The sequence below is a fragment of the Neovison vison genome, chromosome 12 (genome assembly GCF_020171115.1).
Source record: "Neovison vison isolate M4711 chromosome 12, ASM_NN_V1, whole genome shotgun sequence".
NCBI lineage: Eukaryota > Metazoa > Chordata > Mammalia > Carnivora > Mustelidae > Neogale > Neogale vison.
The window spans coordinates 95,740,112-95,812,200 of record NC_058102.1 but is presented as its reverse complement, the minus strand read 5'-3'; the positions used below and the strand labels follow the sequence as shown (position 1 = coordinate 95,812,200).

General features: G+C 38.7%; 1 protein-coding gene and 1 pseudogene across 6 annotated transcripts; one reads left to right on the top strand and one right to left on the bottom strand.

Annotated features, from left to right (window-relative positions):
• The first annotated feature begins 17,311 nt into the window (after window positions 1–17,311).
• Window positions 17,312–18,638, top strand: LOC122891139 (annotated as a pseudogene).
• A 13,465-nt stretch (window positions 18,639–32,103) lies between these two features.
• CD163 (CD163 molecule) lies at window positions 32,104–63,593 on the bottom strand. Of its 6 annotated transcripts, none has more exons than XM_044227995.1 (18): window positions 63,414–63,591; window positions 62,005–62,091; window positions 60,747–61,067; window positions 57,600–57,920; window positions 53,949–54,269; window positions 52,774–53,094; window positions 42,283–42,597; window positions 41,869–42,183; window positions 41,396–41,488; window positions 41,000–41,314; window positions 39,540–39,860; window positions 38,087–38,395; window positions 37,691–37,726; window positions 37,383–37,490; window positions 36,051–36,161; window positions 35,092–35,224; window positions 32,584–32,705; window positions 32,104–32,312 (listed from the first exon to the last, which is right to left on the bottom strand). In XM_044227995.1, exons 1-16 carry the CDS (start codon window positions 63,442–63,444, stop codon window positions 35,184–35,186), a joined length of 3,366 nt encoding a protein of 1,121 aa, XP_044083930.1. In that variant the 5' UTR covers window positions 63,445–63,591; the 3' UTR covers window positions 32,104–32,312; window positions 32,584–32,705; window positions 35,092–35,183. The 6 variants fall into 6 exon arrangements, with proteins under 6 accessions (XP_044083930.1, XP_044083932.1, XP_044083926.1 ...); XM_044227997.1 differs by having other exon boundaries at window positions 36,051–36,146; window positions 63,414–63,466; XM_044227991.1 differs by having other exon boundaries at window positions 41,869–42,597; window positions 63,414–63,593.
• Window positions 63,594–72,089: the final 8,496 nt, after the last annotated feature.

The following is a 72,089-nucleotide window of genomic DNA, read 5'->3' as shown; positions in this document are numbered from 1 at the left end:
GTTTTCTCAGAATAATAAAACTATTAGTATTTATTATTGTCCTTTTAATATTTTCCATATTTTTTATGTAGTCATTTTCTAATAAAAGAACAGAAGTTTCCATAAATAGAAATATGGAATTTTATATGGGAAATATTTTAGTGAAGAACAAAATATTAACTAAACATATCTTTTTTTTCCAGTTTATTTATTTTCAGAAAAACATTATTCATTATTTTTTCACCACACCCAGTGCTCCATGCAAGCCGTGCCCTCTATAATACCCACCACCTGGTACCCTTACCTCCCACCCCCCCCGCCACTTCAAACCCCTCAGACTGTTTTTCAGAGTCCATAGTCTCTCATGGTTCACCTCCCCTTCCAATTTACCCAAATTCCCTACTCCTCTCTAATGCCCCTTGTCCTCCATGCTCTTTGTTATGCTCCACAAATGAGTGAAACCATATGATAATTGACTCTCTCTGCTTGACTTATTTCACTCAGCATAATCTCTTCCAGTCCCATCCATGTTGCTACAAAAGTTGGGTATTCATCCTTTCTGACGGAGGCATAATACTCCATAGTGTATATGGACCACATCTTCCTTATCCATTCATCCGTTGAAGGGCACCTTGGTTCTTTCCATAGTTTGGCGACTGTGGCCATTGCTGCTATAAACATTGGGGTACAGATGGCCCTTCTTTTCACGACATCTGTGTCTTTGGGCTAAATACCCAGGAGTGCAATTGCAGGGTCATAGGGAAGCTCTATTTTTAATTTCTTGAGGAATCTCCACACTGTTCTCCAAAGAGGCTGCACCAACTTGCATTCCCACCAACAGTGGAAGAGGGTTCCCCTTTCTCCACATACCCTCCAACACATGTTGTTTCCTGTTTTGTTAATTTTGGCCATTCTAACTGGTGTAAGGTGATATCTCAATGTGGTTTTAATTTGAATCTCCCTGAGGGCTAATGATGATGAGCATTTTTTCATGTGTCTGATAGCCATTTGTATTTTAACTAAACATATCTTAATAGGTCAGGGTTAAATTTTAATATTAAAACTCTCTATTACATTTCTGCATAACATTTACTGCAAACATAATGCATGGTTAGGTCCTGGGATTTACATCAAGCCTACGGGACTAGGATCTTGCTCTCTCTTGATAAGAAGCTTTCAAAACAAGATTCTCTTACAGCTGGGTTAATTACTCTTTCTGATCAAATTCATGGACCAAAGTGTCCTGATTTATAATATCCCCAAAAGCTGTTTGGGAACTTAAAGATTTAAAATTTTCCTTATCAGGACACATGGCTCTCTCAGTCGGACGAGCAAAGGACTCCTGATGTCCAGGTCATGAGTTCGGGATTGTGAGTTCAAACCCCACACTGGGCATATATAGATTCCTAAAAATAAATAAACTTAAAAAAAAGTCCCCAAAGATACAGATGTCGTGAAAAGAAGGGCCATCTGTACCCCAATGTTTATAGCAGCAATGGCCACAGTCGCCAAACTATGGAAAGAACCAAGGTGCCCTTCAACGGATGAATGGATAAGGAAGGTGTGGTCCATATACACTATGGAGTATTATGCCTCCGTCAGAAAGGATGAATACCCAACTTTTGTAGCAACATGGACGGGACTGGAATAGATTATGCTGAGTGAAATCAGTCAAGCAGAGAGAGTCAATTATCATATGGTTTCACTCATTTGTGGAGCATAACCAATAGCATGGAGGACAAGGGGCGTTAGAGAGTAGTAGGGAATTTGGGTAAATTGGAAGGGGAGGTGAACCATGAGAGACTATGGACTCTGAAAAACAGTCTGAGGGGTTTGAAGTGGCGGGGGGGTGGGAGGTTGGGGTACCAGGTGGTGGGTATTATAGAGGGCACGGCTTGCATGGAGCACTGGGTGTGGTGAAAAAATAATGAATACTGTTTTTCTGAAAATAAATAAATTGGGGAAAAAATAAATAAATAAAACCTTTCTGTATATTAACAACAACAACAAAAAAGTCCCTTATCATATCCTTGTCTTCCTTTTCTCTATTATATTCCTTATTAGAGTTCCATGAAGCCTATTGCTTTTTCCAATATTATTTCACTCTTGAGATTGTCATTTACTACAGTTCCTGTGGGAAGAACAATATATTCAAAATCCAAAGAAGCTGAACTAGAAGCAAGAGCATTTGACCAAAGGCATCATGAATAAACCCAATAGGGATAAAAATAAAAATGACGATTCTGATACTCAGTTTTGAAAATGGTGTTTTCTACAGTCAAGTCTCTATGGAACTAAACACTCTTGAACCATAAGAACAGCCATTAGTTGGCCTCAAATAATGGTTTTCGTTGTATTATTGTAGTAGAAGTTCAGTTTTTTGTAGTAGAAGTCTTAGTTCAGGCTACTCTCTCAGAATACCATAGACTGAGTGGCTTATAAAAAGAGAAATTTATTTCTCAAGTTCTGGAGGCTGCTAGTCTGAGATCCGGGTGGCAATGTGGTCAGGTTTTGGTGAAGGCCTTATTTCAGGTCGTTGACTGCTAATCTCTCACTGTATCCTCACGTGGTGAAGAGTGAGGGCGCTCTCTGTGGTTTCTTTTAGAAGAACACTAATTCGGGTCATCTGGGTGGCTCAGTCATTAAGTGTCTGCCTTCGGCTCAGGTCATGATCCCAGGATCCTGGAATCGAGCCCCGCATCGGGCTCCCTGCTCAGTGGGAAGCCTGCCTCTCCCTCTCCCACTCCCCTTCTATATGTTCCCCCTCTTGCTATCTCTCCCTCTCTGTCAAATAAATAAAATTTTTTAAAAAGAGCACTAATTCCTTGCCAAAGGCCCTACTTCCTAATGCTACCATGTTGGGAGTTAAGATTTCAATATATTAATATAGTGGGGTGGGGGGAAGTGTAACAAATATTTAGTCCATAACAGTGATACATGTAACTTAGCTTTTATTATCACCTGTCTTTATCAATTTAGCTGTTCTTTTTTTTTTTTCTCTCTGTAAATATTGTTGGGGCCAGGTTTCTATAGGGTAAATTGACTTCTTCTTCCACAAAAGTTACAATCTCTTTCAAAGACACTTGGAGGTTGATGTGAAATTATAAAAGAAGAAACATAAGTTCCTATTCTAAAAGATTTTGTTTATTTATAAGAGAGAGAGCAAGAGCTGGGGGAGGGGCAGGGGGAAAGGGAGAAGCAGACTCCCCGCTGAGCACAGGGACCATGAGGTACTTGATCCCAGGACCCTGAGATCATGAGCTAAGCTGAAGTCAGATGCTTAACTGACTGAGGCACCCAGAAGCCCCGGTAAGTTCTTATTCTAAGTAAAGCTGCTAAATATATGAAGATAAACACACACACACACACCTACACACACCTCACAAAGAACTGATCACTGGACACATTTAGTTCATGTTGTATCCTAAAGTTACCTTCTATGCTCAGACCTTAAACAATATTCTTCTTGCCTCAAAAGTTAATCTAGAATTTGGAGTCTCAGAATGTGAAAATAACTTATTTGACAGGGAAACAGTTGAATAACATCAGAGTGAAAGAGGAAGGCAAAACAGTATGGTTTTGTTTTTTAAATGCTTTTAGAAATTAATCTTCAAAAAGTCTTTAGTTTGGGCTCTAATAATTGTGAATTTATGATTTACTGAGGTTCAGACAGGGTGAAGATGTTCCTTTGCTTCATACAGTAACTAATGTGCCAAGTGTTATAGGCTGAATGGTGTCCCACAAAACTCATATGTTGAAGTCTTAACCCCCAGTACCTCAGAATATGTCTGTATTTGGAGGTAGGGATTTTAAAGAGGTAGTTGGGGGAAATGAGGTCATTTGGGTAAGTCCTAATGCAATATGATTTATATCTTTACAAGGAAAGATTAGGGCATAAACACACACAGTTCAAGGGGTGAACATGTGAGGACACAGAGAGCTGGTGGTCATCTGTGAGCCAACGAGAAGCTTCAAAATGAACTAAACGTGCTGATGCCTTTATCTTGGACTTCCAGCATGCAAAATGGTGAGAAAATACATTCCTGTTGTTTAAACCACTGGGTCTGTGGTATATTTTAATGGCTGCCTTAGCACATTGATAGACTAAGCATAATGCTAAACTAAACAGAACTGTTGAGGGAAAATGTTTTCTAACATAGAAAATTAATTTTAAGTTATAATTTTAGTATCTATTTGCAAAGGATAATTGTTCTAATTCAAATTGCTGGTTATTAAAATTGGTTTAGGATAATCTAGACTTAATCCTTTGTCCTTCACATCATATGGATGGAAACATAAGGCACACATTTAAAGAATACATTTTTAGGTGCACCTGGGTGGCTCAGTGGGTTAAGGCTCTGCCTTCAGCTCAGGTCATGATCTTGGGTCCTGGGATTGAGCCCTGCATCAGGTTCTCTGTTCAGCAGGGAGCCTGCTTCCCCTCTCTCTCTGCCTGCCTTTCTGCCTACTTGTGATACCTGTCTGTCAAATAAATAAATGAATAAAATCTTTAAAAAAAGAAAGAATATATTTTTGTTTAAGCTTTTCACTGACCTTTTCCAGATAGATAAATTAGTATCATCAATAACTAAGGAATGGTGTATGAGTAGGAAGGAGGTGAAATCATACATACTGTTAAGTCTTGGGATGACATAATGATAACTACTACCTCCTGTCTGAGCTAGTTACCATCTAAATGGTCTTCATGTACTTCTCTACTAATTTTTCTTCTTTTTTTTTTCAAAGATTTATTCATTTATTTTAGGAGGGGTATGGGAGGGGCAAAAGGAGAGGGAGAGAGAAACCAGAGCAGACCCCAGGCTCAGTGTGGAGCCTGATGCAGGGCTCAATCCCAAGACCCCAGGATCATGACCTGAGCCAACACTGAGTCAGATGCCCAACAGACTGAGCCACCCAGACACCCCTTGCCTCTGATCTTTTTTTTTTTCTTACATTTTTCTCTTAGTTTGGTAATTTTAATATATTTTTGGGAGAAAAAAAAGAGAAACTCAAGCTTAGTCACTGGAATGCTTGGCCAAATCTGGAGTAATTTTGTGCTGATGCTGCCTGAATGTCCTATAATAAAAATCAGGAGGTGTGATATATGCTTGTCCCCAGGTATTTATTTACTCCCATAAACACTTTCAGAATTGACTCTGGATGACATAGGAATGGCATTTTCCATATTGCTAGTTTACCCATGTTGGGAATTAGAACGTCTTCTTCATGCTATTTATAAAGCATTGTGCTTTCTAGTGTGCGCCTTCCACAAGTTCAAGTTCTTTCTCCATCATGCCTGGACCATCCACTCTATCCTGGGTACAGGCCATGAGTGATCAGATCTTGTTAAACTTTCTGATTCCTTGACACTTAAACAAAAATCATCAGCAAACTGAATTCTAGTAAGTGATGATCTTGGAACTTGAGAGAAAACACTGCTCTTTTCATGCCAGAACTCCAGGTTGACTTAGACTTTTTTTTCTCATCTCAGTACTGGTAGGTGTTTTAGAATTGCCCTTTGAATATATATATGTATATATTTATTTTAAAATATATATGATTATAAATATAATACATGACATCATTGTATAATGAGTGCTTGTTTTTCTAAATCTTTAGAGCTTGTTTATTATGCTAATGTTTTCCTACCAGAAAAAGCCACCTACATTCAACAAATATTGAGCATGTATCTTGTGTTAGGCAATGGAGATTAAAAAAATAAAGGGTAATTTCGATGCACTGAATCTGGGTCATACTTAAGAGAATGAAGTGTGAATATCCTACTCTGTGTAATAAAAATAAACAGAAATCCTAGGAATGGAGGTTATTAATGAGCAGTGTTCAAAGCTGAGATCTAATCCTCTACCTTACTGATACACTCTCCACTTCAGCCAATGCTCAGTCCTAATAAATTCTGTAAGCTTTCTATAAGAACAACTTCTTTGGGGTGCCTGGGTGGCTCAGTCATTTAGCGTCTGTCTTTGGCTAAGGTCATGATCCCAGGGTCCTGGGATCGAGCCCCGCATCAGGCTCTGTGCTTCATGGGAAACCTGCTTCTCCCTCTCCCACTCTCCCTGCTTGTGTTCCCCCTCTTGCTGTGTCTATCTCTGTCAAATAAAAAAATCTTTAAAAAAAGAACAACTTCCTCATCATCCATACTCTTTTCCAGAAGGAAACTGAATGTTTAGCAGACTGAGGAAGCCAGCCCCATAATATACATGGTAATGTCAAGATAGGGAAAAAAACAGATGCTGAACTCTTGTGACAGTAGGAGATCTGTGTGTTGAGTTTCTGTGATTGAGTAATGCTTCTCAAATTACCTAGTGGGCTTTGGAAACCCCAAGTCATCTGGCAGCTTCCAAGGGAAAGCGGGAACTTCCAGCCAGCAGAGCGATGTGGCCGGCATCTTCACAATCCTGGGTGTGAGTATCATCTGAAAGAAAGACAAAACCATCCGTATTACCTAGTAGGAAAATACCTCCCTACAGAAGGAGGAGCTGTGATAAGCAAGGAATGCTTATCACATAACTGAAGGGCATGCTCAGATATTGTTTCGAAGTAAAACACTGAATTATAAAATTTAAAAGGGTAAACTGTTAAGCCAGTAGCATCCATAAAAAAGCGCAGTGAAAATTAGATGATCAGATTTACTCCCAATGTCTTGAAGACCTAGGACTGTAATCTACATTTATATAAATATCACACAGTCCCATTCAGAGCAGAATCAAGAGTGATGGAGAATTGTCCATGGATGGAGAAATTTAGGTACCTAAAAATTAATAACGTTGACTAGGATTGGATCTATTAAGAGTGACTGTCTGAACGTCTTCTTTCCCATCTGCTATGTAAGAAGCTTGGAGTTCATCATTCCTAGCCATACAACAAGAAAAAAGCTGAACAAATTGAAAACCACCACCATCTCCTGGATTTGCCAGAGCATTGAGGTCGCAGGGTAAACTGTGCCCCCCACCCACCAAATTAGAGACTGGCAGGTAGAGACAGAGTACAAGACACTGGAACAGAAGCCCAGGAGCAGAAAGCTCTGTGGGAACCAGTCATGGTGGAGGAACGTCTACACTGCTCTTGACAAATGGCCAGAGGCTCAGTGTGGATGAACTCAGGGGTCCCACACTTCTGTGGCCTTTACCTCTAGGAGCCATACCAGCTTCTCACAGTGAAGATGAGAGAAAAATCCCCTTGTGATTCCAGCAGGAAAAAAAAAAGTAACCATTTGGAAACATACTGGAACATTCAGGATTTATTTTGCTTTGTTCTTTTTTAATTAAGAAAAAAAATTTTTAAACAAGATCAGCCCTTAAAGGAAACTATTTAATCAGAACCTAACAGACTGGAATTTTCCCAGAGCCTAAAAGACCTGTGGGCAGGGGAAGAGTCAAGTTCAGCCCCTTTCGGTCTTCCTCTCTCACCTAAGTGGGAGGGAAGGATACCTGAGGGGCACACCTGAAGGTCTCAGCCCGGGGCCCCAGGATCACTAGGCAGTTGAGACCAGATAACAGACCTGCAGAAGGCTTCCCCTCCCCTGCCCCACATTACCACTGCAACACTGGGCTGACGGATAGTAACAGGGGATTACAACAGAAAGAACTGCACATCTGAGACACTACTGATGAAGTCATGAAGGAACCCAAAGACACAAGACACAGAAGACACCACCACCAGTGGAAATTTTAGTTTCTGACACCTATAGTCCATAGCTAACACTAAACACAACTCCAGCCCTAGCCAGATAAACGTAAAACTTAACCGAAGTCTTACTTAGCTCAATTCCTTTTACCCAGCACATCATGTCTGGCTTTCAAGAAAAGATCACAAGGCACAATGAAAGATAAAAATACAGTTTGAAAAGACAGAGCAAGCGTCAGAATGAGACTCAAATTATGGCAGAGGGATTACAATGATCAGACCAGGAATTTAAAATAACTATGATTGGGGTGCTTGGGTGACTTGGGTAAGCATCCAACTCTTGACTTCTGCTCAGTTCATGATCTCAGGGCCCTGTGGTCATCCCTGAGGCTACAGGGAGTCTGCTTGAGGATTCTCTCCCTCTGCCCCTCCCCCCACTCACGCTAGCTCTCGGTGTCTCTAAAAATAAATAAATAAATCCCTTTCCCCTATTTTTTTTTTTTTTACTGTGTTGCATTAGTCACTGTACGGTACATCATTAGTTTTTGATGTAGTATTCCATGATTCATTGTTTGCATATAAATGAATCTTTACAAAAATAAAACAACTATGATTAATATGTTAATGTCTCAAATGGAAAAAGTGGACAACCTACAAGAGCATATGGATAATGTAAGTAGAATGGATTTCTAAGAAAAAGTAAAAAGGAAACACTAGAAATTAACAACATTGTCACAGATATGCCTTTGAAGCTGGCCTAGAGGCAGACCAGGAGCGTAAAAAATTAAAATAACCAAAGGAGGCTCCCATGCTCCCTGATTTTCTTTCCTGTTCATCTGGCCAGAAAGATGGGTTAGAAGTAGGGAGAAAAGAAACAAAAAAAAAAAAAACAAACAAAAAAATTCACCACCACAACCATTATAGTCTGTCTTTGGTTTTGAAAATCCTTCCCAATCTATTATTTATAGAGACCTAAAGGGTTTTTCTTTTTCATTCCCTCCCTCTCTTCCTCTCTCCCTCCCTCCTTTCTTTCTCTTTCTTTTGACATATTTACCATTTTTATTTATTTTTTAATTTAATATTTTTAAAATTTCTTTTCAGTGTTCCAGAATTCATTGTTTATGCATCACACCCAAGTGCTCCATGCAATACGTTCCCTCCTTAATACCCACCACCAGGCTCACCCAACCCCCCACCTCACCTCCCCTCCAAACCCTCAGTTTGCTTCTCAGAGTCTACAACCACTTATGGTTCATCTCCCCCTCTAGTTTCCCCTAACTCCCGTCTCCTTTCCATCTCCCATGTCCTCCGTGTTATTCCTCATGCTCCACAAGTAAGTGAAACCATATGATACTTGACTCTCTCTGCTTGACTTTAAGTGTACAGTTTGGTGACAGTAAGTGATGAAGAAGGAGAAAGCAAGCTGAGGGCACAGCACCCCCATCTCCCCAAGGTGGGATATATGTGACATTCCTCAGCCACTCCTGGTGCCCAAGAATAAAGGAAAGGCAAGAACAAATAGTTAACTGATAGAGATCATGGTCTTGCGGGACAGGAGTCTCCATCAGTTTGCAACTGTCTTAATGATTTATGAGACAAAAGCAATCTCCCGAAACCTAGAGACTCAATTTCCTGAAGCCATAACATCATCACCCTCCTCTCCATACAACAGAAAATATTATATAATTCCTCACTCCTCACAACCCCAGGGCAGCTCTTTCTGCCCATGGGACCTGTCCCTGTGCTTTAATAAAACAACATTTCTTTTTTTTTTCCAATTTATTTATTTTCAGAAAAACAGTATTCATTATTTTTTCACCACACCCAGTGCTCCATGCAAGCTGTGCCCTCTATAATACCCACCACCTGGTACCCCAACCTCCCACCCCCCCGCCACTTCAAACCCCTCAGATTGTTTTTCAGAGTCCATAGTCTCTCATGGTTCATCTCCACTTCCAATTTACCCAAAAGCACATACCCTCCCCAATGTCCATAACCCTACCCCCCTTCTCCCAACCCCCCTCCCCCCAGCAACCCACAGTTTGTAAAACAACATTTCTTGCACCAAAGATGCCTCAAGAATTTTTTTCTTGGCCATTGACTCTGAACCCCACCACTCCAAACCACATGATTCATGGAGAGAACTTGCTACATGATAGTTAAAAGGAAATTCATCAGCTGCATGAAGGTTATTATGAAAAATCCACAGCTAACATCGTAATCTATTGGGGTGGGGGCTGAAGGGGAAACTTTGCCTCTAAGATCCAGAAGAAGGCAGGGTATTCATTCTCCCCACTTCTGGTCAACACAGTACTGAAAGTATAGCAAGATAAATGAAAGATATTCAACTTGGAAAAGATATAAACAAAAGATATTCAGCTTGGAAAAGAGCAATTAAAATAATCTCTGTGCAGATGACATGATCTTTTATGTAGAAATCCCTATAGACTATACAAAAAAACCCTTCTGTCCTGAGTTGTCTCTCCATTACTTATTTGTGTTTTTATTCTTTCAAAACAAAAATTAAAAACTACATTAAAATTTAGCATACTAAATTCAGCAAAAATATTTAAAAAGTCAATAAGCCTTAGGTTTACTCACAGTTAAGTTTGGTTTGCAATAGAAAAATCTATAATTATCATGAACCACATAATAGATTCATGGCCAAAAAATCCATATAATCGGGGTGCCTGGTGGCTTCATTAACTGGCTGCCTTCCACTCAGGTCATGATACCAGGGTCCTGGGATCAAGCCCTGCATCAGGCTCCCTGCACAGGGGGAAGTCTGCCTCTCCCTCTACCACTCCCCCTGCTTGTGTTCACTTTCTCACTGTGTCTCTCTCTGTCAAAAAAATAAATCTTTAAAAAATTCCATATAATAATTTCAATGACATAGTAAAATATTTGATAAAAACTTTTCATAAGCTGGGAATAGAAATAAACTCCCTCTTTCTAAGTGATATTTGACAAAAGCACAAAGCAATAATAATCCTAAAATTGCAATGTTGGAAGCATTCCCTTTAAATCAAACAGGAGGAGTGCCTGGGTGGTTCGGTCCGTTATGCATCTGCCTTTGGCTCAGGTCACAACCTCAGGGTCTTGGGATCGAGCCCCACATCAGTGTTTCTTGCTCAGCAGAGATCCTTCTCCCTTTCCCTGTGCCTGCCACTCTCCTACTTGTGCTCTGTCTGTCAAATAATAAAGAAAATCTTCTTAAAAAATCACAAACAGGAAAAAAATGTTTGTTTTCATTGTTTCTATATAACAGTATAATGGAAATTCTGGCCAGAGAACTAAACCAAGAAAAATAAATTAAAAGCTTAAAAATTGTAAAGAAGGACACTGTTGGTGGGAATGCAAGCTAGTGCAACCACTCTGGAAAACAGCATAGAGGTTCCTCAAAAAGTTGAAAACAGAGCTACCCTATGACCCAGCAATTGCAGTACTGGGTATTTACCCTAAAGATACAAACATAGTGATCCAAAGAATCACATGTACCTGAATGTTTATAGCAGCAATGTCCACAATAGCCAAACTATGGAAAGAACCTAGATGTCCATCAACAGATGAATGGATAAAGAAGATGTGGTATTTGCAGGGTCATAAGGAAGCTCTATTTTTAATTTCTTGGGGAATCTCCACACTGTTCTCCAAAGAGGCTGCACCAACTTGCATTCCCACCAACAGTGGAAGAGGGTTCCCCTTTCTCCACATCTTCTCCAACACATGTTGTTTCCTGTTTTGTTAATTTTGGCCATTCTTACTGGTGTAAGGTGATATCTCAATGTGGTTTTAATTTGAATCTCCCTGAGGGCTAATGATGATGAACATTTTTTCATGTGTCTGATAGCCATTCATATGTCTTGATTGGAGAAGTGTCTGTTCATATCTTCTGCCCATTTTTTGATGTATTTGCCTGTTTCGTGTGTGTTGGGTTTGAGGAGTTCCTTATAGATTCTGGATATCAACCTTTTTTTTTTTTTGCAGATGACATGATTCTTTATTTTATTTTCCAATTTATTTATTTTCAGAAAAACATTATTCATTATTTTTGTCTGTACTGTCATTTGCAAATATCTTCTCCCATTCCGTGGGTTGACTCTTTGTTTTGTTGACTGTTTTCTTTGCTGTGCAGAAGCTTTTGATTTTGATGAAGTCCCAAAAGTTTATTTTCGCTTTTGTTTCCTTTGCCTTTGGAGACATATCTTGAAAGAAGTTGCTGTGGCTGATATCAAAGAGATTACTGCCTATGTTCTTCTCTAGGATTCTGATGGATTCCTGTCTCACGTTGAGGTCTTTTATCCATTTTGAGTTTATCTTTGTGTACGGTGTAAGAGAAAGGTAGAGTTTCATTCTTCTACATATAGCTGTCCAGTTTTCCCAGCACCATTTATTGAAGAGACTGTCTTTTTTCCACTGTATATTTTTTCCTGTTTTGTCGAAGATTAATTGATCATAGAGTCGAGGATCAATATCTGGGCTCTCTACTCTGTTCCACTGGTCTATGTGTCTGTTTTTATGCCAGTACCATGCTGTCTTGGTGATCACAGCTTTGTAATAAAGCTTGAAATCAGGTAACGTGATGCCGCCAGCTTTATTTTTGTTTTTCAACATTTCCTTAGCGATTTGGGGTCTCTTCTGATTCCATACAAATTTTAGGATTATTTGCTCCAGCTCTTTGAAGAATGCCGGTGGAATTTTGATCGGAATGGCATTAAAAATATAGATTGCTCTAGGCAGTATAGACATTTTAACAATGTTTATTCTTCCGATCCAAGAGCATGGAATGGTCTTCCATCTTTTTGTGTCTTCTTCAATTTCTTTCATGAGTGTTCTATAGTTCCTCAAGTATAGATCCTTTACCTCTTTAGTTAGGTTTATTCCCAGGTATCTTATGGTTCGTGGTGCTATAGTAAATGGAATCGATTCTCTAATTTCCCTTTCTGTATTTTCATTGTTAGTGTATAAGAAAGCCACTGATTTCTGCACATTGACTTTGTATCCTGCCACGCTGCTGAATTGCTATATGAGTTCTAGTAGTTTGGGGGTGGAGTCTTTTGGGTTTTCCATATAAAGAATCATGTCATCTGCGAAGAGAGAGAGTTTGACTTCTTCATTACCAATTTGGATACCTTTTATTTCCCTCTGCTGTCTGATTGCTGTTGCTGGGTATTTACCCCAAAGATACAGATGTCGTGAAAAGAAGGGCCATCTGTACCCCAATGTTTATAGCAGCAATGGCCACGATCGCCAAACTATGGAAAGAACCACGATGCCCTTCAACGGATGAATGGTTAAGGAAGATGTGGTCCATATACACTATGGAGTATTATGCCTCCATCAGAAAGAATGAATACCCAACTTTTGTAGCAACATGGACAGGACTGGAAGAGATTATGCTGAGTGAAATAAGTCAGCAGAGAGAGTCAATTATCATATGGTTTCACTTATTTGTGGAGCATAACAAATATCATGGAGGACAAGGGGCATTAGAGAGGAGTAGGGAATTTGGGTAAATTGGGAGGGGAGGTGAACCATGAGAGACTATGGACTCTGAAAAACAATCTGAGGGGTTTGAAGTGGCAGGGGGGTGGGAGGTTGGGGTACCAGGTGGTGGGTATTATAGAGGGCACGGCTTGCATGGAGCACTGGGTGTGGTGAAAAAATAATGAATAATGTTTTTCTGAAAATAAATAAATTGGAAAAAAAAGAAGATGTGGTATATATATACAATGGAATACTATGCAGACATCAAAAGAAATGAAATGTTACCATTTGCGACAATGTGGATGGCACCAGAGGGTATTATGCTAAGTGAAAATAAGTCAATTGGAGAAAGACAGCTATCATATGATCTCCCTGATACGAGGAAGTGGAGATGCAACGTGAGGGGTTTGGGGGGTAGGAAAAGAATAGGTGAAACAAGATGGGATTGGGAGGGAGACAAACCATAAGTGACTCTTAATCTCACAAAACAAACTGAGAGTTGCTGGAGGGTGGGGGGTTTGGAGAGGGGGGTGGGGTTATGGACATTGAGGAAGATATGTGCTATGGTGAGTGCTGTGAAGTGTGTAAACCTGGCGATTCACAGACTTGTACCCCTGGGGCTAATAATGCGCTATTTGTTTATAAAAAAATTTAAAAATTGTAGAGAAATTGAATTATCTTTATTTCAGTTACAATTTTTTACTTGCAAATATATGCCCAATACATTTTTAAATATGATTAGAAAGGCTGTGTGTGCAGTTGGCTAGAATCAATATGCCAAAATAATAACAACAACAATTGCATTTCTCTGACATATCAGCCAGTGAATATAACTGAATATAAATACCATTTATAATAGCAATGCAATTATTAATACCAAATAATTAATCTAACAAAAGTAAGGAAGATCCATATCCAAAGAATTACATATTATTCAGAGACAAAAACACTTGAATGGGCCATACATGACATATTCAGTGACAAAAAATATCCATATTGTAAAATTTGTAATTCTTCCCCAGCTAGCCTAGTGATTTTGGAATTTGTCTAGCAGATTTCAACACTTCTGTGGAAAAGTGAAAGAGTAAGTATTGGCAAGACATTTCTAAATAAAAAGGAGGGCACGACTGCATGGAGCACTGGGTGTGGTGAAAAAATAATGAATACTGTTATGCTGAAAATAAATAAATTTAATTTAAAAAAAAGAAAAAAAAAGAATTAATTTGATGTACCTATCCTCGTATATATGAGTAATTAAAGAGTAATTAAAACAATGGATTATTGGTGTAGGGATAGACAACTGGCTAATTGGAAGAAAATGGACTGCCTCTAATAGTCTCACACTATATGAAACTACAATATACAATATAGATAGCATTTCAAATTAACATGAAAAGGATTCTGTACAATAAATTGTGTGGAAGAAAATTGATTACTTATTTGAAAAAAATGAAATTCAATCAGTATCTTTTTTTTTAAAGATTTTATTTATTTATTTGACAGAGAGAGATCACAAGTAGGCAGAGAGGCAGGCAGAGGGAGAGAGAGGAGGAAGCAGGCTCCCTGCTGAGCAGAGAGCCCGATGCAGGACTCGATCCCAGGACCCTGAGATCATGACCTGAGCTGAAGGCAGCAGCTTAACCCACTGAGCCACCCAGGCGCCCCAATTCAATCAGTATCTTATTTCATAAAAAATGACAGTACAGACAAAAGGTTGATATCCAGGATCTATAATGAACTCCTCAAACTCAACCCACACGAAACAGACAAACACATCAAAAAATGGGCAGAAGATATGAACAGACACTTCTCCAATCAAGACATACAAATGGCTATCAGACACATGAAAAAATGTTCATCATCATTAGCCCTCAGGGAGATTCAAATTAAAACCACATTGAGATATCACCTTACACCAGTTAGAATGGCCAAAATTAACAAGATAGGAAACAACATGTGTTGGAGGGTATGTGGAGAAAGGGGAACCCTCTTACACTGTTGGTGGGAATGCAAGTTGGTGCAGCCTCTTTGGAGAACAGTGTGGAGATTCCTCAAGAAATTAAAAATAGAGCTTCCCTATGACCCTGCAATTGCACTCCTGGGTATTTACCCCAAAGATACAGATGTTGTGAAAAGAAGGGCCATCTGTACCCCAATGTTTATAGCAGCAATGGCCACAGTCGCCAAACTATGGAAAGAACCAAGATGCCCTTCAACGGATGAATGGATAAGGAAGATGTGGTCCATATACACTATGGAGTATTATGCCTCCATCAGAAAGGATGAATACCCAACTTTTGTAGCAACATGGACGGGACTGGAAGAGATGATGCTGAGTGAAATAAGTCAAGCAGAGAGAGTCAATTATCATATGGTTTCACTTATTTGTGGAGCATAACAAATATCATGGAGGACAAGGGGCGTTAGAGAGGAGTAGGGAATTTGGGTAAATTGGAATGGGAGGTGAACCATGAGAGACTATGGACTCTGAATAACAATCTGAGGGGTTTGAAGTGGCGGGGGGGGTGGGAGGTAGGGGTACCAGGTGGTGGGTATTATAGAGGGCACGGCTTGCATGGAGCACTTGGTGTGGTGAAAAAATAATGAATAATGTTTTTCTGAAAATAAATAAATTGAGAAAAAAAATCTAATTTGGGGGGCATCTGGATGGCAGAGTCAAATGTCAGACTTGGTTTCAGCCCAGGTTGTGATCTCAGAGTCATGTACTGGAATGTACAAGCAACCCAAACTTAGTAGTTCACTGTTAATGATAACTGCTGATGGATGTCATGATTATTCACCAAAGCTAGCCACTTGACTCGCATCTCACTATTTCTTTTTTTTTTCAATTTATTTATTTTCAGAAAAACATTATTCATTATTTTTTCACCACACCCAGCGCTCCATGCAAGCCGTGCCCTCTATAATACCCACCACCTGGTACCCCAACCTTCCACCCCCCCGCCACTTCAAACCCCTCAGATTGTTTTTCAGAGTCCATAGTCTCTCATGGTTCACCTCCCCTTCTAATTTACCCAAATTCCCTACTCCTCTCTTTTTTTTCCAATTTATTTATTTTCAGAAAAACAGTATTCATTATTTTTTCACCACACCCAGTGCTCCATGCAAGCCGTGCCCTCTATAATACCCACCACCTGGTACCCCAACCTCCCACCCCCCCGCCACTTCAAACCCCTCAGACTGTTTTTCAGAGTCCATAGTCTCTCATGGTTCACCTCCCCTCCCAATTTACCCAAATTCCCTACTCCTCTCTAACGTCACTATTTCTTTTTTAACTTAATAGCTGCTGTTTCTTTCTTCCATTCTTCCTTCCTTCATTTCCCTCCCTCCTTCCTTTTCCCTCCTTCCATCTTCTCTCCTTCTTTCCTTCCTTCCCTCTCTCCTTTTCTCCCTCTCTCCCTCCTTTTGTCCCACTCTTCCTTCCCCTCCTTTCTCTCTCTCTCCCTCCCTCCCTTCCTTTTCTTTCTCTTTCTTTCCCCCAGGTTTTTTCTAGATGAATAAATTCAGGTCTAACTAGTTGATACTATACTATGTATTTGAAATTGAGAAGAGAGTACATCTTAAATGTTCTCACCCCAAAAAAGAAATGGTAACTATGTGACATGAGGGAAGTGTTAGGTAATGTTATGGTGATAATCATGTTGCCATAAAAATTGTATCAAATCAGCATTTGTATACCTTGAACCTACAGGATATGTCAATTGTATCTCAAAGGAGCATCTCACTATTTCATCTACAGAATCTGTCACCTTCCTCACTTCTCTCTCCCTTTCCAGTTTGTTCTCACCTCTGCAACTAGTAAAGTTTGCATCAGTGTGTGGGAAAAGAACAAGTTGAAATAGGCAGAAACAACATACAACTAAAGGGGTCAAGACCTTATTCTGCACATCATTTGGAGACCTCAAATAATTTAATCAGGTATGCTCTATAAAATTAGCATTTTTAGAAAGATTATTTTAAATGCAGATGGGAGGGGCACCGGGTGGCTCAGTCAGTTAAACATCTGCCTTTGGTTCAGATCATGATCCCAGGGTCCTGGGATGGAGCTTGGTGTTGGGTTCCCTGCCCAACAGGGAGTCTGCTTCTCCCTCTCTGCCTCCTCTCACTCACTGTTGCCCTCTCATAAGTAAATAAATAAAATCTTAAAAAAATAAAATCCAGGTGGTTCGAGCAGCCGAAGCAAGATGGGTCAGAGTCAGAGCGGTGGTCATGGCCCTGGAGGTGGCAAGAAGGATGACAAGGACAAGAAAAAGAAATATGAACCTCCTGTACCAACTCGGGTGGGGAAAAAGAAGAAGAAAACAAAGGGACCAGATGATGCCAGCAAGCTGCCACTGGTGACACCCCATACTCAGTGCCGGTTAAAATTATTGAAATTAGAGAGAATTAAAGACTATCTTCTCATGGAGGAAGAATTCATTAGAAATCAGGAACAAATGAAGCCTTTAGAAGAAAAGCAAGAGGAGGAAAGGTCTAAGGTGGATGACCTGAGAGGGACCCCAATGTCAGTAGGAACCTTGGAAGAGATCATTGATGACAATCACGCCATCGTGTCTACATCTGTGGGCTCCGAACACTACGTCAGCATTCTTTCCTTTGTAGACAAGGATCTGCTGGAACCGGGCTGCTCCGTCCTGCTCAACCACAAGGTGCATGCCATCATAGGGGTGCTTATGGACGACACAGATCCCTTGGTCACAGTGATGAAGGTAGAAAAGGCGCCCCAGGAAACCTATGCTGATATTGGGGGGTTGGACAACCAAATCCAGGAAATTAAGGAATCTGTGGAGCTTCCTCTCACTCATCCTGAGTATTATGAAGAGATGGGTATAAAGCCCCCGAAGTAGGTCATTCTCTATGGTCCACCTGGCACAGGTAAAACCTTATTAGCCAAAGCAGTAGCAAACCAAACCTCAGCCACTTTCTTGAGAGTGGTTGGCTCAGAACTTATTCAGAAGTACCTAGGTGACGGGCCCAAACTCGTTCGGGAATTGTTTCGAGTTGCAGAAGAACACGCACCATCCATCATGTTTATTGATGAAATTGATGCCATTGGAACAAAAAGGTATGACTCAAATTCTGGTGGTGAGAGAGAAATTCAGCGAACAATGCTGGAGCTGCTGAACCAGTTGGATGGATTTGATTCGAGGGGTGAAGTGAAAGTTATCATGGCCACAAACCGAATAGAGACTTTGGATCCAGCTCTTATCAGACCAGGTCGCATCGACAGGAAGATTGAGTTCCCCCTGCCCGACGAGAAGACTAAGAAGCGCATCTTTCAAATCCACACAAGCAGGATGACGCTGGCCGATGACGTGACCCTGTACGACTTGATCATGGCTAAAGATGACGTCTCGGGTGCCGATATCAAGGCAATCTGTGCAGAAGCTGGTCTAATGGCCTTGAGAGAACACAGAATGAAAGTAACAAATGAAGACTTCAAGAAATCTAAAGAAAATGTTCTTTATAAAAAACAAGAAGGCACCCCTGAGGGACTATATCTCTAGCAGACCACAGCTGCCTTCAAGGAAGTGGTCGGGGTTGTTCTGACCCCTTGAAGGGATGAGGTTGGGGAAGTTGCCCAGCAGAACCCATGTTCCAGTTGATCTTTCTTACTAGCAAAACCTCCTTGTGTACTTTTTTGAGCGTGTAGGATGCCCCCCAGGCCGCCTTCACCTGTTGGTCCCATGCAGTGCTCTGTCTCCAATAAAGCGTTCTCCTTCTCAAAAAAATAAAATAAAATCCAGATGGTAGAATTAATCATAGAAATTTATAGGAATATGTGTAAATTTATAAGGGTAATGCACAGCATTGGAAAAGGAGGCTACTTAGTAAGCTGATACAGAAGGTCCAGTCTTCATTACCATGCTATTTGTTCACCTCTCCTCGGTTCTTGCAATTGTTCTTTACAATTTGTAAAGCATTGTGAACAGAACTCATGAACCTCCCTAGACCTAATGCTATCCTACCAAATTCAACATTTTCAGCTTCCTTGTTCGTTTTCTAATTAAATGCATGTCATGCAGTATGTAAAAGGTTAAATAAAATAATCTTTTAAGTAATACACATAAATTGTGAAGAACCGTAATTCATTAGGTCCAACTTTGCTACATGGGAGCTGGCCGTGGCTCTTGACCTATAGTAAGTCTTTCCTAAAAAGATGTCTTCTTCTTCTTTTTTTTTTGTTAAAGATTTTATTTACAGAGAGAGACACAGCGAGAGAGGGAACACAAGCTGGAGCAGAGGGAGAGGGAGAAACAGGCTTCCCGCCAAGCAGGGAGCCCGATGCGGGGCTGGAACCCAGGACCCTAGGATCACGATCCGAGCTGAAGGCAGATGTCCAACTGACTGAGTCACCAAGGCACCCCAAGATGTCTTTTTTAAAAAGTCAGACATTCTGCTGATTCTGGTCTTCAGGCATACGCAAAATAGTCATAAAATTAATATGTAATATTTACAATTTGACTTGTAGCAACAGCACACTGAGATGTGGTGTGGACACAGCACCAATAGAAATAGCATTGCATTTTCAAAAGCCTTACACTTAAGGCTCAAGTCTCAGATACAACAGAAAACTCACTCCAGCCCCGTGATCCTTTGCCATTCCTTCTTTCCACTAAATGTCGATGTCATGTAAGTTTAAAGGTTATCTTTAATTTCATATGTGCTCTGAACTACTTTCTAGCCATATTTTCCTTGGTTCATTCTTAGTCTTCAGAGTCCATTAAAGACTTGGTCTTTGTTTTCCACCTTAGAATGTCTTTTTATTTTTCCTTACTAAAATTTATAGCAGGAAGATCAAGAGTTCAGACTTAGCTGGTCCTAGGTTTAAATTACGTTTTGGAATTTACTATATGACCTTACATCAACTAGATAGTCTTTATAAACATTCATTTTCTATTTAACGGGAATGATAATACCTACATCTTATGAGTTATTTATGAGAATTAAGCTGAAATGATGTAAAGTATTTACTGTCGCACTTAGCATTTGGTAACAATAAATATACGTTTCTCATTCAAACCTTATTTTTCTTTTTATAACTTCATATCCTTGTGTGACTTCTAATCCATGGCTCCTATCATTTATTTTTCTTGACTTTAATAGTGATTTTCTCTCTTCTTGGATTTAAATTCTGCTTCCAATATTGTTGCTGCACTCAGCACCATAAAGCTTCCAATATTTTCTATATTTCTCATTTCCTCTCTATTTCTATCCTTACTGCATAATATTTATAGCTGTCTGTTGATGTACGCACTCATACCATACCCACTCTCTTCCAAATGGCAGAGCAAATAAAAGCAACCCTTACCAATATGCCAAGAGTTCTGAGGTTGCATCATTACGAGGTTATCTGTTCCTGAGTCTTAAGTAATAATTCCTGGGGCACCTGGTTGGCTTAGTCAGTTAAGCCTCCAACTCTTGATTTGGGCTCAGGTCATGACCTCAGGGTCATGGTAGCAGGCCCTTCATCAGGCTCTGTGCTCAGTGCGGAGTATGCTTCCCCCATCCCCTGCACCACCACTCCCGCCCCTGTTCTATCTCCCAAATAAATATACAAAATCTTTAAAAATTTAAATATGGACAAAATTCCTGGATTCTCTTATATAAGAGGGTGTACTAATGATATAAAAACAGATCTGTTCTGAAAAACAATCTGAGGGGTTTGAAGTGGCGGGGGGGTGGGAGGTTGGGGTACCAGGTGGTGGGTATTATAGAGGGCACGGCTTGCATGGAGCACTGGGTGTGGTGAAAAAATAATGAATACTGTTTTTCTGAAAATAAATAAATTGGAAAAAAAACCAGATCTGTTCATTGGAAATAAGAATATTGTAAGATTAAGTTACTGGTACTTGAAGGAAGAAGTCATTATAAAAGCTTATGTTGTGGGGCACCTGGGTGGCTCAGTGGATTGAGCCGCTGCCTTCGGCTCAGGTCATGATCTCAGTGTCCTGGGATGGAGCCCCGCATTGGGCTTTCTGCTCAGCAGGGAGCCTGCTTCCCCCTCTGTCTCTGCCTGCCTCTCTGCCTACTTGTGATCTCTCTCTCTCTGTCAAATAAAATAAGTAAAAAAAAAAAAAAAAAAAAAAAAAAGCTTAGGTTGTGTTTCCCTTGTTACTTCCTTGTTACATTAGGATATGGGATGGCTGGGACGCCTGGGTGGCGCAGTTGGTTAAACGACTGCCTCCGGCTCAGGGCGTGATCCTGGAGTCCCGGATCGAGTCCCACATCAGGCTCCCAGCTCCATGGGGAGTCTGCTTCGCTCTCTGACCTTCTCCTCGCTCATTCTCTCTCTCACTGTCTCTCTCTCTCAAATAAATAAAATAAAAAAATCTTTAAAAAAAAAAAAAAAGGATATGGGATGGCAAAGGAAGTTAAAGAATCTGCCTGGAAGCTCTCACAGAGTAAGGGGAACTATAAATCGCCATCCTAAACTTCCAAAAAGATTCATGTTTTGCGTGAAGAGATTTATGTGGATTTTACTTAAAAGGGAAACTATGTCCCCAAGTTTGTTTACTTTAGCATACATATTACAACTGCCTATGGTAAAAGGTTCAGATAAAAATTACAAGATTCTTCCTTCCTTCCTTTCTTCTTTCTTCCTTCATTTCTTTCTTTCTTTCTTTTTCTTTCTTTCTTTCTTTCTTTCCTTCCTTCCTTCCTTCCTTCTCCTTCCTTCCTTTCTTTTTAAAGATTTTGTTTATTTGAAAGAGTGCTGTGTGTGAGCACAACTTGGAGGGGTGTGCAGAGGGACAGGGAGTAGCAGGCTCCCCGCTGAGCAAGAAGCCTGATTCAGAGCTCAATCCTAGGACCCTGGGATCATGACCTGAGCCGAAGGCAGACACTCAACCAACCGGGCCACCCAGGGGTCCACAGCCAGATTTTCTATGAAAGTTTTGCTGATGTCAACATGAGCATGGAAGAACACATTTGGGAAAATATTCTATAATCGGGACCCCTGGGTGGCTCAGGTCATGATCCTGGAGTCCAAGGATCGAGTCCTGCATCAGGCTCCCTGCTCAGCAGGGAGTCTGTTTCTCCCTCTGATCTCACACTCTCTCTTTCACTCTCTCTCTCAAATAAATAAATAAAATCTTAAAAAAAAAGAAAATATTCTATAATCTATGAAAGTGTTTAAAATGGAGTCCTTTGGAAATTGGATTTTTAACGTTAATGATCATGTGAAAGAAAATAAAGTTTAATCATCAAATGAGTTTGGAAAACATTGATTTAAATAATTTAAAACATTTGGTGGAAACCAGCAGAAGTCGTGTCTCAGCCCATAGTGATTATTGTTCTAATGGGCTTATACATCCTACCCTGCTTCTTGGGGAAAATTTCTTTTTCTCCCTCATGTTCAATATGTTAATAGTTAGAGCTCACTTCTTCTTATAAACTGATGTCTCCCTGATTATAGTGACAGGCCCAAGGAAAAACCAACAAGACCATCAGTGTACTTGTACTTGTTGGGGTTTTTCATACCATACTTCTATACAGAGTAGGCTGATTAAGAAAAACAAAGCTATGGGTGCCTAGGTGGCACAGTTGGTTAAGCGTATGACTCTTGGTTTCAGCTCAGGTCATGATCTCCAAGTCCTGGGATCGAGCCTTGTATCAGGCTCCACACTCAGCACAGAGTCTGCTTGAGATTCTCTCTTTCTCCCTCTGCCCCTCCCAATCATGCGCTCTCTCTCTCTCTCTCTCTCAAATAAAATAAATAAATCTTTTTAAAAAGCGGAGCTAACATAAATTAAAATGAGACATAAGGAAATAAAGATTTTAAGTAACTTAGCCCTTATAAATTTCCATTGCTAAATTCAAAAGCTTTGTCCTTCCTTGTCAACTTTGATACACGGCAGACCATATAACAAAGGTTAAATAAAATTATGCTACAATGGGTTGCCTGTGTGGTTTAATCAGTTAGGCATCTGATTCTTTTTTTAAAGATTTTATTTATTTATTTGAGAGAGAGAGTGAGGGAGAGAAAGCATGAGCAGGGTGAGGGCAGAGGAAGAAGCTGACTCCCCACTGAGCAGGGAGCCCCCTGCAGGGTTAGATGCCAGGATTCTGGGATCATGACCTGAGTAGGAGGCAGATGCTTGACTGAATGAGCCACCCAGCACCCTCTCCCCTCTCCCAACCATCTGACTCTTCTTTTTAGAAAAGATTTTGTTTATTTATTTGACAGAGAGACATCACAAGTAGGCAGAGAGGGAAGCAGTGGGGGTGGGGAAGCAGGCTCCCTCCTGAGCAGAGAGCCTGATGCGGGGCTCAATCCCAGGACCCTGGGACCATGACCTGAGCCGAAGGCAGTGGCTTTAATTCACTGAGCCACCCAGGTGCCCCAGCATCTGACTCTTTATCTCAGCTCAGGTTTTGGCCTCAGGGCTGTGAATTCAAGTCTTCCATTGGGCTCCAGGCTGGGCATGGCACATACTTAAAAAAAAAAAAGAAGAAGAAGAATAAAAGAGGAAGTCTAACTAAATCTCAGTGCTTGCTAGGTAGAAGATAGCTATGCCTCTGACATTGTCTCTTTTTCTATTCTCAGAAGAGCAGAGGTAAATGCCCAAGCCAGAAACAATCAGAAGAAAAACAGAGAGACTCTTTTCTAGAAAAGCTGGAAATGAAACAAGTATTGGAGAAATATAATTTATGATCCAGCCCAAGGTCATATGATCGAGAGAATGGAGGATACAAGGGAGGGTATTGAAACTTGGTCTGGTACCTTGTTTCTCAGCCACAACTTCCTGAAATTTTCAAAATACAGGGTAGCTGGAAACATTTTCCCTTCTTTGACATTTTCATGCTGACACACTCTAGAGTAAACTATTGCTGGTAAATGAGTAAACTTTGATCTTACAGAAGTGAGAACTAAAAACATAGAACAACGAAAACCTGGTTATTACTATTCTTTGACAGTACATATGTACTGATACTTGCCTTCACAACAAACCTGCTTCTGTTTTGGCTTTTCCCGTCTCCCAAAGTTACCTCCCTGACATGCTTGGTAGCAGTTTCCGATCTAAAGGTTTGATTCTCTTCTCACCTTTACAACGAACAGGTACAACAAAAGTGACAACCTTCTCCTTTGGCAATAGCTGCTTTAAGGTTTCTCATAAGTTGTCAAATGGGGCTGTGGTTTCACTTAAAGATTCGACTGAGGAAAGATCTGCTATGGACTCTATTGTGTCCCCCCAAAATTTATAGGTTGAAGCCCTAACCCTCAGCATGACTACATTTGGAGGGCCTTTAGGGAGATAAAGGGTTAAATGAGTTTATAAGGGTGGGGCCCCAAACCAGTAGGTTGGTGTGTCTATATGAAAAGGAGGATACACCAGAGAGCTCTCTCTTCTGGGTGCACACAGAGGAAAGACTGTACGAGAACTTGTTGAGAAGGTAGCGATCTGCAAGGAAGGAAGAGCTTTCACTATACACCGAATTTGCCTACACCTTGATCATGGAATTCATTCTCCCGAAATGTGAGAAAATAAATTATATTTGTTTAAGGCACTCAATCTATGGTATTTTGTTACACAGCCCAAGCAGACTAACATGGAACAAATAAGGTTGCCAGCAGGATTCAGTGTGTTATGGGATGTTGTATTTGAGGCACACTGTTTCTTGCTCCAACAGAGGCTGCATTTAGTTCCTTGCCATATTGACCTCTCCATAGAGAGAGAGAGTCTGAACTCGCAATGAGAAAGAGAATACTAAAAAGATGGAATCATGGTTATTTATAACCTAATCTTCAAAATGACATCTAAGCACTTTTGCCATATTTTATTCATTAAAGCAAGTCATGAAGTCCAGCCCACCCACAAGGGGAGGGGATTACATAGGGCACCTGAAGACTTAACTGGGGAACATTTTGGGAGGAATCTACAACAAACACTGAAAAAAGATAAACAGGACATCCAAAAACTGTGGGACGATATGTAACAGTGGAATAATGGTGATGGAATGGGGTAGAGGAAATGATGGTCAAGAATTAATGATTAATGACTGGGTGGCTCAGTCATCAAGCATCTGCCTTAGGCTTGGGTCATGATCCCAGGGTCCTGGGATCAAGCCCTGTGTCAGGCTCCCAGCTCCATGGGAGGCCTGCTTCTCCTTCTCTCACTCCCCCTGCTTGTGGTCTCCCTCTCTTGCTGTCTCTCCCTCTCTGTTAAATAAATAAATAAAATCTTAAAAAAAAAGAAAACACCAAACCACAGGTCCAATATTCTTAAAGAACACCAAGCAAGATGAGAACACACACACACACACACACACACTTTCACACACTTCTGTACTTTATATACTGTGTTCGATTGAGAAAGGAGAGAGAGGGTGAGAAAGCTAAAGTCAACTATTGTAATTCAAACTGTATGGTTCTGGCACAAAAACAGACCTGTAGAGCAATGAAACAAAGTAGAGAGCCAAGAAATAAGCCCACAATTATATAGTCAATTAATGTCTGACAAAGGAGGCAAGAATATGGGGAGAAGACAGTGTCTTCAACAAACAGTGTTAGGAAAACTGGAAAGCTATGTGCAAAAGAATGAAGCTGGACCATTTTCTTACACCACACACAAAAATAAATTCAAACTGGATTAAAGAACACTTAATGTGAGGCCTGAACTCATAAAAATCCTAGAAAAGAAAACAGGCAGTAATTCCTCTTATATCAACTAAAACATTTCCCCGGTATGTCTCTCTAGTCAAGGGAAACAAAAGCAAAAAGATTATTGAGACTACATCAAAATAAAAACCTTCTGCACAATAAAGGAAATAATCAAGAAAACTAAAAGACAACCTACTGGATGAGAGAATATATTTGAAAATGACATATCTGATAAGGATTAGTGTCCAAAATATTTAAAGAATTTATACGACTCAATAGACACACAAAATGGATAATCCAATTAAAAATGGGCAGAAGGCATGAGCAGAGATTTCTCCAAAGAAGACATACAGATAACCAACAGACACCTGAACAGATGCTCAACATCACTCATCATCTGGGAAATGAAAGTCGAAACCACAATGAGATATCACCTCCCACCTCTCAAAATGGCTAAAATAAAAAATACAAGAAACAAGTGTTGGCAAGGATGTGGAGAAAAAGGGGCCCTCCTGCACTGTTGGTGGGAATGAAATTTGGTGCAGCCACTGTGGAAAACAATATGGAGATTCCAAAAAAAAATTAAAAATAGAACTACCATACGATCCAGTAATTCCTCTAATGGGTATTTACCCAAATAAGTAACCAGTAATTCATGTGACTTTTTTCTCCAGTTGACTTCAACTTTTATTATTTATTTATTATGTTGATATATGTTCCCTCTAAACTTACTTTGTTGAGGGCTTTTATCATCAATGGATGTTTTACTTTGTCCCATAATTTTTCTGTATCTATTGAGATGATCACATGATTTTTATCTTTTCTCTTGTCTATGTGATGTATTATGTTGATTGATTTTGCAAATATTGAACCACACTTTCATCATGAAAATAAATCCCACTTGATCATGGGAAATGGTTTTTTAAAATGTATTCTTGGATTTGGTTTGCTAATATTTTGTCGAGGATATTTGCATCTATGTTCATCAGAAATATTAGCGGGTAGTTCTCCTTTTTTGGTGGTTTCTTTAGATGGCTTTAGTGTCAAGATAATACTGGCCTAGAAGTATAAATTTGGAAATTTTCACTTATCTTCTATTTTTGGAAAAATTCTTAAAAGGATAGGAATTTACTCTTTTAATGTTTGGTAGAATTTGCCTGTGAAGCTATCTGTTTGTTGGGAGTTTTTTTTTTTTTAAGATTTTGTTTATTTATTTGACAGACAGAGATCATGAGTAGGCAGAGAGACAGGCAGAGAGAGAGAAGAGGAAGCAGGTCCCCCCTGCTGAGCAGAGAGCCTGATGCGGGGCTCGATCCCAAGACCCTGGGATCATGACTTGAGCCAAAAGCAGAGGCTTTAACCCACTGAGCCATCCAGGTGCCCTGTTAGGAGTTTTTTGATTACTGATTCAACTTCATTGTTGGTTATTGGTCTGTTCAAATTTTCTATTTCTTCTTGATTTAGTTTTGGAAGGTTATATGCTTCTAGAAATTGATCCAATTCTTCTAAGTTGTGCAGTTTGTTGGTATATAATTTTTCATAATATTCTCTTAAAATATTTTGTATTTCTGTGACATCAGTTATTATTTCTCCCCTTTCAGTCCTGATTTTGTTTATTGAGTCCTCTCTCTGTGTTTTTTTTAATGATGAATCTAGCCAAAGTTTTATTGATTTTGTTGATCTTTTCAAAGAACCAGATTTCATTGATCTGTTCTATTGTCTTTTTAGTTTCTATTTCATTTCTTTTTGATCTGATCTTTATTATTTTCTGTCTTCTACTGGTTTGGGGTTTGGTTAGTTCCTTTACTAGCTCCTTTAGGTATAAAGTTCGATTTTTTTTATTTGAGATTTTTCTTGATTTTTGAGGTAGTCTCATATTGCTACAAATTTTCCTCTTAGAACAGCTTTTGTGGCATTCTAAAGATTTTGAACTGTTGTGTTTCATTTTTATTTGTCTTCATGTATTTTTAAAATCTCCTTTCTGATTTCTTGGCTTATCTACTCACTGTTCAGTACCATGTAGCGTTTTAACCTCCATGCATTTGTGTTCTTTCCAGATTTTTTTCTTGTGGTTAATTTGTAGTTTCATGGCATTGTGGTCAGAAAAGATGCATAGTATTACTTCAACCTTTTTGAGACTTGTTTGTGGCCTAATATGTGATCTATTCTGGAGAATGTTTCACATGCACTTGTAAAGAATATGTGTTCTGCTATTTTGGGGATGAATTTTTCTGAAGATATCTGTTAGATCCATTTGGTCTGATGTGTTATTAAAAACTATTATTTCCTTGTTGATTTTCTGTTTGGATGATCTACCCATTAATGTAAGTGGGGTGTTAAAATCTCCTTCTATTAATGTATTATTATCAATTACTTCCTTTATGCTTATTATTAGCTGCTTTATGTATTTGAGTGCTCCCATGTCCAGTGCATAAATATTTACAATTGTTATATCTTCCTGTTGGATTGCCCTTTTATGATTATGTAGTGCCCCTTTTGTCTCTTGTTACAGTCTGTTTTAAAGTCTATTTTGTCCAATATATGTATTGCCACCCCAGCTTTCTTTTCATTTCCATTTGCATGATAAATGCTTTTCCATTCTTTAACTTTCAATCTGCCTGTGTCTTTAGGTCTGAAATGAGTCTCTTGTAGGCAGGATATAGATATGTCTTTCTTTCTTTCTTTCTTTTTTTTTAGATATGTCTTTTTTTCTTTTATCCATTTTATCACCCTATGTCTTTTAATTGGAACATTTAGTCTATTTATGTTCAAACTAATTATTGATAGGTATGTTATTATTGTCATTTATTACTTGTTTTGTGGTTGTTTTTGTAGTCCTCTGTTTCTTTGTTCTCTTGCTCTCTTCTCTCATGATTTGCTAGTTTTCTTCAATGATAGACTTGGATTCCTTTCTCTTTGTTTTTTGCATATCTATTACTGGTTTTTGATTTGTGGTTACTGCTCAGTTTGCATATAACATCTTATGTGTGTAGCAGTCTATATTAAGTTGATGGTCACTTAAGTTTGAACCCATTCTTTACTGCTCTACACACTATGTTTTACTTGTAAGGTGTCATACTTTACATCATTTTATTTTGAGAATCCCTTGACTGATTTTTATAGGTATACTTAATTTTACTACTTTTGTACTACCTGCTTTTCTTAGTTGTACTCGTGGTCTTTCTTTTCCACTTAAAGAGTCCCCTTTAACGTTTCTCATAGGGTAGATTAGTGGTGATGAATTCCTTTAGCTTTTGTTTGGGAAACTCTTGATCTCTCCTTCTATTCTGAATGATACCCTTACTGGATAGAGTACTTTGGGCTCTAGATTCTTTTCCTTTCAGCACTTTGGATATATCATGCCACTCTCTTCTGGCCTGCAAAGTTTGTGCTGAAAAATCAGCTGATAGATTTACGGGGTTTCCCTTGTATATAACTGCTTCCTATTCTCTTACTGCTTTTAAAATTAGGATATTATTATTTTTAAAGATTTTATTTATTTATTTGACAGAGAGAGAGGCAGTGAGAAAGGGAACACAAGAAGAAGGAGTGGGAAAGGGAGAAGCAGGCTGCCTGCTGAGCAGGGAGCCTGATGCCGGGCTCGATCCCAGGACCCTGGGATCATGACCTGAGCCAAAGGCAGATGGCTAATGACTGAGCCACTCAGGTGTCCCTAAAATTCAAAGAATATTATTTTATAACTAGGTGATTTCAGTGGCCAAGTAATACAGACATGAAAAACAAGAGCATTTGAGCATCTCGAGAAAGCTAGATTTGGAGCAGAGAGACATAGGCAAAAGTTGAGAGGATAATTTGCTAATAAAGATTTGGTTCTTTTCTCTGTTGAGGTGGCTAATACTCTATTCTTGCCCTGTTTCATCAAAGCAAACAGTTTCTCTACAAACAGTATCAGTATCACAAATTGCACTTAAGTGGGTATTATAAGACAATGAAAGTTGGAAATGTCTTCACTCCATATAAACTGAATTTCACTGTGAAAGTTGGTATATATCATATGATGGGTAGGAGCATGGCCTCTAGAACCAGAGTATCTGGCTCAAATTTCAGCTCTCTCACTTACTAGTTGCATGCTTTTAAGGCAAGTTACTTGATTTGTCCTTCAGTTTTCCCAAATCTAAAATAGGTATTACAACCTTTTTCAAATTATTGTGAGGATTTACTTATTAACTCATATAAAACATTTAAAGTAATCTCTGGCGCATAGTAAGCACCATATGTTAACTATTATTACATGGATTAGAATTTCACCATCCAAGGGACATGATGAGCAACAGAAGGGGGAGGGTGCATTACTATTAATACTCTCTCAAAAAATTGTGAAAATTCTGAAAATACCATCATAATTTTCATTTACCTCCTACTAGTGTATTAATAAGAAAGTGTTTTAACAGTTGATGTCTCAAACATTATTTTGGTAAAATAAATCTAAATATAGGTAGAGATTCTATTCATATTATATATTATCTTAAGACATGTACATAAATATTTATGTTAATTATTATATAGGTGGGGTTCCTACAAGTTTATTCTATAATTTGATACATATTTTTTAAAGAGATTCTTTTTTAAATTATTATTTTTATTTTTTTTTAATTTATTTTCAGCATAACAGTATTCATTATTTTTTAACCACACCCAGTGCTCCATGCAATCCGTGCCCTCTCTAATAACCACCACCTGGTACCCCAACCTCCCACCCCACCCCCGCCACTTCAAACCCCTCAGATTGTTTTTCAGAGTCCATAGTCTCTCATGGTTCACCTCTCCTTCCAATTTCCCCCAACTCCCTACTCCTCTCTAACTCCCCATGTCCTCCATGCTATTTGTTATGCTCCACAAATAAGTGAAACCATATGATAATTGACTCTCTCTGCTTGACTTATTTCTCTCAGCATAATCATATTTTATATATATTATCTGATATTGTATGTATATATATATGTGACTTGTAATTAGGGTACTAGGGCATGGCATATAATTGGGTATTTAATGTGCAATGCCTGACAAATAGTAGGTGCTTAGTAAATATTGTTGAATAAAAGAGTAAATAACTAAATGATTAAATTAATTTATGCCAAGGATATGTCTAAAATTGACAAGAGGAAAGAAAGAAATGGGAAGTGAGCTAAATGTCATGGTTCTACAAGATAGTGGCTTTGAAGCTCTAAATGCCAGAAAAGAGTATAGGCAATACCAGAAAACTGAGACAGGGCTAAAATTCAATTTGCATCTCACACGGGGATATTAAACAACAGACTCCAAGCTTAGTGTTGAACTGTTTTTAAGTCTTTCTTTAAATGTCATCATCTCTGGCACCTGGGTAGCTTAGTTGGTTAAGTGTCCAGCTTCCTCTCAGGTCATGATCCTGGGATTAGTCCCAAGTCAGGTTCCCTACTAGATGGCGAGTCTGTTTCTCACTCTCCCTTTGCCCCTCTCCCTACTCCTTCTCTCTCAAATAAATAAATAAAATCTTTTTAAAAAATGTTATTTTCTAGGGGTGGAGGATGGGTTAGCCTGGTGATGGGTACTAAGGAGAACATGGATTGCATGGAGCACTGAGTGTTATAAGCAAACAATGAATCATGGAATGTTACATCAAAAACTAATGATGTACTGTATAGTGACTAACATAACACAATAAAAATATATATAAAATATGGATACATGATTTTAATAAAATATGAAATTCATTATGATAACTTACATTTATATAGAAAAGATATAATTTACACATTCATTTCAGTTTTAGTTACACCGTCCTAAGGAACAAGGAAGTGATCCATTGAGTACCTTTACCAGGCGTTGCTGTGCATATTTTGTCAGTGACAAGAATTACAATAACAAAAAGCAATTAAGAACTGATGATATTCATGCCTTATAGAGGTAACAATATATTATTAACCTTTCAATAATCATTAACTTTCCCTTTCTTAAGTTGAGGGAAATTGGAAGGGGAGGTGAACCATGAGAGACCATGGACTCTGAAAAACAATCTGAGGGATTTGAAGGGGTGGGGGGTGGGAGGTCGGGGTACCAGGTGGTGGGTATTATAGAGGGCATGGATTGTATGGAGCACTGGGTGTGGTACAAAAACAATGAATACTGTTATGCTGAAAATAAATTTAAAAAAAAATGAAAACAAAACAAAACAACAAAAAAAGAAAATAAATTTGTTTTGATTTTGTAATAAGAAGAAAATTATTATTTAAACCAAAGTAGAAAACATGTATATTATATGCAAATGGAAACACAAACAAAAAGACATCATGTTATATTTATGAAACTCTTAAAAAGTCAGAAAGCCTACTCAGAAGTTCATAAAATCAAGAGTAGCAAGTTAAGACAAATTCAAATCAGCAATATTCCTTTTTATTTAATCCCCTTGAAAGTCTTATAAACAGTTTCTAGTCACATTCACCAATTTAATTTTTATAAATTCAGCAGCAGTCTTTGGGACACTAGGAGACAAAGAATGTATTGGAATCCTCAGTGAACCAGGTGGATTCTTGCTCCATTCCATTGTTCAGGTCTTCATCATGGGGTCTTCAAGGCTGAACTGAAACCATAAATAAAAAAAACTGTTATTTTCCTCTTTGTGCACACTTACATAGAATTATGTTGTAATATGATGTGTTATATTACAGCACACACACATTCACACACCAAACACACACACACACAAACTCACATGTATTAAAAAGCTTACTACTTCCCTGAACAGAAAACTTGAAAACAATGATTTGCAGATTTCACTATGCATGAGAATAATTTCTAGCTCATAGAATGAACAAGGCACCCCAAAATGCCATTTTTAAAAGTACCCCCACCTGATTCTGAAGCAGTGACTCAGCCGTGATTCCTCCTCAAGGAAAAAGTAGTTTAATCCTTATCCATTACATCAGAATAATATTCATATGTCCAAGATTATAAATCAAAGTCTATTGTAGTCCTAATATAGCAAAGTTTGATATTTAATGTTTCCATATACATATACACACATATACTCTTATAGGTATAAACATTTAATTATATCTGACAACATGAGCCCATAAATGGAATGATGCTGCATTTTTGAGCATGATTCTTCCTTTTTCAGTTGGCTATACCATAATTTTCTAGCCATCAGCTCATTGATACTCATTCTGTTTCCAGATTTTTGCCACTACTTACAATGATGTAAATAGGAATCCTTACATACAGGTTCTTACACACTAGTGGCTTTATCTGTATGGAAGAAATTCTCAGGGGTAGAATTTTGCATGAAAAGATTTGTGGAACATTTAAAAAAATGTTTCCTAGACATTTCCAGATTGCTTTCTTCAAAGGCTACCACACCTCCCATTTCCAATAACAATGTTTTGAAATTACGATTTTCCCTGTATCCCCACCAGCAATAAATAGTGGTGCTGTTTTAAATGTTTGGCAGTCTGATTTACTCAAAGTGACACCTCACTTTTAATGGTAACTTGAATTGCCCGGATATAGTGGTAAATTTGAGCATATATAAAGGTCTGTTTGTCACTGAAATTCATTCTGTGTGAGTTGTCTTTTCATAGCTTTGCCCAGTGATGATCCATCATCAGATATTATCCTTTAATAATTGTTAAGATATATATTAAGATGCATGTATATGTATATTTATCCCTTTCATGCTATATACCATTTGTTACCTTCTATGTGTGTATGTGTATATGTATAATTTAACACTTTGCATTTATATACTTTTAAGAGTTCCAACTTTTATTTTTTAGCATTTAGCAACAGTATTCATTGTTTTTGCACCACACCCAGTGCTCCATGCAATCTGTGCCCTCTCTAATACCCACCACCTGGTTCCCCCAACCTCCCACCCCCCGCCCCGCCCCTTCAAACCCCTCAGATTGTTTTTCAGAGTCCATAGTCTCTCATGGTTCACCAACTTTAATCCTGTGTCTCAATTCATATTTATTATAGCCACCAAAAAATGCCAAAACAAAACCCATACCTCAGTATATATCATTTGTAAATATATAGTCCTCCCAAAATTGTTTTTATTTTAATGGAAAATACATCCACTACCTCATTTCACCATCTTTTCTTTTTAATGTGTAACTTAACAAATTCCTCATCTATTCACTATTTTCTTCTGTTATACTTTCCACATGAAAGCAAATTATAAAATGCGAATCTGATTTTGTCTTGCCCCAGCTTAATCGTTCAAAGCTCATTGCCTCTCTAACAGTCCCTTAAATAAAACATGAATGTGAACTACAATACAAGGCCACTCATGACGGAGCTCTATGCGGCCTTTTCAAGCTTAGATTCTCACCATTTCCTCTCTCTTGGGATTTACTTTAAACAATCATGTCTTTGTCAGTAGTATCTTTTATTTATGTGTCTGCAGTGCTCAGAAAACCACTTGTCACTGTAAATATGATCAATACATATCTTTTAAGATTTTTATTTTTAAGTAATCTCTACACCCCATGAGGGGCTCAAACTTACCCACCTGAGAGCAAGAAGTGCCTGTTCTGCTGACAAAGCCATCCAGGCACCCCAATTCAATACATGTTTTTGAAAGAAAAACTTCTTATTGTTCCCCAAAGATGTGGTTCTTTCCTATGCCTCCATAGTTTGTACATGCTATGTCCTTGCCCTGAAATTGTCTTTCAGTCATTTGATGCTTGTCTTGAATATCACATCTTCAGAATCTCCCCCAATTTCTTAGGAAAACTTTCTATGTTCTTATGACATCTTGTACTACCTTTACCATAACATGCATTACACAAGTGTTGACATAAGTCTTTTCTCTTTCACAAAATGATCATTACAATATCTTGAAAAGATTTAATCCTATAAATGTACCCAGTTTCTCCTTAACTCCACGATGTACCATTGTTATTGCTTAGGATATATAACTAAGAGTTGGGGCACCTGGGTGCCTCAGTCTGTTGAGCATCTGACTCTTGATTTCAACTCAGGTCTCTGACTCTTGATTTCAACTCAGGTCATGATCTCAGGGTCGTGGGATCAAGCCCCAAGTTGGGATCCCTGCTCAGTCAGGAGTCTGCTTGGGATTCTCTCCCTCTCCCTACTCCTTCTGTCTCTCCCCCTTCTCTCTCTCAAATAAGTAAATAAATCTTTAAGAATAATAATATATAACAAAGAGTTGGATAAGAGTCACATTTTAAAAGAGCGGTTATGTATTCTGAATATAGATATACACACATAAATGTATACACATATGTATGGAAATATGTGTATATACATTCTTTTTTTATAATACCAGAGGAGTTCTCAATTTTCAAAAACATGTACCTAATTTGAACAACATTGAATAATTTCTCCTTACTCACCTTCTTGGGTTTAATTCCCATTTTTCTTTTCAGTGTACCCCAGAATGGTCTTCTTTTTCATCCGGAAACAGGAAGAGATTTAGACACAGAAATTAGCTCAGCATCACTAAAATCATCTGACTCACTGGATTTTCTGAAAAGAAGAAAATAATTACTGGGAAATAAATCAGACCTCCCCCCAAGGGTCGTAACACCTCTTTGAACATTTAAGCCCATTGCTCACAATTAGGAAGACAAACGTGTGATTTACGGGCACAGGAAGTCTTTTCCATGCCATAAATATGTTTTCCTAACATGATTGCAGCAAATACCAAGTCCCTGGGATTGAAGAAGGGAGGCAGGGCCTTCCCAGAAGGTAAGGAATACAGAGAAGGTGTTGAGCCTTCATGGAGTAAGTGGGTGTTGGGCTATTTCTTCCAACCCAGCAGAATTAGGCTGCCCAGAGGCAGAATTAGTCCATTGGTGCTAAACAGAAGTTGGAGGACAAAGAAACCTGTATAATGTAATGGGAAATAGTGCTGGCTTCTATGGGAAAAAGATATAGGAACTTTAAGCTTTTAGATTCTTAGGGGGAAATACCATAAATATCAAGTTAGAGAAAGGAAAGGAGCAGGAAGTGAGAATGGAAGGAAGTATGAAAGAGAAGTGAAAAGTGAAACCTTTTAGATTAATTTGTTCAGTAAGATGAAGTCTGAGTCATAATATTCTACTTGCATTGCTCTCTGTACCTCCACCAGAAATAATAATAGACCTCTAAGCCATATCGCATGATTGCAGCTTTTATGTTCTCTAAGAATCACTTGTAGTTAGTTCCTGCCTTTCTTCCTTATATGCATCATAAGCTTCCTATGACATGTTTGAGATTTCTTTCCATTGCTATGTAAAGTACAATGCCTCAGCTGCAATTGTAGCTACTGGTCTGAACCCCAGGGCTATAGACCCTCAAAGAACCCACAGACCTGAGGAAGTCAGCACGTCCAGATCATCTGCTTTCAGGCAAGAATTCATCTCCCGGTATTGAACTTGGTGAACTGAATTCTCTCCTCTCAAGGAAACTGACAACAGAGGTCCTAGGTTAGGGATCAACAGATCATAATAAAACTTGCCCTCCCTACCAGGGCTTTTTCCCAGCAGTGCACACATACTCAATCTTTATCCACGCCTTTGTCTTTTTTCCATCCCTTCTAAGGCCAAACTTTTCTCTTATAATGTTACAAACTCAAAGGCAGCAGGGTGAGGCCACACCACCCCTACTGTCATCATATGCCACCCCAGTTTCTTCCCCCAACCAGGTGGCAGTCTTCTCTAACTTGGAGCTTTAAAAAAAAAAAAATCTCTAGGAAACCTATCCATCCTCTCTTCTCCATGCTCACTATCAAGTCCTTCTCATCTTTCATGCCAACTATTTAAAAATGCTACCACTACAGCCCCTCACACATCCTGTCATCAAAAAGAACGTTCTAAAAAACAGCTGGACTATTTCACCCCCTCCACCACATAATACTATTTGACTAGTCATCTTCTTACCATAAAGTACATGATTCATCCTTTGTTCTCCATCTTTCTACAGTCTTATTGTAGCTTCTCTTCTTGAACTCAACTTTTACTTCCCCTCAAAATGGCAGGTGGCTTCTCTACATTTGTATGTATTTTTCCCTTTCCCTATAATGCACTTCACCCAGTTCTTTGAACTGAATTATCAAAATGTCTCAAAACCTCCTAGAAGCCTCCATTTCTCTCCATGCCCTAGTTAATTACTGTCTTCTCTGTGCCACTTGTGTTCCTTATTCCCATGAATAGGTAATACTACAAGGTGCCTTATTGTTTGCATATGTATCTCTTCTGCTAGACTTGAAATCCCATGACTACTCAAACACTTGACTATTGATGTCTATATCATCAGAGCCTAGTACATTGCTTAAACAAACAGTAAAATGAGTACTAAGTATATAGTAAGAGCAAATAAATATTTGGGAAATAAAGGATACCTCCTAAACCATATAAGCATATTCATCTGAAACTACAAATTCTATAATGGCCTACTTAAACATACAGCTAGAGCTCAGGAATCATCAACCACCCCAAACCCCTTTCTCCTCTGAAATATTGTTTCTTTTTTGGAGAAACTACTTGAACCTCTTCTAGGTTTCATCCTTCTGGTTGTTGATGCTTGAGTCTAATATGTGTACACTTGCTTTTAATAGGTGTATCTATTGCTGATAATATGTATTTTATCCCAAGAATCTTCTTATCCCATTGAGACATTCGAAAGACCATAGCTTGGCTCAGACCTGTAAGCAGCTGTTGCTGTCTTCGCCTCTGAATCCACAAGAGAAGAGCAATGAGAAAAGCCAACACAATGATGCCAAGGATCCCCAACGCAACAAGGGATGAGAGACCTAAGTGCAAGAAAGCACCACAAGAAATGACGTCTTAGCTGAGAGACTGAGGTCCCTGGTACCATCCCTCTCTTAGATACAGGATGGCTGAAGTAAGCTTCCCAATCCTCAGAAAGACTTCTGATCTAAAGTCTCTTAACAAAAAAGATTCTAAATAATGCAGACAATTGGACCCATGTTCATAAACCCCACGATTATACCTCCAGCATTTGATGATCTTTGGGCCATGGCAATTTCTGTAGGAGAAAAGAGAAGGAGCTCAGTCTGGGGAGTAATGCGTAGAACAAATATTTATATTCTTTTGGTGTGAGTCTTTGGTGCCTCTCAACCAAGTAACCTACTCCTTCCCACCTAAAACTAGGGTCCCCTTATCCTTTACTCCTTCTGCGCAGAGAGACATGTAATCATATGCTTTTCCTTGGTGAAAGCCAACGAGTAAGAACAAATATTCTCATGGTTCCTTGGATTGAAACATCATCACTCTTTCCCCACCAGAATCCTGTGTTGAGGTGTCCAGTCTTGACACAAGACACTTAATGCCCACCCCCTTGTTGCTGCCCGAGATTCCAAGCTTACTCCAGACTCCTGGCACTCACCTGAGCACCTCACAGCAGCATCTTCCTTGTGCCCACAGTCACTGTGCCCCCAGGGTCTAGCAGGACAATCCCACAAGGAAGATTCATTTCCTTTGCATGCCACTTCATTGAGCCAGATGGGCCCAGTCCCCTGACCGAACGCTGCCTCTTTTAGTGCCTCTAAGGCTAGGCCACAGCCCAGCTGTCGACACACCACCTGTGCGTCTTCAAGGTCCCAGGAGTCGTCACACACTGTTCCCCAGGAACCTTCATGCCAGAGCTCCACACGTCCAGAACAATTAGAGTTTCCTTCTTGAAGTCTTATCTTGTCTGAAAAATCACAGACACCTAGATCATTTCTGAGAATATAAAAACTTTTAAGAGGTCACAGAAGAAAAGATAGATTTGAAAAATCTTTTAAAATCTTTTTTTATTTTAAGAGGCACCTGGGTGGCTCAGTCTTTAAGGGTCTGCAGGATTCTGGGATCATGACCCTCATCAGGCTCCCTGCTCAGTGGGAAGACTGCTTCTCCCTCTCCCACTCCCCCTGTTCCCTCTCTTGCTGTGACTCTTTCTGTCAAATAAATAAATAAATAAAATCTTTTAAAAAATCTCTATTTTAATACTTTGTTTTTAAAAATAATATACTTTTAACAAAATTTGTCCTTTATGAAAGCCTATGTTCTTTCAGCAAACTGGGTGTATTTCATCCTGGACATAAGAACATTAGTTTGGGGGTGTCTGGGTGGCTCAGTTGGTTAGGTGTCTGCTTTCAGCTCAGGTCATGATCCCAGAGTCTTGTGACCGAGCCCCGAGTTGGGCTCCTTAACCAGTAGGGAAAATGCTTCTCCATCTTCCTCTGCCTTTCCCCACCTGGTGCACACTCTCTCTCTTTTTCCCTCTCTTTCTCTCCTGCTTGCTCTCCCCTTTCTCTCAAATAAATAAATAATTTTTTTAAAAGAAAAGAACATTAGTGTGACTCAGGAAATGTGAAATAAATGAAGTTAACACAGTATAATGTTAATTTTCTCAAAAAGAAAATGATTTAGGAGACTGCCAGGTATGTAAAAAACCTCTTCCAATGTAAGAACATGGAGAATGGCAAAATACTTCAGGACTGATCTTTTCAACAGCTTCTCTTCTTCCATTAGTAAAGCAAGATAATATTTGAAAGAAAAGTGAGAATGGTAAGGTAGAACGTTCAATATTCAACTACTGAATTATTTATTTTCTGCTCTTCATGTGTTCTCTGAGAAAGCAATTAAATAAAAACTTTCAAGAAGACCATGGGAAGTGTAATGCTTTTTGGACAACTAATCCGTGATCCTGAATACCTATAAGCCAAATTAAGTGAAACCAAGTACGCCAACTGGGTAGAATAGGTAGCAGATGTTATTCATTCCTACTAAAAAAGATCAGAAGATGATCGTGGAATTACAAAATGGAATTCTCATATCAGCCAGAGGATACTCACTGGCACATGTGATCCAGGTCTCCTCTGAAGGTCTGGCCACTCTCTGTTTCCATGGAGCAGATGGGCACTGCCATAGCGTGTCCGGTCCTTTCGGACATTGGACATTGTCCACCCACATGTGCCTGGATGTTGGCTTGTCTAAAGATGCGGGAATGATGTCTCCTTGGTCCGCGCAGCCCAGCTGCCTGCATACCACCTCCACGGTGGTTGCAGACATCCCGCTCTTACCAACGCTGCCCCAAGCTCCATTATAAAAAACTTCCAGACGCCCTGCACAGCTGTGTCTGTTGGTTTCATCAATCAGTCGCAGAGACATGAACTCTGGAGTGAGATACAGAGTTAGTGGTTTCACATCTTCTCTGAAGATTCACAGGGCTCCCTCCCTTTAAGGTGAGAATGGCTTTAAAATTAGGTACAACATGTCAATTATTAGTAATTCTTTAGTAACTTCCAGATGATTTAGTAGATTTTGGTGAAACATAGTATGTTCTACACTAAATAAATAGTATGGTTCTATAAATAGCTTATGGTGTTCTGATATTGGGTTTTGTGCTTAGGGATCTCTTTAGAAGGCCACCAATGATTCTAAATTGATTTCTAAATCTTAATCAAGGGCTCAGAGTCTTTTATATCAATTGCATAGCTTGGATTTTTCTCCCTAAATTACTGCAGTTTTAGCCTCAAGAAACTTATTTCATTAATTTTTTTGTAGGTCTCTTGATAGTTAAAATTTAGTGAGATACTCCGACACTAAAACCAATGTTGTGTACATCACCTTAAAATGAAACATTTCCTTTTCTGGCTCTTTGTAGTTGGCTGCGTATGTCCTCTGCCAATTTATGTCATTAAATGTGAATGATATCAAGTCACTTCTGGCATATAGAATTTTTCACTTCCTTACGTAACAAAGTCATATTTCTGTTTGTCCCAATATATCACCACTGAGTACAGTTTTCAACTTCACAATAGTTTTTAAGGCTTGCCACGTATACAGAATAAAAGCAGTGGCTCTTTTGATAATTTTTGCTCCTATGACAAGTAAGTTTCATTTGCCTATCATGGAAAATTACTTGGGAATGGTGATTACCTTTTGCCCTATAGCAGTAGTGCTGGATTTATTTCTTCTTGTCCCTTCTAATCTACATTATACAGTGATACAAGTGGTGTGCTGAATATAGTTCCATATATATTCATAAAGGTTCTTGATTTTGGTTTTGTTGTCATGTTCACGATAGGCAAGCCTAGTTCTGTATTTTTCTCTTTCTGATGTTATACTACCTTGCACTTGGGGTAGCATTAATTAATTAATCAAATCTACACTTTGGGACCCTGACTCAAGAAATAGTTCCCTCTAAACCTGCTTTTTAGGAAATCTTCTCAGTCCAGGATCCCTTACTCCCCTTGGCTCCTCCTCGGTCCTTCTTGAGTAACTGTGACCAGAGCTTCGGCATAGAACTCACCCGAGCAGATGACTCCTGCATCCTCCTTATGCCTGCAGTTGTGCCGTCCCCAGCCATGTGATCGGCATTGCCAAACGCGAGATTCTTTTCCGTTGCAGTCCATCTCATCCAGCCAGATGGGCCCTGCTCCTTCCCCAAAATGGGCAGAGCCAGTGGCATTAATGGCCATTCCGCAGCCCAGCTGTCTGCACACCACGTGGGCATCACTCAGGTCCCAGCTGTCATCACAGATGGTGCCCCAGGAGCCCTCGTGGTAGACCTCTATTCTCCCAGCACAGCGACCGCCTCCGTTTACCAGGCGAAGTTGACCACTCCCTGGAAAGAGAAAATAAAATGTTAATGAAACACCTTCGTAAGGACGGAGATCATTTTTACAGATTGGTCACTGATTCTCACCTATGCAAGTGACACCACTTTCTTCTGGAGTGATAGATCTCGTTGTGTCCGGAGATGAGGAGTTGCACGGGGTTAGGGTCTGACTCTGATTTCCTGAAAACACCAAACTGCTCAGTCACACAAGATACAAAGAAGTTAGGGTGTGGAAGGGAGACCCAATAGAGTGTAAGACAGACGAGCTGAGAACAAAGAGCTCTAGAGAGAGGGGATGGTGGTGGGTCAACCAGGTTGGGAATGCTTTGAGAAGGGCAGGTACATGGTAAGCACCAGATAGGTAATTATGAGTTTTGTGAAAACGAAATGTACTTTTCCTCTAAAAATACACATGAGGTTACTGTTCTGGCACGCTTCTCATGATCTCTTAAAATAGATCATGCCCTTTCTCTTTTGTTCTTTGTCCCTATAAGTACACTGGCTCTGATGGCTCACCACCATGAGAAAGGTTCATCACCAGGGGTCTGTCATCTTCTTACCTGAGCAGATTACAGAGGCCACTTGCCCAACAGAACACAGCGACGCACCCAGAGCAGTGACAGGACAATCTCCCATGTGCTGCTCAGTCCCTGTGCAGTGAAACATGTGCCTCCAGATCTGACCACTTCCTTTCCCAAAATGCGCTCCTCCTGGGGTAGAAAGGGCAACTCCACATTTGAGCTGCTGGCACAAAACATGGGCATCTTCCATGTCCCAGTGAGAGTTGCAGAGGGATCCCCAGTTTCCAAGTATCTTGAGTTCCACTCTTCCCTCACATTGGGACTTGCCATTCACCAAGCGGACTTCTGTGTATCCTGAAAGGAGAATAGGGCTTTTAAAAAGATGTCTGCAATTACCTAACCCTGCCCTCCTCACAGCACAGGAACAACTGCAACATGTTCTCTGGGTCTCACTTGAGCAGATGACTCCAACATCCCTGCTGTGGCTACAAGTCCCATCGGGCCGGAAGGCTACTGGGCAGAGCGAAAGGTGGGACTCCTGGCCCTCACACTGGAATTCTTCAGCCCAGATCTGTCCATTTCCTTCTCCAAAATGAGCTCCCCCTAGGATGGAGATGACTGTGCCGCACTGTAACTCTCTGCACAGCACACTGGCAGCTTCCAGAGAGAAGTCAGAGTCGCAGACGGTGCCCCACCTGTCACCATGTTTCACTTCCACACGCCCAGAGCAGGGAACTTCTCCTCCAACCAGTCTGGGTTCCCTGTGGGCTGAAGAATGAGAAATGACAGTGTGAAATGACATGATTCTTCAATTTAACTTCATGATGGGAGTGGAAAGGGGATGCTGGGGTGTTTAATGATTTTCCATACTTGTTCGCCTTGGCTTTTCTGCCTGGAATTGGCCTAGCAGATTCTAGATGTCTTCATTCCTCACTGGACCAATTCATCTGAGAGAATTTTAGAACTTTGGTTCTTGGCATCAGCCATTCCTAAAGACATGATAACTCTTTCTTTTTAATGTTTTGTGTACATTATTCATAACACTGGAGACCATAGAATGAATGAATATATATATCTATATATATATCTATATATATATCTTCTTTTTTTATTTTTTAGCCTATATTCATTTCTCTACCTACTTCTGTCTGGTGTTGGCCCCAACCTTTTTGAATGGTTTTAAATATAGTGTTGCAATATACTTCCTGTTTTCAAACTGAACATGGGATTTCTTCTTCTCTTTGATATGTGTTAACTTGATACATGAGATACTCCTTTCTCCCATTTTCTCCTCCTTCCCCTCTGAAAGTACTTTACCAGAACCTTTCATGAATTCCCTGACCAAAATGTTGTCTTCAACTCCCTCACTTTCTCTTAACTGCCAATAAATATTTTTCATTTATATGTTTCTCTTTAAATTTATATTCATATACATATCTACTTGGACATTTGGCACATAAGGTGTTCAAAACTGAATGAATTATTTTACTGACAGGACCACAATATTCTTTACTCAATTAATGACATCCAGACCAAATTAGAATCACTTAAAAATCGAACCACTTCTTTATCTCACTTCTTTATCTCAGAAATGATAATGATAATGACAGTAAGAATATTAAATGAGCACCTAATTTATTTATGGCACTTTACTAAATGTTGAACAAACATTATTTCACCTAATCCTTATAATCTCCTCAGGGGAGAATTTTTTAGTATCATTCCAATTTTACAAACAGGGAAATGGAAACAGAGAGGTGTAGTAACTTGCTGCTGTCACACAGGGAATTCCTGAAGGGCCAGGATTTGAAGGCAGACATTATGTTCCAGAGCCTAGAATCCTGACCCTCTCAATACACAGCTCATGTGGAATATCACCAAGGTCTGGCAGTCCTTCAGTATATTTCTCCTCCTTATTTGTGGCTACTGCTTTTTCTTTTAAGATTCATTTATTTATTTTAGAGAGAGGGAGGGAGAGAAAGCACGAGCCAGGGGCGGGACAGAAGGAGGAGAGAGAGAATCTCAAGCTGACCTCCCACTGAGCACAGCTCACATCATAGGGCTCCTTCTCGTGACCGTGAGATCATGACCTGAGCCAAAAGTCAGACCATTAAATGACTGAGCCACCCAGGTAGATGCTCCTTTTGCTACTACTTTCATATAATTTGTCTTTTTTCTTTTTTGTCTTCATATATCATGTAGACCCTTGTAATGGTGTCCTAAGCAATCCTGTTATCTTGTTTCTAAGCCATCTTTCTAATGAATCTATGTCATGCCCGCACATGTTATTATGTTCAAGTATTTCATATGATTTCTTTGTCTTCAAGGCAATTCAACATTTCTTTACTATTTATGCAATAATTTACCCTTTCACAAAATAGTATTAAGGACCTACAATGTTTTAGGCATTTGGGTGGGCTAAAAATTCTGTCACAGTTTAGCCCATCAGTAAAAATAGATACTACTATTACTACTAATAATAATAGTAATTATAACCATAGCAATGAACATGTATTGATCACTTGCTGTGTGATTCCTGTGGAGCAAGAATTATAATCACCACTTTTCTTTTGAGGAAATTGAAGCAGAGAGAGCTTTGCAAGATTCTCCAATGTCACCTGTCTATTAAAATTAGAGATGATAAACATCAGTTTCTTAACATGCTTTAAAATACTTTATGCTGTCACTTTTAAAGCTCTCATGTCTATTACTTTATCAATCATACCTGATGCTCCAACCTTAAAGAGGCCTGGTCATGCCATGTTTGCATGGCTCTACACTTACAGTGTATTTCCTAACCTATGTACCTGGGAAAAAGATACTTCTTTCCAGGGCTGCTCAATTTTTCACTGATCATCCTCTCCCTCAAAAACACACAGGTGAGCAGAATATATACATGTTCAAATAATGATGAGTCCAGGGGTGCCTAGGTGGCTCCTTCGATTAACGTCTGGTCATTATCTCAGGGTTCTGGGTTTGAGTCCTACATCAGGTTCCCTGCTCACAAGAGTCTGCTTCTCCCTCTTCCCCTCCCCCCACCCTCATGCTATCTCTCTTTTCCTCTCTCAAATAAAATATTTTAAAAAAATGATGAGTCCAAAACTAAAAAATATGTTAGATATGAAACTAGTAAATGAAGGAGTCATCAGCTCTGTTTGAGGCTTTGCAGGAAAACTATAGAGAATGCTATAAATTTGAGCTGAGCTTGGAAATAAAAAGATCAGGAGTTTGCCAAGTAAGCAATTGTAGATCCACATTTAAAGGACATAGTCATAGGGGCACCCGGGTGGCTCAGTTGTTTAAGTGTCCTACTCTTGACTTTAGCTCAGGTCATGATCTTAGGGTCGTGAAATTGAGCCCTGTGTGGGGTTCTGTGCTCAGTGGGGAATGTGCTTGAGATTCTCTCTCTCTCTCTCTCCCTCTGCCCCTCCCCTGCTCTCCCTCTCTCAAATAAATAAATAAATAAATAAGATACTAAAAAATAAAGGCTATAGTCCTGAAATACGGCATAATTGAGGAATTATGAATAATTTGGTATGGATGGGATTTAAAATGTAAAGAAAAGGCACACCAGAAATAAAGCTAGGGGCACCTGGGTGCTCAGTGGGTCAAGCCTCTGCCTTCAGCTCAGGTCATGATCTCAGGTCGAGCCCTGCATCGGGCTCTCTGCTCAGCAGGGAGCCTGCTTTTCCCTCTCCCTCTGCCTGCCTCTCTGCGTACTTGTGATCTCTCTCTCTCTCTGTCAAATAAGTAAATAAAATCTTAAAAAAGAAAAGAAATAAAGCTAAAGAAATGGGGTTCCGGTTTTAAGAACACTCTTGGCCAAGTACAATTCTCAAGATAAATAGGAGTTTCTTTTGATATTCTCAGAGATGATTCAAACTATTTGGAATATATAAACTATTTCCTTTAATTAATTTTTAAAGAAAGGAAGTGCATTTGAAGGACCATCTGAAGGGCATACGTCTTTTAGAAATGCCTGCTGTCAAACAGCACTAATTCCCTTGATGTTAGTCTCAGCATGACACAGATATCCTATCAGCACTTGCCAGTTCCCAAAAACGTTTCAGATCTGACTATATGTTGTACTGCAGCAGTATAAAATACCCCAGCACGTGAAGATTTCAACAATTATCATTAAATCTGAACAAAGCAAGTTTCTACTCAAATGTAGGTCGAAGAACACATCGCTTTCTAAACACAGCTCCAAGTTTAAAGCAGATATGATTCTTCTACCCCACAAATAATGAAAGACTCTTGAGTTGAGTCCTTAATTTCTTCTTGTTAAGCCATCATCTGGGCATGAAATTCCTCTAAGATATCATTAGCTAGCACGCATATGATCTCCTTCCACTTTGGAAGAGATATAAACCTTTAAATAAAGGAAGTTTCTTTCTTTCTTTTTTTTTTAAGATTTTATTTATTTATTTGGCAGATATAGGGACAGTGAGAGAGGAAACACAAGCAGGGGGAGTACGAGAGAGAGAAGCAGGCTTCTTGCCAAAGCAGGGAGCCTGATGAGGGACTCGATCTCAGGACCTTGGGATCATGACCTGAGCTGAAGGCAGATGCTTAAGGATTGAGCCACCCAGGCGCCCCATAAAGGCAGATTCTTAGGCTGAGCCAAAGTCATCTTTCTTGTGAACTCTTGCTCTCTCATCTGGCTTCATCTCAAACAAAATAAAACATAGCTGGTGCCAAAACAAACCAAAAAATGAAACCAAACCGATAATCTCTTTTGTGGTGAAAACTTATTAAGCACTTGAAAAGAGATCTCTTCAATAAATATCCTCTTTCATTTTTCCTAAAGTGTTTGAACCCTGGGCAAAGGGAAATTTTTCCATGCAGAAGTGACTTCGAGATTCCATTCTAGCTTTTCTTTATTCATGAATCTGTTAGTAACACATTAATCTACACCATAAGTTGGCTTCCTCATATCGTTTACTCTGTGTACATGGTTAGACTAACCAAAATTTACTCCTTTAAGAGATTTCTTTCCAGCTAAACCTGTGACTGCATTTTAACATAGAAGCTATTCATTTGATTTTTGTACCTGGATTTAGTTCCTTTGATCAATAATTTAAACTTCCCCCATGGCATAAGTAACTGAATTTGTCTTTCTTTCTTTCTCTAGAAGTAAATAAATGAAGACATGAAGAACAAATATGAGAAAGAATTCCTTAGAATTACTTCCTTTTGTTTAGTAATATAAACTACACAATATGATTTAAAGAAACATTAACATATTATCATTTATTTCTTTCCAGACTCTGAAGAAGTATAAAGCATTCTAGTATCAAAACTATTTCTCGGGGGCACCTGGGTGGCTCAGTGGGTTAAAGCCTCTGCCTTCAGCTCAGGTCATGATCCCAGAGTCCTGGGATTGAGCCCAGCATTGGGCTCTCTGCTCAGTAGGGAGCCTGCTTCCCTTCCTCTCTCAGCCTGCCTCTCTGCCTGCTTGTGATCTCTGTCTGTCAAATAAATAAATAAAATCTTAAAAAAGAAACTATTTCTCAAACCTTAGTAAATACAAGGGTGGCACAGTTGGTTAAGCAACCAACTCTTGGTTTCGCTGAGGTCATGATCTCAGGGTCTTGAAATCAAGCCCCACATCAGGCTCTGTGTTCAGTGCTTAGTCTGCTTGGGATTCTCTCTCCCTCCTCCTCTGCCCCTCTCCCACCCTGTGCTCTCTTTCTCTAAAAATTAAAAATAGGTTTAAAATAACCTGATTCTTAAGTTCAGATGTTCTCTGTGGTCCATACTCAGACATCACAAATAAAATGTATGGGAGTCAAAGTAATTTTGTAGCAAATTTTCTTAGACCAGTTTGTGACTGGTTGATTGAAACTGCACATCAGAGATAAATTTTTGCTTTATCTTTCTAGTCTTCCAGCTTTTTTGAGTTCTTTGGCCCCTTTTAGCCTTAAAGCCCTGTGCTCTACACAACTAAGAACTCTAATTATTTAAACAGATAATGGAATTTGTAGTTTGCATTTGGCAGGCACAGAGATAGTATTTCCATGATTTTCTCCCCTGGAAACCTTCTAAAGTACCAAGAAATCAAGACATAAAATTACAGGGGCGACTAGGTGGCTCAGTCAATTAAGTGACCAACCCTTGGTTTTGGCTCAGGTCATCAGCTCATGGGTAATGGGATTAAGCTCCATTTCCACTTCCAGCTTTCAGCTCAGTGCGAAGTCTGCTTGGGATCTTCTCCCTATGCCCCTCCCCCTAATTGTGGGCACTCCCATACTCTCTCTCATAAATACATAAATCCTTCAAAAAAGAAACAATATTACAAATTCTATTTCTAGCAAAACAAGAAGAGTGCTAAAAACTATGTACCCACATAAGTAGAAGAGCTTCTAAAAGCTACACAAATATAACAAAAGAGTTTACAAAAGAAGGCAAATAGCATGCATGACATGCTTAGCAAACAAAAATATAGCTCTGTAAACAGAGGGGCCCACTTTCAGTTGCAAATTTATGATATTTGGGATTTCTATTCGATGCAGTTGAATAGAATCCTAAATAATTCAGAATGTTACCCAACTGAAGTGCTCTAGTCATAAAACCTAAATTCTGGATGCAGTTGAACAGAATGGGTGGAAAAATACATAATAACTCAGATATTGTAGGTTGGAGAGCTGATGCCTTGTTATCCCTGATAAGATATTTGAATAAATGTCACCTTGAAAAGAAAACCATGTGCTCTCTGAAGCTGAAAAATCAGAGGGTGTACTTGGAGAACAAAAAGACTGGAAAAAATTGGAATGCTGGCACAGCATAAATCCTCCTTGCCACTTCTAGTACTTACAAGAGAGAGCTGAACTCACACTTGAGGTAGCCAGACTACAAGAAAAAAAATGGAAGGAAAGGGACATCTGGGTGGCTCAGTGGTTGACCATCTGCCTTTGGCTCAGGTCATGATCCCAGCATCCTTGGACTGAGCCCCATATTGGGCTCCCTGCTTGGCAGGAAATCTGCTTCTCCCTCTCCCACTCCCCTGCTTGTATTCCCTTTCTTGCTATCAAATAAATAAATAAAATATTTTTTTATTTTTATTTATTTTTTATTTTCAATTTTTTATTTCAAATTCTTATTTTCAATTTTTATTTTCAATGTTATTTTCAGAAAAACATTATTCATTATTTTTTCACCACACCCAGTGCTCCATGCAAGCCGTGTCCTCTATTTTTTTAAAAATGGAAGGAAAAATACCAATTTTGTAAGGGAGACATGTTCTGCCTACAACTACCACATAATGTAATGAGAGATCTGTAATTTGGAACTTGCAGGACTGGAAAAAAAAAAACAAACAAAAACCAAAACCCTAAGTATCCTATACTCCAAACTGAGGTGGTGATAAAACTGTAGGCTTAGCAGAACATAGAATTGACACTCCACATACAAAGATCATAGCCTACCAGCAACACCAGGGCTGTGGTCTTGTTTTTCCTCCCAAACCCTAGGTTTTAAATGACCTTAGGGGACCAGCCAATAAATTCAGAGGAAGGGGCTGGTCATAGCAAAGATCAGAGTCTGTAAATACACTCCTTGACTCTGGTTACTTTCATGTGGAGAAAATTGACTAGAAGGGCACTAAGTTTGGGGAGAATTGTTTTTGCTGACTTTGAGGACAGTGGACATCGGCCAATGATAAGTCAACCTGTAAAGCAATCCAAAGGTCTCTAAACCGATGTCAGCAGAAAGTGGGTTGTGAGAGGTGTGCAGCCTCCAAACCACACTCAGATATGACGGTGGAGAGCATGCAGTAGAAGGAACTGCCCCGAGAACAGCAGTTGGGCTCATGAAGGACATGGACAGAGGACTGCTTCTCAGAGGGCAGAGCCTGGCCGATCAGACTGGTTTACCGTGAGCTCCCTCGGTCGCCTCTCAACTTATCATTCTTGACCAACAGGATTTGATAGTTACTGCAGAAAAACAACTCCAGGTACTTCTTGGTGACCACAGAACCACACAAACAGCTTTAAACTGCTTATCTATTTGGCTTATTTTAGTAAGAAAAATAAACTTTTTTTTTATTCACTCTTATTTGGTTTTCTTTTGGTTGCTGTTAAACTTCATGCTAACTAATATAAAATACAATTCATAGGAAAACATTTAGAAGAAAATGATCAGTCTGACATACAATAATGCTTACACATGCCCAAATACAGGCAAAGTCCCCCCAAAAAGGTTATGTAGAGAAAATATAGTCCATAGTTAGTTGTAGCCTGATACATGATGATAAAATATTATGGAGACATAATATGACAACATAAAGTTGCATAATATGACTAAGTTAAGGTCAGATATGTCTCTCATCTAAAAAGTAATCCAATCAGAGTTCTTTTTAAAATAAATCTGAATTCTAGGATGAATACAAGTGATGTGCCTAGAACAAAATGTTTCAGAAAGATTGAAAATAAGAGAATAGAAAATAAATAAAGCAATTGTGATATTAATATCAGACAAATTTGATTCAGAACAAGAATCATTAAACCATAAAAAATGGGAAAGTCTGCAATACTAAAAAGCACAGTTCATAATGACCACATAAAGGTCATAGGAAGATCTATGTCTGAGATGCGCAGAGAATCAATTCATCAATTATATGATACAGTCACTGGTATACTCAGTGGAAAACCTATAAGGTTTTCCTTATGAATTTATGAACTAGGAAAGAATCAACATTAATTAGGCACTGAACTCAAGAAATTAAATCAGTCAGAAATCAGAAAGGAATTAATAGAAAGAAAAATTATAATGAATTAGGAAATGAAAATAGTATTAATCTTCAAAAATCCAAATGCTGGTTCACTAAAAAAAAGCAAAATCAAACTAATTTTATCTAATAAAAGAAATTAAAAGTATAAATAAAGTCACACATAATAAAAGATAAGAGAAATGTTATTGATAGAGAAGTAATTTCAGAAAGGTCTTTAAATACTGATATGAAATTATAGTCAAGATATTGTACTAAGTGAATATAAGGTACAGAACAATTTACAAAATATGCCATCACTTGAACAACAAAATGACATGAAACTTACATATAGATTTGTTTGTATTTACATTTATACATATAAATACACTTAAATACATTTATTATATTTATTATACATATAAATACATTTATACATATAAATGTAAATACAATATATACTATATATGTTATATGTATATAAAATATATATATTTTTTCTTTTGGAGATATATTGTGTAAATACAAATATATATATATATATATATATATATATATATATATATATATACCAGCCATGGAAGTTGCCCATGAAGAGCAGAACTAGACAGTTGGGGATATCTTTCAGAAAGAGCTTACACTTTCATTTCAAAGTGTGAACCATTAAACACACACACACACACACACACACAAAGTGTGAACCATGTGACTATATTGTCTAATCAAGAGATCTGTTTTAAAAAGTAAAGAAGAATGGTTGAAAAGCAGATATGTATATTCAGATTTGTGCCTTAGAAGACTGTCGTTTTCCAATCAGAGGATAATTTCTATGTAGCTAGAGGTAGACACCATTTACAACATCAGGTAATGCACATAGGAACAAGTGTAGATCAGGATGTATCTGAAGTAAAGCCTTCGGTTAGTGGACACAGAGCACCACATGACCACATCTCTACATGGTGAATGGTTTTGCTCTTAGGTGGCTTTCCCTAGAGTCTTTCTTTTACCATACCAGTAATCGTTACGTCAATATGTTACTGTTAAAGAAGGCATCACTTTTCAACGTTATCATTTGTGTAAATGTGATTGGTATAAAATATTTGAGATTTTCCTTAAACCTGGCCAACTCACAGCTCACTTTGGAACTGCTAACAGAGGTTGCAGTGAAATACACAAAAGCATTCAGAAAACAGAAGTTCTTACATAGAAAGATGGAGCCCGAGGGTTAGTCATGCATGTTTACCCAACATATTTTTAAAACCATTTGGAGACATTCCCATGAAACACATATTTAAGTTCTATCTTCAAAATTTTAATCCTTAATCTTTCAATACTTCCATGGATTTAAAAATGACTCAATTGTTTTGTTTCTTAATGAACAAGCGTAGGGAAAAGAAGAGAGAGAGGCAAACCAAGAAACAGACTCTTAACTACGGAGAACAAACTGATGGTTACCAGAGGGAAGGTGGGGCCGATGAGATGGACGGGGGCATTTGTGAAGAGCACTGGGTGTTCTTTGTAAGTGTCCAATCACTTATTTGTACAGCAGAAACTAATATTACACTGTATGTTAACTAGCATATTTTTAAGATTTTATTTATTCATTTAGAGAGAGAGAGAAAGAGAGGTGAGGGAGGGGCTGAGGGAGAGAGACAATCCCAAGCGACTTGTTTCCCCAACGAGCGCAATGCAGGGCTGACATGAATGTGAGATCATGACCTGAGCCGAAATCAAGCGGTGGTCACTCAACCAACTAAGCCATCCAGGTGCCCCTTAACTAATTGTTATTTAAATAAAAACAAAAACAGGGCACGTGGGTGGCGTAGTTGGTTAAGCATCCAACTCTTGGTTTCAGCTCAGGTCATGACCTCAGGGTTGTGAGAATGATCTCCGCACTCAGTGGGGAGTCTGCTTGGGATTCTCTCTCTCTCTCCCACTGCCCCTCCCTCTGCTCAGTCTCTCTCTTTCTCCCAAATAAATAATTAAATCTTTTTTAAAAAATTGCTGAAAAACTAAAGTGAACAAACACAAAATAAAACAAGTCATACCTGTGACCAAGTCACGAAATGAATTATAAAAATATAATTCATCTGAAACACATGATGAAATAGACATTTTCTGGTTTCTTGCCTGAGAGCTAATCATAAGGACCAATGTTTCTCATCAGTTTCAAGGATCTTACTGGAAATTTACACTCCTGGAATTCGACATCTTCATACGTTGACTGAAAGTCTTACCTGAGCAGGTAACTTTAGCTTCTTCATAGTGATCACAGCTAAGGCCGCCCCACTGCCAGTTCTGGCAGTCCCAAAGAGAAGATTCATTTCCAACACAGCTGCTTAAAAATAGCCATGTATCTGTTGCCTTAACTTTGGAATAACTCTGATAGGACGTTTTGAGAGCAGATCCACATCCCAAATGCCTGCAAACCACATCGGCTTCTTTCAGTCCCCAGCCTCTGTCACATACTTTCCCTAGCAGCTTCTGAATTTCCACCTCCACTGTCCCGGCACAGCGGCTGCCTCCACCAACAAGTCTCAGCTCCAGATCGGATCCATCTGCAAAAGAAACAAAAACTTAGTCCATAGAGACATATGGAGGTTAGCAACCAAAGGATAGAGTTGTTTGTTTTTATCTTGCTCCTTCCCAGATACTGAGGCATTGGAAATGATGACTTATCCATCTCCTGATTTTTTTTTTTAACAGCCAGTATAGGCCGTGAGTTTGGTTAGAAACAGGATTATAGTTGCAAGGGTTAATAAAAACCGTTGATGGCAGAAAAATATGAGCAAGTCAGAAATTTGTTAAAAAGGGGGGTGGGAGGTTGGGGTACCAGGTGGTGGGTATTATAGAGGGCACGGCTTGCATGGAGCACTGGGTGTGGTGAAAAAATAATGAATACTGTTTTTCTGAAAATAAATAAATTGGAAAAAATTTTAAAAAAAAGACATAACATTCTGTGTCTCGGACTTAGAATCTGAAATATGGTCCCTAAGAGCAGCCTGAATAATTACTACAGAAAATAATCAGACAACCCTCCAAGCTAGTCAAATAAGGAATGGGGACATCTGGGTGGCTGAGTAGGTTGATTATCCAACTCTTGGTTTCAGTTCAGGTTGTGATCTCAGATCTGTGATCTTGGGATCCTGATCTTGGGGTTGTGGGATCAAGCCCCAGTGTGGAGTCTGCTTGTGGATTCTCTCTCTCCCTTTCCCTCTGCCCATATTCTCCAAATGATGATAGATAGATACATAAACTCTTTTTAAAAAGAAAGAAAGAAAAAAAAGAATGTGTTTATGATTCCTTACAACAAGATAATAATTAGTTATCTCTATCTCTCCCATCTTTCCCATTCCTACTCCTAAAGAACACAGGTCTTTCCTTCTCTGTTTTTCTTTTTATTTTAACTTACCAGAACATGTCACACCAGCATCTTCATTATGATTGCAATAATGCTTTCCCCATTCGTGGTGTCTACACTGCCAGAGAGCAGATTCATGTCCATGGCAGGAAACACTGTCAAGCCAAATGTGTCCCGTTCCTTCACTGGTGTTAACTCGACCAGTGGCGGTGATGGCAGTTGGACATCCCAGTTGTTTACATACGACAGCGGCATCATGACTATCCCAGCCATCATCACACACTGTCCCCCATTCCCCTTGGAATTTTACTTCTAATCTTCCTGAACATTCAGTGACTCCATCTACCAGTCTCAGGCTGAGATCTGCTCCATCTGTAAGAGAGGCACAAAAAAAAATCATGATAAAGAAACAAAAATAAGGGAGGACTCTAAGTAGTGACAGAGAAACATGTAATAACACTGGAAATCATTAAAGGTGGATAAAGAGTAGTTTGGGCAAGAAGATAGGACTTTTCAGAATGGCTAGTATCAAAAAGATAAGAAATAACAAGTCTGGTGAGGATGCGGATAAAGGAGAACCTTCTTGTACTGTTGGTGGGAAAGAAAACTAGAGCAGCCACCATGGAAAACAGTATGGAGGTTCCTCAAAAAATTACAAATAGAACTACCTTATGATCCAGGAATTGCACTACTGGTTATTTTCCAAAAAAAATACAAAAACACTAATTTGAATGGACCTATGAACCTCTATATTTATAGCACATTATTTATGATAGGCAAATTATGGAAGCAGCCCATGTTCATTGATAGATAAACAGATAAAGAAGGTATGGTGTGTGTGTGTGTGTACTGGAATTTATATTATATATTATAATATATTATATTATAATGGAATATTATTCAGCTATAAAAAGAATAAAATCTTGCCATTTACAATAACATGGATGGAGCTAGACAGTATAATGCTAAGTAAAATAAGTTAGTCAGAGAAAGACAAATATCATATGATTTCATTTATATATGGAATTTAAGAAACAAAACAAATGAGCAAAGGGGAAAAAAGAGAGAGAGAGGCAAACCGAGAAGCAGATTCTTAACTATAGAGAAGTGTTGGTCCCCAGAGGGGAGGTGGAGGAGAGGATGGGTGAAACAGGTGAAGTACACTTATCAACATGAGCACTGAGTAATGCATAGGATTGTTGAATCACCAATTTGTACACTTAAAACTAATATAACACTGTATGTTAACTATACTGGAACTTAAATAAAACACTTAATAAAAAAAATTAAAAAGATAAATACCATATAATCCCATAATTCCACTAATGGCTATTTACCCAAAGAAAATGCAAATGCTAATTTGAAAAAAATACATGTACTTCTATGTTTACTGAAGCATTATTTACAATAGTCAGGATTTGGAAGCAGCTCAAATGTCCATCTATAGATGAATGGATAGAGAAGATGTGGTGTATAAATACGATAGAATATTACTCAGCCATCAAAAAGAATGGGATCTTGTCATTTGTAACAACATGGATGGACCTATAGGGTATAATGCTAAGTGAAATAACACAAACAAAGAAAGGCGAATATCATAGGATTTCATTTATATGTGGAATCTAAAAAACAAAACAAATGAATAGACTCTTATCTGTAAAGAACAAACTGGTGGCTGCCAGAAGAGAGGTGGGGGGATCAAGAGGCACAAACTTCTGGTTATAAAATAAATAAGTCAGAGAGATAAAATGTAAAACATAGGGAACACAGTCAATGACACTGTAATAACTCTGTATGGTGACAGATGGTGACCACACTTATTGTGTGAACAGCGAGTAATTTATAGAGTCATTGAACTAATATGCTGTACGCCTGAAACTAATATAGCATTTATGTCAATGATGCTTCAATAATAACTTTTTTAGAAGAAGAAGACAGGACTTTTCAGTACAGAGACCATGTGCTATTAAAAGAATTCCTGGGGCACCTGGGTGGCTCCATCAGTGAAGCGTCTGACTTTGGCTCAGATCATGTCTTGGGGTCCTGGGATCAAGACTTATGTCGGGTATTGTGCTCAATGGAGAGTCCGCTTCTCCCCTCTCCCTTTGCCGCCCCCCCTACTCTCAATCCCTCTATCAAATAAATAAATGAAATCTTTAAAAAAAAAAGGAAAGTAAAAATTTCCTAATGAGATCCAGGGGCTACATTTTATCTAGAGATTTGTTTGACTATCACAGAGTTTTTATTGGAATTATTTGTTTTTTCTTGCTAAATCCGTATTTGCATGCATTCAGGGGGTATGCCTGTTGCCCAGGACAACCTGGGCATACTCCTGGTTGCCCAGGACTCAACACTGACTTCTGCCTCTGACTCCTTAAGTATCTGTAACTACCCAGTTTGCGTCAAATGCCTGGTCCCTTTGTGACCACTTTCTAAGTCTAAAAGCAAGCAAAGAGAAAAGGGGACCTCAGCATTACCACTTTCACCTCCCCCAGTCAATATTCCTCAGAGAACAGAGCTTGATCTTGAGCAATGTCTTATAATAAATAAGTTGCCCCTTCCTTCTGGCAGTTTTAGCATTTGCTGCCCCAGTACTGTTTACTGTGAGTGCTAAGCATTGAGAAGAAATGTGCTGACTGGGGACCTGAAAAGATTTTGGTGGGGAAAGGAGAATGAAAGGTAAGCCCTGTGCTCTTTTCGATCCCCAGTCTCTCTCGCTTTCTTCAGCTAACAAATTCCATCTCTTCTGTAGGAATTTCATTCTTTGTAGTTTAAATAATAGATGGTCATGGTGTTCAACAACAACAAAGGCCAATGTAAGAAACAGAAAAAGAGCCAGAACCCCCACGACACTGTGTAAATGTTTGAGTGCCCCCGTGCCTGCAGCCAAGCGTACCCTCTCAATTTCCCAGTTTTCTGAGTCAGTATCCTCTTTCCTTAAAGTCAGTTAGTTAGTTAAAGTTTGAATCAAGTTTTCTTGATTGGAAAAAAAAAGATATCTGGTGAATACAGAGACATTTTTACTCTATTATATTTTTCTGAATGTTCTCTGGGATTCAGGACCTACTAGGTCAGCTTCAGGCTAAGAACTCAGGTGAAAAAGGGGTGTCATCCCTGCACACACAAATTCAATGTCCCTGTCCCCTGAGCAAGCATGAAACACGGAAGTCTCTAGACACAGAGTCTGTTCCTATCATAACACTAGCTTAAATGAGATTTTAATAGAAATCCAAACTATTTTTTATCATTTGATTCTGTAAATTTGAACTAATATTTTTGGGAAGGTGTGGGTTAAGGTTTTTGCAGGGAGAGGATGGTAAGGAGTGCGATTCATTTTTAAAACTCATGCCAAAAGTACAATTTGCTAGTTAGGCGGTTTTTTTCCCTTTCTCTTTTTCTTTCTTCTCTTTTTTTGGAGGGTTGGGGTGAATAAGGAGGACTGGGGTATTCTCCAAACACCTCCTTCTTTCCTCATGACTGGAATCTCAGTTTCACTGTTCATCCTTCCTCCCTAACCTAGTTATTCTCCTTTCAGTTAAGGTAAAATCTCCACAGGTATCAGGTGGGGAACCTGAAATCAGGTCATAATAAGATGATGGAGGATGCACGTCTCAATCTGTTTTTAAGAGTTCAGGCTTTTCAGACTCTCACCATTCTTTTGTCCTCTCAGGAAGAACAGAACAAACCCAGACCAGTCCTTACCCATGCAAATCACTCCAACGTCCTCAGAGTGATCACAGTTATGCTTTCCCCATCCTTCGTGTTTGCAGTTCCAGAGAGCTGACTCATTTCCACTGCATATAAGATCATCAAACCAGATTGGTCCAGAACCTTCTCCAAAATTAGCTGAACCAGAGAAACTGACAGCACTTCCACATTCGAGCTGTTTACAAGCCACAGACGCATGATCTATGTTGAAGTTATCATCACACACTGTTCCCCACTGTCCTTCGAACATGACCTCTATTCTTCCAGAACACCGGTTTCCTCCATTCACCAGCCTCATCTTCAAATTGGATCCATCTAGAGCAGAGAAAAGACCAGAGTTCAGAAGTCATATTCATTCAGAAGTGACTGTAGGCAATAAGATTGTTCTGGGTGTTTGAGATTTGATGCTGTCCTTAAAAATGGTGCCTCATTTTGGATGTTGCCCATCTTTACACATTGGGAAATTTTAATTGTTTAAAGACCAGCTAACAACTAGCACTTTCATCTACACCTACTCACCAAGGAAAATGCTTTACTTTCCGCTTTGTTTTATTTCCTTCCATTATTAAGACAAAGTAAGCACCCTTTTATATAGAAATTGGTCAATTTGACTTAAAGCACTTATTTTAAAAACTAGAGAAAGTAAAATTAGCTCATCCAACAAAGTAGCAAAAATGGCAAACTGAGGTCAAGTATAAAATTAGAAAACAGGAAAAAGGGAAAAATAAAAATGCCCAAGCATGCACAATAGTTTGCAAATCATCCTATGGTATACCAAATTAATAAAAATTAAGGAAAAATAAATCAAAATAATTCATTTCTTACCCATCTCCTGTTTGAATCAAAGCTTCCCCTCCCCCAAAGCATCTGGTACCATTTTTAGCAAAGAACAGCTTTTTCATAAAGGAAAATCTCTCTATACACTCTTCCCTAGATTTTCTATGAGGACTAAAATACCCAAGAAAAGGAGATGTGGGATGAAATTTGGGGACATTTGAAAAACAAAAACTGTTTGGGCTTGAACAAAATTTTAGAGGCTCTCTTTTTGAGAAAGGGAGTTGCTTTTAAAAGCTCCAAATACAGGCAAAGACCTCCTACTTAACAGGATTTTTTTCTTACTCTGGACAATTAATAATCATAAAAGCAATAGTTCACAATTAAAATATGCATCTGGCACTCCAGTGTATCACCTATGCTATCAATCTTCATAGCACTGCGCTTTTTGGGTTATTCCCACTAGCCCTACTTCACAGATAAGTATTCTTGGTACGCCTCATCATCACAGTGTCACCCACTCAGAAAAGAGCAGAGCTAGGAGGTGAAAAGAAAAAGCAGTCTAACACCAGCATTTATTTTCCTGACTGATATACTATATTGTCCCTGTGTGTGTGATAATAGCAAAACCTCCCGTGAGATAGAGGCTTTGAGCATTAAGCATTAGATACAGCCTCTGAAATCTCATGAAACTAGGGAGTCCTTGGGTGGCTAGGCATGCACCAGTTGACGCATTCACTGTGTAAACTTCAAAAAGAAAATTTGATCAAATCTATCCTTCAGTAGGAAAAACCAGAAAACAAGAGTTTAAAGTGCTACACTGATGGCTCAGCTTAAAGCGTTGGCTCTGTAGGCTGCAATAGTTCTAGTAAGAGCCTGGCAAGAGTTGTTTGTTTGCTTGTTTGTTTTAAGATTTTATGTATTCATTTATTTGAGAGAGAGAGTGTGGAGAGGAGGAGCAGATGGAGAGGAACGAGCAGACTCTGTGCTGAGTGTGGAGCCAGACCCCGGGCTCCATCCCACCACCCCAAGATCATGACCTAAGCCAAAACCAAGAGTCTGATGCTCAACCAACTGAGCTACCTAGATTCCCTGAGCCTGGCAAGACTTATTAGGATTTTTAAATTTGCTGCAGATGTTACTATTGTTATTCCCTATCTTTCCGGTGTAATGATTAACAATAAAAAATTAGAAGAGGGAGGAGGGGGAAGAGGAGGAGTGGGGAGTGCAGGGATGGAAGGAAGGAAGAAGAAAAAGGTAGAGCTCTACATGTATTAAAGCACCGAGTTTTCAGAAACTGAAGTTTAAAAAAATTTAAGAACTTTGCTCAAAATAACATTCATGAGTAGCTGAGCTGGAATTTAGTTCCATATTTTTCTAGATACTCGCCTGTGTTGTTCCCAATATACCCCAGTACCTGGGGAGAGATGAGTCCTTTCTAAAAATCAATCCCATAGAGGAGACGGTTTCTGAGAAGGGGTCTAGGAGAGAGAGGCCAGTGAAATGAACAAGGAGAAATGGGAAGCCCAAGAATCTGAACTAGGTCATAAATATGACCTTGGGATTTATAGCAGAAAGGTCTGACACAGAACTTTCTGAGTTACTGTAAGGTCAACTGAGATGAAATTTTTGAAATGTTTTATAAATCAAAACCACCATGGAACACCTGGGTGGCTCAGTCAGTTAAGCATCGGACTCTTGATTTTGGCTCAGGTCGTGATCTCAGGGTCCTGGGATTAAGCCCTGTGTTGAGCTCTGCCCTCAGGGAGGGGGGCTGTTTGAGAATTCTCTCTATATTCTCTCTCCTTCTCCCTCTGTGCTCCCCCAGCTCTCTCTCTTTCTCACAAATAAAATAAAGAAATCCTAGAACCCCACCACACACACAACAATTCACCATTAAATGAAATGAATAGCATTATATACTGAAAAAAGTAATTATACTTAGCAAAACATCCTTCCTTCAACAAAGGATTAGTGCTAGGAATATTTATTTCTCAATTCAGTAAGTTGATTATCAGGGAATGGACAAAAAGGTCAAAGCCCAAAAGCAGCACGTTACTGAGAAAGAGGAAAAAGAATTCACTTAGATATGATATTTTTAAGTAGGAGTAGAGACTTACAGTAAGATTACTGACTGTAAAATGAGGCTGGTCACTTCCTCATTGATTGTGGTATTCATAATCTCTTTTGATTTCTTTTCAGTGGGGTTTGTCATGCATCTTCCGGCCTTGTGGCAACAGTTTGGGTGATTTTATATAGGAAACAGACGACTTACAGAAAACTGGCTCCTTTTCATTTTTAACCCATCTACATATTTCTCCCCCACAAAGCATTTCACGTCGAGGCTTTGACTTTCGCAAGTCCTACCTGAGCAGGTTATTACAACATCCTGCTGATGAGTGCAGTTATGCTTTCCCCATCCATCATGTTTGCAGTCCCAGAGAGCAGACTCATTCCCTCGACAAGAGACATGATCCATCCAGATGCGTCCAGAGCCTGCCCAGGAATTAGTCCATCCAGTGGCTTTGACAGCAGTGGGACATCCCAGCTGCCTGCAAATCACAGAGACCTCATCCATGCCCCAGCCATTATTGCACACAGTTCCCCATTCCTCCTGGACTTTCACCTCCAATCTCCCGGTGCACTTGTCTTCACCATCCTTGAGCCTCAGCCCCTTCTCTTCTCCCCCTGCAACAATGCGTAAAGACAGCCATTTGTCGGGATCCAAAGAGCACGTGGAGAATTATCATTCTTAGATTATTTATTTATTTTTCAAAGCCAGATTTGAGAAGCATTCCCAGACTCATCCATGGTATAATAGGAGAATGCTATTTCATGGGCACCCAAGTACAAATATCAGCATCACAGGCTTCAGATGAAGCAAGGACATAAAACCAGTTAAGCTAAGTAATGCAATAATGCCGGTTTATATAATCTCTGCAGAGAGTTTACTATGTAAATAATATATTACAAAATTTTATAGGTACCAGCCATGTAAGTTTCTCCAAATTCCTAAGATGGATAGAAAGAAGGCTCCTGATGAAGATGAAAAAACCAGTATTAAGTAATTTAATGCCCATTATACACATATAGGGAAAACATCAAGAATTTTTAAAAATACTAGTTGAAATCTGGCTGAAACTTTTCTACTTAAATGGAAGTCGAGATGGAGGTATTTTCCTATTACCTCCTATCTTGAAAAAAATCCCTCACCCTCCCCCAAACCACCCCCCTCAAATGTCCCAGCTACCATCCTATGATTACTTTAACATAGGAACCTGTGCCCTCACTGATGTCTATCTGGCCACCCTCAATACATTTTAAGGTAAATTTTGGCACTGAATTTATTAAAGTGTTCCTCAAATTCCATTTCATCCCGATAATTCCGAGTTTTTTCCTCCTCTGTATTGTTCCCTATTTTTTAGGTAGACATATTTTAAATCTCTAAGCGAAGTGAACATTTTTTTCCTGTGAAAGTTTATTTTATTTTTGGGGAAACCATGCTATTTTGTTCATATTTTGGTGTCACATGGTTAGGACCTATTTTCTGCTTTTAATGTCTGATCCCTTGAAATCATGAAGCATGTTTTCATGAAGCATTATTTGCATTTGACAAAGCACTCACCGAGAGAACTGGTGATCAAACAGGCACCAAGGATGGAGACTACAGCCACAGTGGAGGGACTCAAGAGTGTGAAACATCTTCTACAGTCTGTGAAAAAAAAACAGGAAGAAAAGGACAAAAGTATTGCCTTCCCAAAAAGAGCTTTGGAGAAGACAGATGGTTTCAGAGATTCAAGGTTAGCAAGAAAAGTCAAAATGGCAAGGTGGACAGGAAATATTCACACCCAGGATCACATAGTCTCAGTGAAATAGCTTTGGACATGTTCATGTTTACAGGTGACCTAAGGGTGAGGAATTAGGAGCAAGTTGCATATGGAAAAGAATTTCAAGAGCAGACCTTAAAACCTGGAAAATCGAAAAAGCACCAATGAAGATTAGCAGGGGCACAGAATGATAGTCAACTACTGAGATCTCCAAGCCCACTGGATCCAGATGGTTAAGTTCCAGGAGGGAACAGATTCTTTGTATCAAGGTCAGCTCTGCTTCACCAGTACTGACACCATGTCTGTTAAACAGTAGCTGAACACTGATGGACTAAAGTGACAATGTTTATATGTGAAAAACTAAATTACTGGATCTTATCCCTAGATAGAGCATAAAGCTCTAAAGCTTTTATTACTCTCACTCGTTATTCTTACTCTAACCTAACATAAAAGCAAGCACGTGTTGGTGGCCACACAGGAGCACACACTTTGGGATAAGTCACTGAAGTGTGCCCTTTGGACACACTTTCATGTGGTATGCTATACTGCGATTAAAAAGTTCAGAAAAATGGGCCTCTTGGTGGTTCAGTTGGTTAAGCATTGGCCTTCGGCTCAGGCTGCGATCCTGGGCTCCTGGGATCGAGTCCCCAATCAGCTGGCTCCCTGCTCAGCAGACAGTCTGCTTCTCCCTCTCCCTCTCCCTCTCCCACTGCTCATGCTCTCTCTCTCAAATAAAGAAATAAAATCTTTTTTTAAAAGAAAAGCTCTGAAAAAATTTTAAATGCTAAACAAGTCTAACATATCCATAAAAATCACAATGCAGATTTTAACACTCAGGGATGCTATTTAAATTTCCCTAAGTGATCAACTTGTAATCAATATTCATTCTTGTATGGTCTGTCCATGTTTTCTAACAATTGTTGCTTTCCTACTCAATCTGGTTCAGTTCATTTCAACTCCTTTCTTAATTTTACCTCAGCAATTTTACAAAACTGATGCCAAGTAATCTTTTTTGGTGCCAAATCTAATCTTTTTCCCCCATTTTCAATTCTGAATCTATGGCAGATACAAGTTACTGCCATAAAAGCTTAATGCCCACTTTTCATTCCTTACTTTCCCAATGCTAATCACTATTAAATAAGATTCACTGACTGTTAAGTTCATACTACATTTAAAAGTAAATGTAGAATAAATGAGAAGAGTTTACCAGCAGATCCAGAGTTTCCATGTGGGACCATTCTGAGTTTGTCCAGTCCAAAGTTCTAATGATTTCTAAATCTTCTTGTATTTTTCTTTAGAAATGTTCTGCTAAAGAGGAGGACCACTAAGACTTCTAAAAATCATCTCACTTCCACAAAACAAAACAAAACAAAACAAAAAACCAGAAAGGCTACATAATGGAGGTGGAGTCAGTCAATAAAAAAAGGGAAGTCATTCATAAACTGAGGTTCCCTTTCATACTCATGTTTTCTTCAATATGGGATATGAAACAACCAAAAGAAATTGAGAAACATTTACTACAGATTTATAGAAATTAAGGGGAAATATTAACTCTGTCCTATTGTTATTGAAATGAATATTTAGATTTCAGTACTGTGTTTTGGACTAAAAGAAACAAAAATGGCAATCCTTATGTAGTTATGTCAAAAAAACTAAAGTGAAATAAGCAAAGCATAATTAAATAATATTATAAATCACTTGTAATACTATTACTATAATCAAATGTACCAAATGAATAATTTTCTATAGACTATGTACAGAACTTGCTTTTTCTTTTCTAATGAGATGAAGAGCAGCAATAAAATTAGCCATGACCATTATGGAGTCTGAAAATGGTGCAATACAAATTTATAAGACATAATTTAAGCTCTAAATATCTCAAATTCAAGTGACAGGAATACATACATTAGCAATAATAAGCAAAAGTTCAAAGCAAAAGGTGAAAAATAGAGAAAAAATGGTTATATCAACTGGGAGACAGGAATGAACAGTCAGAAAACTCTTTTCTGTGAGAAGATGCTTAAATTATGTCCTGAAATATAAGAAGGGCTTTGCCTCAAAGAAAAAAGATAAAGGGATTTAAGACATAAGAAAAAACACATACAAAACAACACAGCCATGTGAAAACATGGAAATTTGATGGTCCATGGTGGCATAAATATTCTCAGGTATTAGTGGTGGGCCAGAAGAGGGAAGTTTAAGAAGCTTCACCAGTTTTACAAGGAGATACTCCCTACAATCTGGTCAACAAGGGCATGCTGGAGTCCTTCCATTTCTTGGACATAACTAACCTCTTACATACATTGTTCCTTCTGTATGTATTGCTTCCCACCACTGTCTCTTGCATAAGCTAACCCTTACTCATCCAGCTTTTATTTCTTAGTTAAACACCACTTCGCTAGGAAAAAGAACCTTAACCTTGAATTATTCAGAAAAATGTGTTCTCCATGGTAACCTGTGCTTTGGAAATCATAACTTAAACTTTTTATAATTATTTATTGTTCATCTTACTTGTTGGTCTTAAAACACTAAGGAAAGGAAGTGTGTCTTCTTTTTTAGCAAGACATCCATCAGCCCTTGCCAAAGGGTAGGCACTTGATAATACTTATTTTTTTGTTATTGTGAAAAATGTTGTTGATAATGCTGCTACTGTTGCAGAGATAAACTGCAACATGAAGTTTACATGAAGAAAGGCATCCTGTATCTTATGTTATAAAGTCCTATGCCTTGGCATGGAACTCTCTCGAGCCAGTAAACTAGAGCAACCATGGGACTTATCTTGTTAGTTTCTCATCTCTCATGGATCACTGTCTCTTGTTGCCTATTTCATCTGTTTTTCAGTTATTTCTGGTGGGAGAATAAATGCACTTCCTTTTTCTTCCTTCTTAATGGAAGCAGAAATTTTTTGCTCACTAAGATTTTTATCTTTTGAATTTTGCACTGGTCTAGTCCTTCCACTCTGCTACTACATTTTTTTTTCAATTAGGCTTTTCTTATAATCTTAACAAATTTAATAAATAACATTCTACTTTCACTGCATTTTACTCTTGCCCTCATTTCTATTACCACCCATGCCTCCAATCACCTTCAATATTGCTACCAAGGTAAAATGTAAAACACGATGCTTAGGATGCTTAGGTGGTGTCGTTGGGTAAGCCTCCAACTCTTGGTTTCAGCTCAGGTCACGATCTCAGGGTGGTAAGATTGAGCCCACACTGGGCTCTGTGATCAGTGGGGAGTCTGCAGGAAGATCCCCACCTTCCGCCCCTCCCCTCACTTGCTCTCTCTCTCTCTAAAGTAAATAAATAAAACTTTAAAAACACACCCAAAAAACATCTTTTTGATACTATAATTTTGAAAAACATTTACTGTCATTATTTATCTATATATAACCTGTACTTTGAAAATGGTAACTCATACTTTATATAATTATTGTTCATCTTACTTTAGTCAATATACCAAGGATAAGAAGAGTGTCTTCTTTTTCAACAAGTTGAATATATGACTCCTCTATTTGTTATATCTTGTCACTTTGATTTTTTTCCCTTTGCTCTTCAATCCTGCTGCCTGCACCTTTTTCTCTCTCCAGTCCTTGTCATGGAAAAACACTCCAGTATTTGATGCAGATCCTCAAATACACATACACGCAGCCTTGTAAAATGAGTTTTGCCTGCTTATGTTTTTAAATTACATAAATGATATGTTATAATTAAAAAGTAAAAGGTGAACCTGGATAGCTCAGTCAGTTAATCATCTGACTCTTGATGTTGGCTCAGGTCATAATCTCAAGGTCATGAGACTGAGTCCCATGTTCAAGCATGGAGCCTGGTTGAGATTCTCTCTTTATCCCTCTGCTCCCCCTCCCTCCCTCTCTAAAAAAAAACAAATAAGAAAAGACAATAGTAATAGTAACAATAATAACACAAAGAATAAGTAGATAAATGGAAGAATATTATTATAAAATTTAGGTACTATACTTATAAACTGGCAAAATATCTTTTGAAGGTAGACTATAATGAGCTATATTGTATACTATAAACCTAAAAGAGCCACTAGAATAACAAAACAAAGAGTGGTAGCTAATAAGCCAAAAAAGTAGATTAAGTGGAATCAAAGGTATTTAATCCAAAAGAAGCCATAAATAGAGAAAAGGAATAAGAATTGATTGGACAAATAGAAAACCAGAGAGCAAGATAATAGATTTGGACTCAAATATATTTATAATTACATTAAATACAAATGATCTAGGCACACCCAATTAAAAGGCAGAAATTAGCAGCTTGTATTAAAAAGCACAATTCAACTATACAATGCCTGAGTAAAATAAAAAATAAAATAGGCTAAAAGTAAAATTATGAAAAAAGATATGCCATGCTCACATCAATGAAAAGAAAGGCAGAATAGCTATATTAGAATCAGTGAATGTGCATTTCAGAGCAAAAAATATTTCCAGGGACAAAGAAAACCATTTCATAATAGTAAATGAGTCCATTTATCAAGAGTGCATATCAATCCTAAATGTTTATGAAATTAACATGAAAGCTTCAAAACCCACGAAGCAAAAATTTATAGAACTGCAAGGGGAAATAGCAGATCCATAATTATGGTAGGAGATTTCCATCTCTCTGTGTCAATAATTGATAGAACAACAGACAGAAAATCAGCAAGAAGACAGTAGAATTAAAATTATCAATCAAGTTAATCATGTAGAGGACAGTTTATTCAATAACTAGAGAATATAGGTTCTTTTCAAGTGCATGCAAAACATTTGCCTAGAAGATATTTCTGGACATATAAAATTTCTCAACACATTTAAAGTAATTCAAAACATACAAAATATCTTCTCTGATCACAATGGAATGAAATTAGGGGCTCCTGGGTGGCTCAGTCAGTTAAGTGTCCGACTCTTGATTTTGGCCCAAGTCATAATCTCAGGGTCCTGGGATCCAGCCCTAAGACAGGCTCCCCTCTCAGTAGTGAGTCTGCCTGTCTCCCTCTCACTACAACCCCCTACCTAACTCCACCCTCTGCTCTCACTCTTTCTCTAAAATAAATAAATAAATCTTTAAAAAAAACCCAACAGACTGAAATTAAAAATCAGTAACAAAAATATTTTGGAAAACTTTATTTATTTATTTTTAAATTTCTTTTCAGCGTAACAGTATTCATTTTTTTAAAATTTATTTTTTATTTATTTTCAGCATAACAGTATTCATTATTTTTGCACCACACCCAGTGCTCCATGCAATCCATGCCCTCCATAATACCCACCACCTGGTACTCCAACCTCCCACCCCCCACCCCTTCAAAACCCTCAGATTGTTTTTTCAGAGTCCGTAGTCTCTCATGGTTCACCTCCCCTTCCAATTTCCCCCAACTTCCTTCTCCTCTCTATCTCCCCTTGTCCTCCATGCTATTTGTTATGCTCCACAAATAAGTGAAACCATATGATAATTGACTCTCTCTGCTTGACTTATTTCACTCAGCATAATCTCTTCCAGTCCCATCCATGTTGCTACAAAAGTTGGGTATTCGTCCTTTCTGATGGAGGCATAATACTCCATAGTGTATATGGACCACATCTTCCTTATCCATTCATCTGTTGAAGGGCATCTTGGTTCTTTCCACAGTTTGGTGACCGTGGCCAATGCTGCTGTAAACATTGGGGTACAGATGGCCCTTCTTTTCACGACATCTGTATCTTTGGGGTAAATACCCAGGAGTGCAATTGCAGAGTCATAGGGAAGCTCTATTTTTAATTTCTTGAGGAATCTCCACACTGTTCTCTAAAGTGGCTGCACCAACTTGCATTCCCACCAACAGTGGAAGAGGGTTCCCCTTTCTCCACATCCTCTCCAACACATGTTGTTTCCTGACTTGCTAATTTTGGCCATTCTAACTGGTGTAAGGTGATATCTCAATGTGGTTTTAATTTGAATCTCCCTGAGGGCTAGTGATGATGAACATTTTTTCATGTTTTTCATGTGTCTGATAGCCATTTGTATGTCTTCACTGGAGAAGTGTCTGTCCTATTTTCTCCCCATTTTTTAATATGATTGTCTGTTTTGTGTGTGTTGAGTTTGAGGAGTTCATTATAGATCCTGGATATCAACCTTTTGTCTGTACTGTCATTTGCAAATATCTTCTCCCATTCCGTGCGTTGCCTCTTTGTTTTGTTGACTGTTTCCTTTGCTGTGCAGAATCTTTTGATTTTGATGAAGTCCCCAAAGTTTATTTTCGCTTTTGTTTCCTTTGCCTTTGGAGACGTATCTTGAAAGAAGTTGCTGTGGCTGATATCAAAGAGATTACTGCCTATGTTCTCCTCTAAGATTCTGATGGATTCCTGTCTCACGTTGAGGTCTTTTATCTATCCATTTTGAGTTGATCTTTGTGTACGGTGTAAGAGAATGGTCGAGTTTCATTCTTCTAAATATAGCTGTCCAGTTTTCCCAGCACCATTTATTGAAGAGACTGTCTTTTTTCCACTGTATATTTTTTCCTGTTTTGTCAAAGATTATTTGACCATAGAGTTGAGGGTCCATATCTGGGCTCTCTACTCTGTTCCACTGGTCTATTAGTCTGTTTTTATGCCAGTACCATGCTGTCTTGGTGGAAAACTTTAAATATCTGGAAACTAAATAATAATACAATGGTCAAAGAAAAAATCAAAAGGTAATTAAAACACGTTTAAGAATAAATAAAAATATAACATCAGACTTTGTGAGATATCACTAAAACACCATGTAGAGGGAAATTTATAGCACTAAGCTCTTATCCTAAAAAAGACATGACAAATAAATGACTCCAATTGTCACCTTAGAAAGAGAAGAGAACCAACAGATTCCTCTCCAACCTGTAACTCTGATGTGTTTTGGGTCAGCTTTTAGTTCTTGATAGTATATTACTGTCCTCTAAACCCTTTCTTCACTGTTACCCTATGGTTCTGGCTTCTTCCCACTGCAGCACACTCACCCACAATGTATCATATAGTTCTAATCTCTGGAGGCCACCAGCAGCTTAACTTGACAATTTAGACCCCTTAACAGTGTTAGCTGTCAAAACTGCATGCCTACCTCTCTCACTCACTGCCATATCTTCCATTCCCGACTGGGTTTTGGAAAGGAAGTATTCATGAGGACCACCTCCTTCCTCTGTGACCCTGGCTCTTCAGTCCCACCCAACACCTCTATCTAGTTAGGTCGCGGTGGTGCTCACTTGCTTGGAAGCAGGCTCCCAACAGGGAGAACAGCTCTCTACATGGTTTCTCTGAACATGACAGGACAGGTCTCTGTATCAGTGAGAAAAGTCACAGAAATTTGCAGTTCGCATATGTGGGTTGTGATGTGGAAACCAAGATTCCTTATTTATTAATGGAAACTCTGATTGATTGATTGATTGATTGATTGATTATGGTTTTTGTTGCTCTTTTGTGTATCTGGGAGAGATTCCATTATTCTGACATGGCATCCTTTCTGTAAGAGGTACTTGTGCAGTGAGATATGGGGTTGAAGAAGCCCAATCAGCCTCTAAAATCATAGTGGCCTTTAAAGAAAGCTGGTCCTCAACACTAACAAAATGGCTATAATAGCCTACTGCTTTTACAGAAGACTTTTCAGGGAAAGATGTTAGGTTTTCAGTAATTATTGTTCTTTGGGTTTTTAGAGCATTGAGATTTAGGAATTTTAAGGGGATGAGAAGGGTTGTTCAGGGTCTGAATTACAGATAAAAGATTTTCTCTTGTGAATTTATTTTTTTTCTTTACCCCATCATTTCTTTCCCTGTACCTTCTTACTAGCCCAATGTGGGCCCCTTGTTTTATTTCTGGTTTTGCTTTGCTTTATCATTGGTTGATTCCAGCTCCCAATTAGTCATGTAAGATGAATTTCAATCCTTACCTCATATGATACAAAAATTAACTCAAAATGGATCAGAGTCATAAACTGAAGACCTAAAATTGGAAAACTTTTAAAAGAAAAGACAGGAGAAAAATCTCTGTGACCTTAAGTTCTATAAAGATGTTGTAATACCAAAAGCATGAGTCATAAAATGGTAATTTGATAAATTGGATAGCATCAAAATTTTAAAACTCTGCTCTTCAAAGTCACAAAAGAATGAAAGGCAAGTCACAGGCTAAGAGAGAAAATACTTACAAATCATGTATTTGATAAAGGACTTATATTCTATAAAGAATTCTCAAAACTCAATACTATGAAAACAACCAGGCTTATTAAAAAAATAATACAAGAATTTTGTACAGACCCCTCACCAAGGAATGTGTAAGATGGCAAATAAGCACATGGAGTGATTCTCAACATCATTAGTCCTTAAGGAAATGCAAGTGAGGAATCACAATGAAATACAACTTATATACCTATTAGAACATCTAAAACTACAAAGATTGACTACACCACGTGTCGAGAATGCTGAGGAACTGGAACTGTCATATAGTCTTAAAGAGCATTTAAATGATGCAACCAGTTTTAAAAAACAGTTTGACAGTTTTTACAAAAAAGTTGAAACAAATTCTTCAGTTTTTACTTAAGGCAAATGGTAACATATGTCCCTTTAATGACTTGTGCATGAATATTTATGCCAGTTTTATTTGTAATAGACAAAAACTAGAAACAAACCAAAGGTCTTTCAACCAGTGAATGGGTGAGCAAGCAGGGGAATGAACTAGTGACACAGGCTACAGCAAGAATGAATCCTACTTAGTGATTCTATTTCTACAGAATTATGGAAAATGCAAAGCAATCTCTTGTGACTGGAAGCAGTGGTCACTTAGACATGGATTGGGAAGGGTGGGAAGGAGGGATTACAATAGGAGGTAATTATGATGAAACTTTTTGGAGCAAATGTTATGCTTATTGTCTTCATTGTGTTGATGGCTTTAGTTGTACACCTATACCAAAGGTAAAAAAATTGAATCCTATAAGCATGTACAGCTTGGTGTCTATCAATTATACCCTTATACAGCTGTTTGGAAAACTTCAGTGAGCAATTATTAGTGGAAAGTAAAGGAAAGGGAGAAGTCAGCCCCATCTTTACGACATATTATGGGGCAGGGCCAACCCTGCAGTGAGAGTCATGTTTGGGGGAACTAGATATGTACAAAAATGTAGGAGGATCTGGAAATTAGAACATAATTTGGTAGGAAATCTGTGACATATTTATATCAGTGTGTGCATGGTATATGGAAGAAGGAAGAGAAATAAAGAAGGAGGGTGGTACCAGATTTTGGAACTTCTTTTGAATTTTAATTTTTTATTTTTTTAAGATTTTATTTATTTATTTGACAGAGAGAGAGAGATCACAAGTAAGCAGAGAGGCTGACAAAGAGATAGGGGGAAGCAAGCTCCTTGCTGAGCAGAGAGCCTGATGGTAGGGCTCGATCCCAGAGCCCTGAGATCATGACCAAGGCTGAAGGCAGAGGCTTAACCCACTGAGCCACCCAGGCACCCCCTTCTTTTGAATTTTTAAACAGATTTGGGGCTTATTAGTAAAGCCATTGTGCCCATATTCTCATTGTGCCCCTTCTATAAATATAGTCATTAGCTTCAACTAATGGTTTATAATGAAATAAACTTTATTATTGTGCTTAAAATCTCTACATATAAATTGCAGATTGATAGCATGATTATACAAATCAGGAACAAATTCATGCTTTTTCCTTTGTCTTCCATCACCCACCCATAGAGAATATCTGGGTTCTCTTCCTAATGTGTCTAAGATACAGTCTCCATAGAGCTGAGCAAGCTCAAGTTCAACTTTTCCTTTCTTTAGGTTCTGCTATTCACTGAATAAGCAGTCACATTAATTGTCTAGTCTTTGTTGCAGTTAATGGAGAATAGTCACTTATACCTGATTATCCTTTGTGACAGAA

What these genes read in the sequence shown, in the direction of transcription:
- CD163 (XM_044227991.1), bottom strand. Translation starts at nt 63,444, where the DNA reads ATGGTCCCACATGGAAACTCTGGATCTGCTG. An exon ending in TGTTGTAATAACCTGCTCAG is followed by an intron (nt 57,921 to 60,746) that starts GTAGGACTTGCG and finishes TCTCTGCTCTAG; the next exon opens with ATGGATCCAATTTGAAGATG. An exon ending in TGCTGCTGTGAGGTGCTCAG is followed by an intron (nt 37,727 to 38,086) that starts GTGAGTGCCAGG and finishes TTTCTCCTACAG; the next exon opens with AAATTGCCATGGCCCAAAGA.